The sequence below is a fragment of the Macrosteles quadrilineatus genome, unplaced genomic scaffold, assembly GCF_028750875.1.
Source record: "Macrosteles quadrilineatus isolate MER2022 unplaced genomic scaffold, UCM_ALF_1.0 Scaffold_8__2_contigs__length_117827958, whole genome shotgun sequence".
Lineage (NCBI taxonomy): Eukaryota > Metazoa > Arthropoda > Insecta > Hemiptera > Cicadellidae > Macrosteles > Macrosteles quadrilineatus.
Genome location: NW_026542601.1, coordinates 93,683,052 through 93,745,012, shown reverse-complemented (window position 1 = coordinate 93,745,012; position 61,961 = coordinate 93,683,052). Strand labels below are relative to the sequence as shown.

Below are 61,961 nucleotides of genomic sequence, written 5' to 3'. Positions count from 1 at the left end.
ACGGTAATAGCTTATTCCCTATAGGGGAAATTCGCTAAAAATGAAACTTTGATAAATACTTTACAAAACGTATACAACCTCACTGTAAAACCAAACATAACCCTCCTCAATATTTTTCGAGTAAATAAACAAACACCAGTTCATTGTACTGACCAGCTGTTTCATTAACTAAATCTATATATCTAATTCTGTAAGCCCAAAATTTTACAATGAAATTGTGAGCAAACGGGAGGCTGTAGAAAGCTGGGAGAGGTCTCATTTTAGAGGTCTGAGCATGAAATTTTGGGGAAAATTATTCATTTTTCTTAATTATTCACCAAAAGGTTGCTACGGAATAAAAAAATTCACATTTAAATAGCATGGGAATCTAGGTCATGTCTGCTTTGTTTACTTTAAAACATGTGGTTTAACTTTATTTAAAGCATATGGTAATATGTAATATCATTACTATAATATGTGTACTATTTATAAAGCTGAAATAAACTTTTTCCCAAATTTAAGGGTCTGGTTTTAATGAAGTACGATTGGTTGTGTAGGTATGTCTGAAATAAGTGTAAAGATAGAAGTACGGTAATTACTGGAGTAGGCAAAGGGAACATATTTTTTGTGCCAAAAATTAAACTAATATCTACAGATCCTGCCATAAGGTTCATTTTTGGCCTTAGTCGCTTTGAACACGTGTCCTCCTACAGAGATGCTGCTAAGCTCATCCCAATGGATGACATGTGCAGAAAGCTGACCTGCTGCCTGGTCCACAAAGTGCTCACGCTGGGAGAGCCTCATTACCTCAGCGAGAGGCTGAAGTACAGGAGGGAGATCTGTCTGCGTAGTACTCGCTCCGACCGCAAGCTTCACTTTCCTAAAGTGAGGCTTGAGGCTGGAAGAAGGTCTTTTTCTTATTTCGGCCCGCGGTTGTACAATGGCCTCCCTCAAGAGATCAAGTGTTCAAAATCGTACAACACATTCAGGGCCGCAATGAAAAAAACAAATGTAAAATGTATATTGTAATTATTCTGTTGTAATTTGTTTGTATATACTTATGTAAATATTTTAGGATAGTTTAGATTTAGTGACTTGAGTTAGTTTGAAAACCATGTATTATGAAACTCGCTCGCAAATAAAGGCCTTTTTATTTATTTATTTATTTATCCTAATATGCCGTTTAAGTTTACAAGGATTCAATGCCCATTGCAAATAGCTTTCACTGTTATTGTAAATAAAGTGCAAGACCAAACCTTCAAAAAAGTTGGCATTTATTTGAAAAAACCAGTGTTAACATACACAAATGTTAAACAATAATTCAAGGTAGGGTAACCCATGAGACTAATACATGTAATTTATACAAAATAGTTACTAGAATATACATATAGGGGCTATTGCCCCTACAAGCCACTAGTTAAATTAAATCATTTAAACATTGAAAGCATGCCAGGCGTAGCCCTTTGGAAATCATCCTGTGGGGCAGAGTCCTTAGGAAATTCGTCCATATCAATACTTTTCGGCAAATCTACACACTCCAAGCTTCATTTTGATGTACCATATGCCTATATTTTTATTTGGTAAATGACCTTAACCGTTTACATAAAATTTGATTGTATCACTTTAATATTATAATAGATTGTTAGTCCTTTAGTCAATATAAGGATCTGTAGTATGGCGTAAAATATCGTACGTCACTAGTATGGTAATTCCGTACTCGACTTCGTCTCGCACGGGAACGACCACACTCGTCCGGTAAACACCCATTTTCAGGACTAGTAACGTAATATACTATTACCGTGCACTTAGTCAGCTGATGAAATAAACAGCTAATTGCAACAGTCTATTTTTATTTTCTGAAATATAAAAATAAAATATTATAATTTATGTTATGTTCTAAATAGATTGTGTTATGAGTTTAAAATTAACTAATTTTTCTGTGTAGTATTATGTAAAGTTTCGTACGTTATGCGCTATTACTATTACAGTGTAGTACCACAGAAAGCATGCGGTACTACTATAGTTCGGCCGCTTAGAAAGCGACCTCCTCCAACATTGGTTTAGCATTAGCGCGCAGGTCGTTTTCTAAGCGGCCGAACTATAGTATGTTTTCTGTGGTAGTACGAATTGAAACCCCATTTAAGCTGGCGCCGACGGAAAACAGCTGTTTTCTGGGCTAAATCCTTGCTGGGAATTTCGTTAAATCAGTGTATTGTGAGTGTGTTGCCGTCAAGTAAATCTTTTCAAATGAAAGAATTCAATTGAAAAGGCTGGTTTAAAAAAGGTCGTAGGTGAAAAGATTTTTATAATCAATGACGATAAAAAGAATTATTGAATCAGACCTGAAACTTCTGAAACTGTAGTTATCTTGTGGTTATTGTAAAGCTGAAAAAAGAGTTTGATATTCTATACAACATTTTACAGTTCATCATCGGCCCAGTCCTGTTTGATCATGTCAGCAGCTTTCTCACCTATCATAATAGTTGGTGCGTTAGTATTTCCACTGATGATCTGAGGCATGACAGAAGCGTCTACTACACGCAAACCGACCAAACCTTTGACTCTAAGCCGAGGGTCCACAACGCTGTCAGGGTCCTCAGGGGGACCCATTTTGCAGGTAGATGTCGGATGAAACGTCGTAGAGACCATATGTCTAAGAGAGCACGTCCAATACTCATCTGACGGAAACTCAAAGTCCCTACAACCTGGGATGTCTATTTTATGAAGTTTAGCATCTAAGGTTTTCATAGCCTTGGTATTAACAAGTTTTTCTACAAATCTAATGGCCTCAAGATAAACTCTTATGTCATCTTCGTTATTAAGGTAACCAGAAATAATTTTTGGACTCGATTTTGGATCGGTGTTTCTTAGTAAAACCTGTCCTCGGCTTTTCGGTCTTAAAAGCGTTGGCATAGCAAGTACTAAATAACGGTTTTTATTAGCGTTAATGTAAGACTTTGAGATGTCCTCTTTGATATTGTAGGTATGTTGGACAAGCCCAATAACGTCTTCCTCCATGTTTGGATCAATATCCACCATGTGAAACTGTATTTCGGGGTAGTCGTCTTGTTTGTCATCCTTTTCAACATTGATAAAGATCGAAGAACTCAAAAGTCCAACATTGCTAAATTTACCGGACGACTTTGTTAGAAAATCAAACATGTGTTCCAGATGTGATTTAACTGGTTTGCTGTAATTAAACGACAGTAAAACTCCGGTCATAAGCATATGGTCTTGTAGATTTTCACCGACTTTCAAATCGCTCACAACTTTAATCCCTAATTCATCCAAGTGAAGTTTTGGCCCGATTCCAGACAGCAATAAAATCTGAGGAGTATTTATTGCTCCTGCAGATAAAATAATTTCCTTTGAAGCTTTAACTGTAACCACAGAACCTTCTTTGTTCGTAAACTTAACTGCATACACTTTATTTTTGTCTATTAAAACTTTTGAAACCAAAGAAAACTTAGATACTTTCAAATTTTTCCGACTTTTTACCGGAGTCAGAAACGCTTTTGCAGCACTGCACCGTTTTCCATCGACAATTGTACCTTGTAGAGGTACAAAACCTAGTTGAGACTTTCCGTTACAATCCGTATGACCTTTGTAGTTTAACTCTTTCACTCCGTTGGAGAAAGCGTTAATCAGTTCCTTCAGTTCTGAGTTGTTGTAAGTTGACACTGTGAGCTGGCCTGTTGTCCCGTGATAATGGTTGTAGTTCTCACTGTCCCTGACTTCTTGAGCCCGAAGTCCCTCGGATTTCTTGAAGTAAGGCAACACATCCTTGTAGCCCCAGCCATCGTTGCCAGACTCGAGCCATGAGTTGTAGTCCCGAGGATGGCCTCTGACGTACAAGTTGGCGTTTATTGTACTACTTCCACCAAGCACCTTCCCTCGAGGCCACCGGCAGCTTCCCCCCACCATCCCCAGGCAGTTGTCCTCTCCAGGGTCCGTCAGGTAGGCCCAGTCTACTGAGGACCCATGCAGGAAGTGGTGAAGTCCTGGAATCTCTGATGTCTTGGTCGGGTTTCCACCAGCCTCTATAAGCAGCACTTTCCACTTCTTCACCTGTTTTGACAAATAGTATTACACTTCACACCTGTAATAGTTATTCAGTGTCGATGTTACCTATGGTATTCACTAAGAACTGGTGAAATCAATAAAGTAAGTACAGAGTGTCCACAAAAGATTAGTACAATTTCATACCTAATCAAGGTTCTAAATTTGAGAATAGTATCGATGTAATACCATTTAGAGTTACCTTTTACTGTTCAGAAATATTTATGAAAAATTTACCATAACATTATATTTAATTTTAATAAACTGATTTATAAATCTGTTTTGAATATATATTTCATATTTAGATACTATTTATATTATATTATCTACATTTATAAAAGTATGTCAAGCAAAGAAGTAATATAATAAATAACCAATATAACCAATCCTGAATATCTTCCTCAGGCACAGAAACATATCACCATCGTCTCCTGCGTTCTCAAAAACGTTATCGAAAGTCTCCCGCTATTGTGGTAAAATCAGGAATATCTCCGGTCTCCCACGGTAATGTGGAAATTATCGTATTGGTCACTAGAAAGATATTAGTTTTACAAATAATTGTTGCTGATTTTGTTTGCCTAAATACAAAGGCTGTTCAGGAAAGAGTTTGTACAAGAAAAATTGTATTACATAGGTACCTTTGAATGATCGACTAAAATACTAATTTTCCACATAGCTGCCAAACAAAATGAAGCATTTTTTATCAAAGCAATGGACAAGCTTTGAAACTCCTATGATCTTGAGTTCCACTGTCTGCCAGCTCAGCTACCTAATGACACAAAATTGGAGGCCCTCGTCATAATCAAAGCGCTATGCTGCTACCCTAGTCTTCTATTTTGTGCTCAAAACCAGTGAAAGTCACTCGGAGCCTCTGGTATGGACTCTGGGGTGGGTGGTTGAGGGAAAATATCCCATTTGAATTTTTAAAGAAGATCAAGTTTACGATGTGACTTGTTAGGTCGGGCATTGTTATGAAAAACAAAATTTTGGATATCAACTATGGTTTGGAGATTTCTAAACTGAATGCACCATTTCCGAATGTAACTTAAATTGATTATGTTGTTACTGTACACTTCACACCATTGACGATAAATTTATACGGGTTTTAACCCAATAAAGCTTTTAAGTGTATGACCACTACCAAACCGTATTACAGAGCGCACCTCAACTGGCAGAATTTCAGTTGTAGGACACTTTTTAAACTTTAATACTGTGACAACAAGCAGCACAACAACATTTCTCCTGTGGTTGGACAGTCATTGAGTTACTGAGGGGACTGAGGTGAACGCGACCAGCACTTACCTATCAGCATCAGACGGAAACTTTGCCAATTGTACCTGCTGGTCAAGAATTTTGATTTCAGGTCACAATTATTTATTTAGATAAAAAACTCAGCAACAATTACAAATTAAATCAAACTTAGGCATGTGGCCAATACATAACCAATGTAAGTAGAACATCATACATACGCTGTAAATTATTAGATGGCTAATGTATAAAATTGCACCACACTAATCTTGTGTGGAACCCTGTACTTTGTGTTATTTTGACCTGATTATGACAAAATAATTAAAAGAAACCTAGTAGATGAAACTTGTGAAAATAATGTACAGCAATACCCTCCCTCCACCCATTGAATTCATATTGGAGCCACCCCAGATTAGATTACACCATACTTCGGCAACTCTTGCAGGAGCAAAGCAGGGCGCGTCAAAGCTCTCCCTCCTGCTTCTTCCTAGGATATTTCGTCCTGGAAACACACAAAGAGCACTGTTGTCACCGTTTTCTCTGCAACCACCCTGTGCACACCTTGCAGACTGGTAGTGGTGCTGTTCACCAAAACAAAAACTTTGATTTGAATTCTGGCCAGTGGATTCAAGAATAAATTTTCAACTGTGGTTCCATGAGAGTTGGCAGGTGTGGTTACTCCCATAAGATAACATTTGATTATCGCATCACTTCCCCGAGAGTTGCCATGTGAGTCACTGCCATTACAAGGAAACGCTTTTCTGTGCTTACATTTGCCAACTAAGCTATTTTTTAAACACATGGCAGCGATTAGATCTGCCCTCCAAAAATGAAATTTTCTCTGATCATTTTTCTATTGCCATTGAACTAGCCATTCTAAAACTAACTAAAAGTTAAATCACCACAATTTTTCTCGAACAGTAAACTAAACAGGGAATGAATAAGGAAAGGGATTCCATAATTAATTCTTTGAAGCAGCTCACCTCCGAAAGTCTACTGGCTACGACACTACCGGCTGACCCTGCACCCACCACGATGAAGTCAAAACTCTCTCCGTCAATCACCTGGTGGTGTTCTGGGTAGTCTGAGGGCGGAGCTAGCTGATAGTCAGCTGACTCTATAGCAGAGTAGAGCTCTTGTATCATCTCCGTCCCTGGGTCATGAGTCAGATGATGCTGTAAATGGGAATGACCCACACATAAGAAGCTGAAACACAAACAAGTAATATATTCATCTGATTATGATCAATATAGATGGGTAGTTTGACTGCTAATCAGAAGATTGGTTCAATTCCAAGAAAAGTTGGTAAATTTTGATAATTCGAATCGGAACCAGCTGTACGAGCAATGGGCTTTTGAGACCAATAGCTAAGAAACAGCTGGTCTTGATCAGTAACAAAGTGTCTACTCAGATCATCTCACACAATTCTACGACATTCCATCCCCATGTTAAATTTGTCGTCTGATTTTTAATAAAAGTGAGCCACCAACAGATTGCGCTCATCTAAATTACTAAATTCTGTCGAATAAACAAACTGTTTCACCGAGTCAAACCAATGGAATGACTTTTGGTGACCTATAGCAACTGTTATGACCCTCCTGCTTTTAGCGAATTTCCCATATATGGAATAAGCTATTACTGTAGGTCCCATGGTAAGACCTTACACCGGGGACCGATGTAATTTTTCGTTTTGATGTCCCCAGGGGGCAAAACACCCTCCATTCAGATTCATAAATATGTGTCCAATAGCACAATAACTCGAGCAAAAATTATCCGATTTCGATGAAATTTGGTACAAATGTTGAAGCGTTGTTTTATGCATAACGGTTACAGAGATAATTCAAAAAATTTTAAATTTAAAATTCCCATATTATTCTTACGGAAAATAAATACTAGGTGGCGTTCGCAGAGGCATCCACAAAATTGAGCGGAGTCATCAAGGATTCATATTAATTGTTTTTGTAATACTGCAGTAAAAACAATCGTATGTAGCAGTAAAAGTAGCATCTTTACTCTTTAGGGAGTAAAAATCATTTTTAGCCCCTATGGAGTAAAAATCAGCTGTTGTCAACTCATTTGTAAATTTCTATTGTAAACGATTGCATGTATCGAAATATGTATCGATTCGTGCTTCGTAGTAATTTTAACCTACAGTCTACAGTCTCTTCCCATAGCATTTTAGAATTGCGGATAAATTAATCCATTCCCACACTCAACACTGCTCACCTTTACTACTTCCTTAACCACCCCCTACGTCGTGGACCTGTTTTCCCCTCTTCCCATAGCCTGTATTGCAGATACATTAATGTAATTTTCAAAGACAGTTCCCACACTCTGCACTGCAAGCCTTACTACTTCATTCGCCATTTCCAACGTCATAGACCTGTTTCCTTCCCTTCTCATAACATTTAAGTATTAGATACATTTATCTAACTGCCCAAACGGTTCCCCCACTCTGCACTGCCAGCCTTTACTACTTCCTTCACCACTTCCTACGTCGAGGGGCCTCTTTCCTTGCCTTCTCATAGCATTTTAGGATTGAAGATACATTAATCTAACTGCCACAGACGGTTCCCACCATATGCTCATACTTAACTATTTCCTAAGCCACTTCCTACATCGTGTACCTGTTTTCATCACTTTCCATAGCATTTTAGTATTTTACATACGTTAATCTAATTGCAACAAACATTGACCACACTCCGCACTGCTAGCCTTTACTACTTCTTTCACCATTTTCTATGTCGTGGGCATGTTTCCATCCCTTCTCATAGCATTTTAGCATTGCAGGTACATTGATCTAACTGCTACAAACGGTTTCCAGTTCCCACATTCCACACTTCTCACCTTACTACTTCCTTCACCTCTTCTTACGTCGCGGACCTGTTTCCCTCTCTTTCCATAGAATTTTAAGATTGTAGATACCTTAATCAAATTGTCATAAACTGTTCCCACAACCCCGGACAGCTCGCCTTGACTACTTTCTTCACCACTTCCTATACGTCACGGACCTGTTTCCCTCCCTTTCCATAGCATTTTAGGATTGCAGATACCTTAATCTAATCGTCATAAACCGTTCCCACACTCCGACCAACTCGCCTTTACTACTTCCTTCATCACTTTATTCCTACGTCAGGGACCTGTTTACCTCCCTTACCTTAGCATTATTGGATTGCAGATACCTTAATCTAATGGTCATAAACAGATCCCATACCCCGGACAACTCGTCTTTACTACTTCCTTCGCCACTTCCTACGTCACGGACCAGTTTACGTCCCTTTCCTTAGCATTATTGGATTGAAAATACCTTAATCTATTGGTCATAAACAGTTCCCAATCTCCGGACAGCTCGCATTTACTACTTCCTTTACCACTTCCTACGTCACTGACCTGTTTACCTCCCTTCCCTTAGCATTATTGGATTGAAAATACCTTAATCTATTGTAGGATAGATTAAGGTACTAAATGCTGTAGTTGTCTATTGGTCATAAACAGTTTCCACATTCCGGACAGCTCGCCTTGACTACTTTCTTTACCACTTCCTATACGTCACGGACCTGTTTCCCTCCCTTCCCATAGAATTTAAGGATTGCAAATACCTTAATGGTCAAAAACAGATCCCATACCCCGAACAGCTCGCCTTTACTACTTCCTTCACAACTTCCTACGTCACGGACCTGTTTTCCTCCCTTCCCATAGCATTTTAGATTTGTAGATACCTTATTCAATCGTCATAAACAGTTTCCACATTCCGGGCAGCTCACCTTGACTACTTCCTTCACCACTTCCTACGTCGCGGACCTGTTTTCCTCCCTTCCCATAGTATTTTAGAATTGCAAATACCTTAATCTAATGGTCATAAACAGATCCCATATACCGAACAGCTCGACTTTACTACTTCCTTCACCACTTCCTACGTCGCGGACCTGTTTCCTTCCCTTCCAATAGCATTTTAGGATTGCAGATACCTAAATCTAATCGTCATAAACAGTTTCCACACTCCAGACTGCTCACCTTTACTACTTCCTTCATTACTTCCTACGACACGGACCTCAAGCTAGTGACGTCATTTGATTATATTTATGATCCATATACCGTTTCTGTTCTAATATCTGTGGATTAATGCTATCAGATATTTCCACGATTACTAGAACAATACCGGTATGGATCATAAACAAAAACAAATGACGTTTTTGGCCCGAAAATTTACATTATTTGACATTGCTTAAATGGAACTGCCAAAACATATGCTCAATGCTATTAGTATAGGATTCGGGCCAACAACGTAATTTGTTTATGTTTATGATCCATACAGGTATTTTTCTAGTAATCGTGGCTATTTCTTTATCTACTGCATTCAAAAGTCAACAGCTGATCATATGTTTTTGTTTATGTGTCAAATACTGCTTCCATAAGGATTACATTGAAACTTTGAGACCCAGTGGGGCGGATTCCTGAGATATTTTTTTAACGCCATATAGATGTTGGCACTCACCGATATGGTCTTTATCACCATGCAAAATTTGAAAACGATTGATTCAGCCGTCTAGGAGGAGTTTGCGTATTACGAAATGCATAAGAGTCGACGTATAAGAGCTTCGCTCGCTTCGCTCGCTCCGCTCAAAAATGTTGTAGTTTGCTTGTGTATCGGATATATTTTAATCAAATTTGGCAATTTTGTTTATTTCATACTAAGTTATCAACATTTCAATAAAAAACATACCTCAATACCTTCCCTGTAGCAGCAAACCTAAGTATTCATTAAAATTAATGTTATTTAAATAGGAAATCAATTTGACAATTTTAAGGGAATATTTGAGTAGAAATCGAGCCAGGTAAATGGAAATTCGCTTAGTCGGCAGGTTTGCTGCGGCGGGGGTATTTTTACTTACTTTAAGATCATCTAGTTCTTAGGCCATTTATTAAAAATACAACAATCGTGGACAGCTGACCAGCTGGGTACATTCAAATCAAATAGTATATTTCGTACCTAGGGGCGAAAATGAGGGTTTGCGGGCTTGAGAACTCCATTTTGGTCAGTGGTACGAATGCTATTTTTCACCACACTACTATACTCTCTATTACCACTGTTTACCACAATAACAATAATAATGCTCACTAATAGAAACAGAACTACAACTTTATGGTTATGTGAAGAAATGATTTTTGAGGAATCAGTTAAATTATAATAAATAGTTGCTGGGCAGCGGTGACAATAAAAAAATTCTATTGCAATGTGTATTTTATTATTCATTAATTAATGTTTTAAGAAATTAAGCGGGCAGCTGATTTTCGATCCTAGGGATGTAAAAACCTCGGCCTCCAATAACGTTTGTAAAAGGGCTAAAAACATTGTGGTGTGGTGAAAAAGATTTTATGCCCCAATAGAAAACCCATTCAACATCTAATAGACCAAATCAAGGATCTATTGAAGGAAATTAAAACTAGAGAAATTAAAAGTAAATATATTTAGAGCAAATAAAGTAGGTACTAAATTACTAAAGGTTTATATAGCCTCCCAGTAATATTAGTAGGCATGATCTAAAATATTAAAAATATTTCTTAATCTGTGTGTTCCTATCTATATAAATAAAACATAAAAATCTAATGGAAAAATCAAAATGTAACATTCCAAAACCCGGCATGTGATATTCTACCAATTAATTATAGCTGTGAAAATAGGCGGCACATTTAAAATAATAGCTCGATCCACGCTCTATTCTGAGGAATAAGGATTTGAGGTTTTTTTAAATAATTTATTACTAGTGGAACCCCGTCGAAATCGACGGTTAATCTTGAGGTTTTATGTAAATTCAGCTAACTGCGATGGATAGAGTGAAGTCATTAAATCTTTAGTTAAATGACGGGAAGATAAGCAATAATAAGTATGATTGTGATGAAGTATGGATTGTGTGGGGGGGATGATTGTGTTCCCTAAAAAACGTGATTGATGAATTCGTTTAACACAATATTTCCTACCTTTTTATCGGCTTTAGGTTGCCCAAAAGGTTTTTTAGGAGTCTTATAATTGTTTGTTCATGAGTTTGTTTCATACCAAAGCCACTTTCACTATATGGGAGAATGAGTTCATATAATTAGTCTATCATGTTACGGAAAGAGTCAATATTTATTACTAACCACTAATTCCATCTGCTTTAGGAAAATCATTCAGATTGTATCCGGATTTATAAGTAATATTCATCTTTGGTCATAAAAATACAGAATTCTATCAGCATATTAAATAAGTTTTTTTTTGTTTGATAAAAATATTAGATTCTCCAGAAAGCAGTAACATTCTTACTTCGATATCAGCAATTTTAATTCCTTCTCTTGCCACATCGACCCATGTGTTTAATCATCTTGTTCTTACTTGATAATTCATTAACTTATGGGGTAGTTTTGCCTTGGCCATATAGATCACATAAAGCTGTGCATGTATTTCGTGAATTGGAATGAACCATAATAATTGTAGGAAATTGTATCACAAATCTTGAACATTTGCGGAACCAAATCCATAACCTAGTCCAGCCTTGGTAACAAATTATGAAAATGCGATGAGATGTGATGACACTGTTGTGTTTCCGAATGTTTTGTATGTAGTGAGGTTTAGATGCATTGTTCGACCTAGCTAAATGTGTACATCAAAGTAAAAACTGTGTACAAATTTTTTTTTAAATACCTGAATTGACATTAGTTTACCTACTTTACCAAAACCATAGACTCCGTAGTTAGTCTATTCCAAAACTTGAACACAGCTCTCATCCTCAACATACTCATCTATGACACAATTTTCAACCCGATTATCAAAAACTTGTATACCAATAAATGAATCTCAGGTGTTCTTTCTTGAATTTAAAAATAAATGGTGATTGAAAGTAGGACAAAAAGCAAGTGCCAACCTTACAATATATAAGCTAACCCGATAAGAAATAGTTATATGTTCCTTTGAAATTGATATGTCACACTTATTTCATAATTTAAAATTTTCTAAGAGCAATAAAGCATAGATTTTTGAACAAAACATTTAAAACGTATCAAAAAAACTTGCCATGCGGTGGAGAATCCATTTAAAATCATAAATAATAATGTAAACATTTAATTTTGACAGTTTCAGTAGACCTTTGAATCCAATTTTAATATTAACAGCTGGTTCATTAAAATTAGTGTAAAATTATCCATATGGTCGAAATGTAAACAAAATTGCAGAGTGAACTTAAAAGGCCTCTGGGGCAGAGCCCCAAGGAAATTTACCTCGTTTCTATTTTGAGGGCTCACCTTCAGACCAATATCTTTCTTTAGACACCCCTACCAAGTTTCTACGCCCAGCCGTTCTCTGTAATTAGCTGTGACAAAACCCTGTTTTTCCTCCATAAGAATAACATGGGGTGGGAATTTGAAGGCCACTGGGGCAGAGCCCCGAGGGAATTTACCATGTTTCTCTTTTGATGGCTCATCTACAGACCAAGACCTTTCTTTAGAGACCCCTACCGAGTTTCTACACCCAGCCGTTCTCTCAAATTAGCTGTCACAAAGAAAAACAGTTTCAAATTAATATATAGATAACTATTTAGGTTTCAATAGTCTCTAAAGCATACAAGGTATCTCATCCTATAAACTTATATTTCATTAATTTAAAATTGCATGTCTCAGTAACATTATTAAAATAACTTCACCGCAGCAAACCTGCAGACTAATGCCGGGTTTTCCTAGACGCGGAAGAGGAGCAGGGAGAGCGGAGGGCAGAAAAGTGATTAACATGGCGTTCTGCTCTGCTTTTAGGAAAACATTAACATTTTAATTACCTAAGACAAGAGGAGTCCACTCTCTGCGCTCCGCTTCCGGGCCTAGGAAAACCCAACTTAAGCGAATGTCCATTTGCCTGATTGGATTTACTCTAAAATATCTCCTTAAAAATATTACATTTATTACCTATTTCAATAGCATTAGTTTAATGGGTACTTTAACGGGTTGAGGTCTTACAATGACTCCTATTGTAATAGCATTCTCAATATGAGAAATTTGCTAAAATATATTAAATATATTAATTCAGTTTAATTAAGAACATTCGACAAAATCACCAAATTAATAAAGTTAGCAAATTAGCATGAAGCTAAGTAATAGTAAGTAATCACATGTTCATAAGATTCATTTCACCTAACAAATCAGAGTGATTTTGGTTTGACACATTCTGAATTAGATTTAATCATACTTGAGAAGCATTTTGTAATACGTAACACTCTTAATGAACTTAAAATAATGCTAATTGTGATAGAATTTAATCTACAAACTTACAAGCAACACAGAACGTACAGAAAGGCAACGTCCATCCTGAAAGACTAACACCCACTGGAGTCTAGAAACTTTGGCTCTTTGACAAGAAAGACCTTGGGCAATAAACTATGTGGAACAAGAAACCATTTGAATTGGAAATGTTGTCTAACAATGATATAACAACTGTCCTTTGGAGCTTCAATACTGGTTTGTACAAAACGTTAAAAACTATTCAGACTCAGCATCAGTGGATATGATGCAGCAAACAACTTGAGTACTTTCAATAGCAATTATTGAGCATTTTTGTAATTATTTGGATGCAAGATTGCATGTATAAATTACAGTAATTTCCTGACCTTGTAATAATCAATCATGGAACAAAGTGCATACATTGAATATCTGACTTTAGTGGATGTATTTAGTTTTTTCTTGGTTTACTGATGTTTTATAAACATGAATACCGGTACTTATTAACTTTCGATTTCAATTTGATTACCTGTAAATTTAAAAAAGCATAAATAAATCCATATATAAATCTCAAAGTACCCATGATCTTTTGAGAAAATTACAAGTCACAACCCCATAAACCATATACTTAAAATGTTTGTCATATTAATAGTTTAGTATAAAATAAATATATTTGCCAAGTATGATCAAAATATATCCATAAACAAGCAGACAACATTTTACAATATTCTCCATAAGAATAACACATGGGAGTTTTAAATGAAGAGTGTTTTTTAAACTTCTCCGTAACCAATAACCATACAAAAACACTTTGATATACATCATTATTGGTTTCTTAAGCTCTTTAAAAAGGTCTGGAGAAAAATTGAAAAATTTTGTGTTTTAAGGGTAAAAAATGAGGGCCTATGTTTTTATCTAATGCTTAAATTTATCAGAAGGGAACTTAGTTTTTAACTATTAACTGGTGTGCCAATTATTTAGAAAACCCAGTCAGTTGCATTTAAGGGTTTATTTGGATCTAGAGTAAAGGGTATAGTAGCCTTCAAAATTTAGTTTGCCTACCACGAAAATCTTTTTGAATGATGGAAGAAAAAGAGGCTGTAATATCCATGTGAAAAAAATTAAGTTAAAAACTGAGCTTCATAAAGGTTTTATATTGGCCAATGCTTCCAAATAAATCTTAAAATCTTTGTGATTTAAGTAACATCATCAGTAGGGGAGGGTGGGCCACAGTGGAACAACTAAATGTAAATCTTTTTGTATTTGGCTTGTCTGCCAACTGTTGCACTCTGTGAGTGAACTCCAAAACTGTTTGTTCACCCATAGTTCATTGGTGCAAATGGCTGCCTCCATGTAAGGAAGAGATATTATTCATATTTTGTTTTTGAAATCTTGAAGTAAATTGTCCAGGTTGTTTCTTCACAACTTTAACTTTTATTTGAAGTTATTAGAGATAAGTGGCACATACCAAGTATAAATAACAACTCCTTCTAAATTTTAGACTATAACCTTAGTTAGCATTTGTACAAAGTTCTGAAGTGGAATTAGGGTTAGATTTTCTTATCAAACAGACATGGGCTGTTGGGCCACAATTAAACAGTTGATGTTGGGCCACAATGGAACTGTTCCAATGTGACCCAACAGCATGCGTTTCATTGTAACAAAAAATATTATTAATTTATTAATTTGAAACCCAACTATGGGGTTTTTCCATCAAAATATCCTTTTTTGGAAATTTTTCAATAGGCAAAGTCTTGAATGGCTGATTTTTAGAGATCAATATGTTAAGAGGAAGAAAGTGAATTTTGACTTGCACACATTAAACTAATTACAAGTAGAAGCATTTGAAAATGTTAATTTTTACATGTGTAATATTTGTGGTGAATAAACAACGTTTATTATTGTACTGTATTTTTGCATTTTAATTCATTTTGTTCCACTGTGGTCCATACCAACTAAGGTTTTTCTAAACAGTCCATAAAAATCAGTTTCCATTTCATAATCAATTTAAAAATATATGTAATATATGCAGGAAAGGTTGTTCTATAAGTGCATTTATCTTCTGGAGCTGTTAACCAAACATGTAAAAAACCAAAAATTGTTTCGTAATTTTTGTTCCATTGTAGCCCACCCCTCCCCTACACTGTGCAACAAAATACATAAACAAATTAAAAATAATTCAGATAATTCAACTCTGTTATAGAGATCCATTAAAGAGATGTCAAAAAATGTCCCCTTCTGGAAGACTGTGTCTATTGATATTATTATAAAACAATGCACAATCAAAGAGCTAAAAGAATAACTCACAAATCACATAGGCCTTAGGTCTAAATGAATTTGCAATGGATATGTGACAAGCATACAGTTTCTTCTAAAAAATTGCTTTTAAATGAGAACATATATTTATACCCTAGTTTAACTCTGTATGTTCTTATCAGTTCAAAATCTTCAAGAGATTGTAGATACAAAATAACTTTAATATTGATATTGGCAATGTAATTAAAAGAGTTAGAGAACAGGTTCTTTTTTTTTTGTTTTTCCCACTTTTCGACCACCAAAATATAAAATTATTTAAATTTTAGAAAACTTATCATTCATTAAGAAATCCTGTCATCGTATAGTTCTCCAGCATTTATCCTCTCAGCGACAACTTCAATCCTTTATAGTATCTATCCTTCTATCCTTTATAACACGGCAGGACACTCAACCAATTACTTTCAGTAAAACTCACATCTTCGACGCAACACTTTTATGACTTCCCTCTCCCAGATTGAAAGCCGAACAGGGAACAGGACATGGACACTGGAAAGTTTAGAAAGTATCTAAAGTCCATCTTGATAGATACCATACGGTCTGCTACAGCAAGGCCCCAATAGAACAACTTTTCTAGTGTTTTCTAGGGGGGTCTTGGCTACAGAATCCGGGAATTTACTAGTAGCCTTGGTTAAACATCAAAAGGGATTGTGGATCACAATATACAGTTAATTGTATTCTATTATTTAGTACTTTGATGCCATTTTTTTAAAAATAAATGCAAGTAAGTAAGTATCCAAGTAATGTAATTTTATTAGTCAAGACTGGGCCAATGCAAAATGTTTGTTCATCTGGCTGAATAAATTACTTTGACTTACGATTTTAAATATTAGTAGATTGTTTGTATTTCATTACACACAAATTAAGATAAGTGATACATGTATAAAAGTTAGTATATCTATTAAATTTATGCTAGAATCAAACACACTATACTGCTACATGGAAATAAAACAGTTGTAGCACGCTTAAGAAAAAAAAGGGAAAATTGTCTGCTTGCTTATTGTTTGTTTTTGTTTACCCTTCCACTCCCACCGCGAGCGTTTCAGGGCAGGAATTGGACTAGCCTACTGCGCATGCGCTAGAAAGAACCAATTCAGTTGTATTTGGTCTTCAACGAGTCGACTCAGGAGTCATAACTTACTAGTTCAGTTCAGTTTCAGTTCTGCTGTTAGCTACCTCCGTGACGACTGACGATTGACGACTTGAGTCAGTCATCTCTGTCACCCCCATCATCCGTTGCATTTTAAGTACCTATTCGGTACTTTAATACTAACTATGGGAATGGACTAAAAATTGAGTTTTCCCATTTTTTACCCTTAAAACATTGTTTTTTGTATTTTTCAAGTTATTTTGTGATACTTGACAAAATTAATAATTTAAACTTAATATGTACAGAATATACCATGAATATTCCAGAGTACTTTTCCAGAATATTCTGAGAATGTTCTCCAGATTTCTAGGATATATAAAAATTTTCTTAGAATATTTTTTATTAATGATCTGAGTATATTCAAGGAAATTGCCTGGGATGTTGAGAATGATCTCAAACATTTTAGAAAAATTCCAGGAAATCCTATTATTTTTCATGTTGTATTTAAATGTTATACAGTATATACAAGTGAGTTAACAAATTTTTAGATTTTCTCGAATTTGATGTTGGCAGATGTTGATTGCAGTCCATGCCCTGGAATTTGAGTGGAGCAGAATCATTTCAACTATAAAATAAATTGAAATACCATCCAGAGAAAATATAGTAAATAAGGTCAACGATATTTGGTATCAAATTAAACTTACCAAATTCAATATAAGAGTTTTTGGAATTTTGTACATACTTCAACCTCCTTTGTTTGAATAATCTTTATGTTAGTCTGGAATTTTCAGTATTATTTTAGTCCCTTTATACATTTAAACAGACCAATGTATCTGCAACTACGCATGCAACTTAACGATTGCAATACAAAAACACCAATAAATAATAACAATGGTATATAAAAAGCTGTTGTGTTTACTATTTTATATTTTTGAAAGTGCATATTATGCAAATATTGACTACATCAGAACTTATGTTTAGAAACAAAGTACAAAATAATTAAAAGAAGTATAAAAAAATTATTACAGCTGGAAATAGTGGCATTGTAAATGATCATTCAATTTTAATAGTTTATGTAGAACATTTATTTTAAAACATATAAAGTAAATCATAAACAGTGGTAATTTATCACAACAGTCCGTACTATCACACCTCACACTAATAACAAAACATTTTTAAGTCTTCAATTAGTTCACCAGCACCTCAATCAATGACTCTGTAACAAAAAAACTCTGTTTTAGGTTAATTTAATAAACATGGGCAACACATTCAATGTGAAGCCTACAGCGTAGTTCACACTATTAAACATATTGTATGTGGTACTATGGGGTTATTGCATGAAGTTTTGGCTGTTATTTTTTTATTCGTGTCACTATAACATAGTAAAATGTACAGTACAATAGACTCCCTCTTATCCAGACTCTTGGGACCGAGGTCAGTCCGGATAATGGGTTTTCTCGTTAAACTGACGTCCCACAAACTCATTAAAACTGACCGTTTAAATGCATACTGTATATTGACTAAAATGTAGTAGAGCATAATCACTGTTCTCATATCCTTAACACAAGAACAGTCGTTTCAGTAACGCTTACCTCCCACTTCCTGCCGACCTAGTCCGGTTAAACCGATGTGCTGATAAAAATTGCCCGGTTAAAGGCCTATTTTGCTTGGAGCGATTGCAGCGATAGTCGCGTGGCGATAATCGCTCCGCGATAGTAGCCGGGCACTGCTCTGACGGAGTTTGCGTTGTCCTGTTTTGCTTGGAGCGACTATCGCAAGAGTCGCTAGCTACAGTCGCGGACCACTGCCCCGGGGACCAGTCTGAGCGATAATCGCGCCGCGACTGATGCGCAGAACCTCAAAACAGTGCAGTTCACTCAGTAGGCACATAATAGGGGTTAAATTAACCATAATTTATTTTTTTGTTCACATTAATTTTTCTATTCATGTGCTGTTACGATTCTACTGTTTTGGTTATATTTCATTACACATTAATTTCATTTTCTAAATTAAATTTTAGTAGAAACAGGCGACTTGTTTAAATTTGTTAAGGTAATTTACGTCTATTCAAATTTATTAAATATAAAATGCTTGACTGTTCCAAGTTGTTATGTGTTATTTACGTAGTGTGGGCGTTAATACTGTGTCAGTTTTTGTATGGAATATTTTTTTTTAAATTTAGACTCCAGGTTTTATTTTCCAACATTCATGTACTCTTATTGATATCACTATTTTTTTATTTATATAAATATATTTTTTCATTGATATCACTACAGTTTTCTATTTATGTCCTATCTAGTGACCTCTAGTGATACGTATCCGTCCCTAATCCTACGTATCACTATGTATTTTCAATCGATCGTCCATTGATACTTCCACTAGGGTCGAGTAGAGCCTCGTCTCCTAAATCCTCACCGAGGAGACGCTTTAATGACTTACAATTCGCACTCATGACTTCACCATTGTGAGTGCTGATATTTAACTAACTATGAAAAATCGCTGTGCGACCGAAAATCAATCGCTCTAAGCAAAACGGCCGCCTTGCCAGCTATAGTAGCTGAGCGATAATCGCTGTGCGACTATCGCTACAGTCGCTCCAAGCAAAATAGGCCTTAAGAGATGTAATTTCCACCGAGTGTTGTCTGGTTTAACCGATGTCAGGTTAAAAGGTGTCCGAATAAGAGGGAGTCTACTGTACCTTATCATGGCTATTAAACATAGTAATAATGTTCCCTAATATGCAGCAAGGAAAATCAATTTTACTTAGCCTAAATACAAAGTGAAGAAGACTGATTCTGAAAATTACATTGCACTGCAACAGCAATGTTATGGGGTAAAGTTCTGCAGAGAAACTTCAATGTATTATACTATCCTATCAAATTTTCAGTTTCTATAAATTAATAAGCCTACTGACAATAGCTTCAAATTTATATAATATATATTGATTAAGAAATAGGCCTGCTTATTAATCTGTTAGCCTATGGGTCTTTTTAAAAAGAGGACCACCCGCCAATCTTTTACAGACCATTGCGGCGGCGTTTAGGTTATGTTAGCTTATAGGCCTACCACAAAGAAAAAAACCACGCACCTGTATGAGTCGTGCATGCAGGACAGGAGGAGAGTCAGAGTGGTGGGGAAAGACACCTCGCCCCAACGACTTATCCCCACCACTGCTCCAGGCCCTTCCCCACCATCACCCTTCACCCCTACATGCGCGAGACAGTCATGGTTCTGCGCAGGTTCTTTTGAAAGTGGTAGGCCTATAGTTTATAAACAAACAAGGTATCATTAACAAAACGTTTAGCTTTTTTCTATAAGCTAAGTTACTCATGAAAAGACACGACTAGGTATAATTTGGCGCTTTTGACAATCAGTTTTGATAGAAAACTGTACAACACTAACCCAACCCAATGATGATGCTATTGGAACAATTTGTATTTATTTAGGTGTTACCTGGTTTTTATTAACATAAACTAAACCAAACTGAACTAACCTTGTTTAACTACCACAGCACAGTGTGAAAGTCTATTTAAAAAGAATCTATGGCTTTAAATATTCATATCACGATACAGTACCTTTAATACTCAAAACAAAAATCAGAATTTATATCGCAGGGAATAATATAAAGTACTATTTGTATAACGAACTGATATTTCACCCAATATATATTGAAGGTATTGAAGGTACTGATATTGCAGGTTCTCTAAAGGACTTTACTGCAGTCCTTAATAGCCTACATTGTTCATAGTAAAACATTCTAGCATAAAATGAAGACTGTAAATGTATTGTTATTTGTTTCATCAAAATTACCCCAACTAAAGAATAAATTGTAGGCCTAGTTATTTTGATCTTTATAATAATATGACCATAACAACCTGTATAATGATTTTTACATCACTAAGTAGAGGACAAATTGTTTATTCCTAAAAGTAGGTAACGGGACAACAGTTTTTGGCCGCTACAAATAACTAGCCTACAATTTAATCGTTTATAAAACTTAACGTATATTTTCCTGTCGTTGGAGTTTCAAATAGCATGTTTCTCATGGCCATGTTACTCTAAATAATTTCAAACAAACCGCTATTTAAATTAAACAAACGATGTTTTAATATTCTGACTATTACAACAGCGCGAGGAAATGCCTCTTTCAAAAGGTTACAGCATTCTTATTAAGTTAGAGACTATATGTGTGTATGAGTAGCAAGTATAATCATAGACAAAAAGAATTATATATAGACTACCAGCTGTGCTGCGGTTGCCATGGTTACCATAGGTTCCGGCGCACACCGCTGTAGTTTACGCAGCGCGTACGCCGTAACTACCGTGGTGCTCCAAGCGGTGTGCGCCAGAGCCTATGGTAACCGCAGCACAGCTGACGGTCTATATTTAATTCTTTTTGTCTATGGTATAATGTAAAGAATGGGTAGGCCTACTTTCCTGTCCGTTAAACAGCCATTCCCCATTCCTTTTCTGTTATTAAACGGAATTTTGAAACGGTAACATAGCCTATACAGCAAAAGTTAGTTATGTTTTAACTTAGGTTAGATTAGCTTAGTTTGATTCTATAATCCAATAAACTAGGCTATTAAATGTTTGCCTAAACAAGGTTCGGCCTACTTCTAAATTAGTACCTAGATAATTTAAATGTGTTTGAAGATAACAGAAGGAATAAGTTATGAATCGTGAAGTAAAACAAAAATATTGATAAGCTTATATCGAAAAGAAATCATCGATAATAATGAATGTTCCCTTTAACAGGAAACTGCCAAAGAGTGAAAGATCCAATATAATATAGTAACCTAATAGGGTACTATAGTGTAGGCCTCTCTATGGATAGCGGAACCTAGCCTTGCCCTACGCCAGGGTAATGCAAAGCCTAGCCAAGGCCTAAGTTATTTAAATTTTAGTTAGTTAGCCTACACATTTAATTGGCTTAAGGACCATATTTAGTCTACGGCATAGACTTTTTTCCAAACAGTTAATGGTTTACAGGCTATAGGTCACGTTCGCTACCACAATTATATGGAATTTACGTTCGCATAGACCAGCGACGCAATTGCGCGTCGACTCGTTTCTCACAATAGACCACCGACGCATATTTGCGTCAGCTGGTCACATTGAAATAGACTAACGACGCACATTTGCGTCGGTGTTCTAATGTTACTAAGCAGCGTATTTCTTAGCAACGGTCTATTTTAAAGCCCTGATTTAATCGTATTGGTCTAGAGGGATATCTGCCGCAAATGTGCGTCGCTTGGTCTGTGGATATGACGTCACACAACAGTTGGCAACATTTTTGTTTACATTGTGTATTCCGCGACATCACAGAACAGATGTAAACGCTCTGACCTTTGAAGTTTTGGGTAGTAAGTGTTTAGTGGAGTTTCTTTATTTGTTTGTGTAAAAGCTTGATCATGAAACGCATTAGGTCTACTAGGCCTAAAAACCCATCTTTTTAACCGGATTTCATTAAATAGACTGACCGACGCATATATGCGGCGTTTTAAAATTTGCTCAAAACGATAAATAAATCAATATTTATTGCTTACTAATTCACTTAAGGTTAATATGAAGTCAATTAGTCCATTTAAACGATATTTCTCTTTTGGTCTGTCGGCAATGTTATTCCTATATCACTTGGTCTGTAAGCAACGTCATGATCATTCCTTTTGGTCTGTAGGAGTGACCGTGGACCGACGCAAATGTGCGTCGCTCGGTAGCGAACGTGTTAAATGTGTCAACCTAAAGATTAGGCCTTTAAAATACAACTCACCCAAGGGTTTCTAATATGAAAGTTACACCGCTTGGTAACTTATTTTGTAAGTGCCTTTTACCACACAGCCTAGGCCTAGACAGTTCTTATAATTATAAGATTCGTCCTTTTGCAATGTTTATGGGAAATGTCGGTAGTCCTAACCATGTCCTAACTGTGTGTCCCTACAGGGGTACAACAGTTTCTTAACTGGGCTACCCTAATATCGATTGGAACTATCGAATTGAAATATTGATTAATAATCGATATTTTAAAATATAGGCCTAATGTCTATTATAAAATTAATCTATCATAACCTAACCAAACTTGTTGATGGTGAAAAAATCGCAGTTTACTAATCGAATCGATAGTTTCAATCGATATTAGTGTAGCCAGTTAAGAAACTGTATCCTTGTTTTATTTGGACAACACTTGGAACAAAACACAACAAACACTTTTAAAGACTAGGCCTACAGTATAAAAACTAACTTTAACTTACAAGTAGGGTGCACGGGGATGGCACGGTAGAACGCATAACAATAAACACTCTTTTATACACCTAAATCCGACTTCAAAACATACGATACTTCGATAAAACCTCAAATTATTAAAAAAAAAAAACACACAGCTTAAAGACTTTGAAAACTACAATCGCTGGGCACAGCAGTGGCAGACAGATGACAGAACGACAGAACAGTAAACAACTCTTTTGCTTCAATTGTGTGAGAGTCGTTCATTTGAGATCAGCTCAATTTTACGGTTTGCGCATGCGCAGTAGGCTAGTCCAATTCCTGCCCTGAAATGCTCGCACTCCCACCCCACCTCCCGAAATAGGTTATGTTCATGTTGCTGATGTGAGAAATGACGAAAGTCTTACATGTACAGTTCTACTAGTAAATAATATTATCAATTTTAAGTCTAAAAGATCTTTATTTGAGCGGAACCATGCCGGTGTACACAAAAAAAACTGTCGATCTCATATTTGTAAGTTGATTTCTAGAGCGGTGTTTATTTGGTAGATACAAAGTAGTGTTACATTAAGTTACTAGGCCTAGGCTATTGTTTGGCCAAACGTTTTCTGTCGGCTTCGGTTGTGCATTTCAAACTTACAAAGATACAAAACAAGGCATATAATATTGGTTATTATTGCATTCTCTTAATAGGCATATTGCGTGTTTTATTGCTTTAGCTTGCTTTCGTATGTTTTTCTGAATTCCTTTACTAATTAGGTAGCCTATTTACAAGATTTATTGCATATTATGTTTGATGTTTAATGATAAACAATCTCGGCAATTTCCTGTTAAGGAGAACATTCATTATTATCGATGATTTATTTTCGATATATTGATATTTTTGTTTTCATTTACGATCCATATTCCATCTGTTTTAATATCTTAAAACTCATTTAAGTTACAGACAGACACACATAGCGAATATGTCTAAGTTATACTTGGTTCAATAACCGACGAGTTATTGAGTTATAGCTTGTATTAGAGAATAGGATTAAGATCTAATCTGGTTAAGGCAAAAATAATAGCCGGTACCTATATATTGGATTAAGAAATGAAAGTATTCTAAACTAACCTAACATAACAAACCAAACTTGCTGTAGGCTAACCTAACATAACTAACCAAACCTCAAAAGGCTAAGTACCATTTCAAAATTCTGTTTCGTTTGATAGCAGAACGGGAAATATCAAACGGAATTTTGAAATGTTATAGCAAGTTTGGTTGGTTAACTTAGGTTAGGTTAGTTTAGAACAGTTTTACTTATTTCAATATAATTTTTTATTGTTTGTTAATACTGCACAATATTTATTTATCGTAGTTGTCAGCTTATATGTTTCAATTCGTTAAGTAATAATATCAGATCAAAAAAATTAAATTTGATAGCTTATATAAAAAAAATCATTGATAATAATGTCTCCCTTTAATAATAACAACAGGAAAGTACCAAGAAAATGCAATTGATATTTAATCAATAAAAAAAATTATCACGTTTGCTACTGCAATAGGTAGTACTAAATTTTTTCATTCATATGTGGCATATGTACTAGCAACGCACATATGCCACGGCTGGTTTCTATCCATAGACTGCCATCACATAGGATGTGACAGCTTGTTACAATAAAACAGACTGACATCGTATATTTCGTCGGTGTCCGATGTTATTATAAATATCTTTGTAACAGTCTATTTGAAGGCCCTGAATTCTCTGCAGTGGTCTACAGGGATGTCTGTTGCACATGTGCATCACTTGGTCTGTGGATATGACATCATATGTTAGTTAGCAAAACTGATTTTTACTTTGCTGCATCACTGGCCCGCGATCTGCGTGTAACCTACTATTAACCAAGTGAAACCCGGTCTATGTGTAATATTAAAATGTATACCTCGGGCCATGGCAATGACTGCACATCACAAATATGTGGTGATCGGTAGCAAACGTGATATAGGGCCTACTACCAAAAACAAATAATATTTAATGAAAAAAAAAAATAAAACCACAAACTATGATATAAACGAACTAAAGCCTATGATTTTGCTTTTTTACGGGATCAAACATTGTTCTTTTCGAAAATCAACACAGTTTTCAATAGGCCTACTGTTAATATGATAACTGCAATGGAATGATAAAATTAATTGTTTCTCAAATTTTTTACTGTAATTACTTAGGAAATAATTAATTAAACACAAAATCATCTATAACTTTTTAAGCATCTTCTGTTTTTATTTGATGCAAAGCTAACATGTTCAACATGTGTTGTTTTTTAAATTTTGATTTCTAATAAATTGCTAGGCTATTTCCCGATTGATTTGAGAGTGGGAAATTAAACAACTACTAATGTTAAAAAAAACTAAGTTATTAAAGTACCTAAACAAGACGTAGACTCATTGGATAACTCTTTTAATTTTAATAACAATAAGTACTTAGCCGCGATTACTTTCGAGGCAAGTAGGTAAACGGGTTACCTGGCTTTACAAGTGTATTTTAAGTACGGTTTTAACCTACCTGCATCACTGGCCATGTGTAAACACGGCTTTAGGATTTTAGACTAAATTCCCTCCCAAGACACTTTATTAGGTGATACCTCCTTAGTAGTTTGTGTGTTAATTGGTCAAAGATGTTAATTTAGATGTTGTTTTAGAATGAAGAGGATTTGCCATATGAAGAAGAGATATTACGAAATCCTTTTTCAGTAAAACATTGGTTACGATACATAGAGCATAAAAAAGATGCTCCCAAAAATGCAGTTAACATTATTTACGAGAGAGCACTCAAGGAATTACCTGGCAGGTAAGGCATAGTCATGTTTACAGTAGGTCTACCATATTTTAAAGGCATGAACTCACATGTAGCATTCGTCATACACCGAACAGCTACTTGTCCAATCATGACAAGTGTCGATCGGTGTTCGTCTACTCGTCATTTGGCAAACCTTAGTGCTTTGATAGATAACTTTCATGGATTTAAACTTTGACAACTTCTCTTGGAACGTAATTTTATGTCCTTCAGAGCCTGAAGAAGCTCCCCTTGGTAATGAAACTGCAGTAGCCTATAGACTAGGCTCATTAGGGTTCACTTTGACAGTATAAGTCTGTAAAACCTAAGGTACTGAAGCCAAACATAACTTAACTTCATTTTTGTTTCTAGCTACAAACTTTGGTACAATTATTTGAAACTCAGAAGAAGACAAGTGAAAGGACGTTGCATTACAGACCCATCTTACGAAGATGTCAACAATGCTTTTGAAAGATCACTTGTTTTCATGCACAAGGTGAGTTGCTAACGCAAATATTTATTACAAAGACTTTAGGGGAGGGATTTAACTCTACATTCAGTAAAAAAAATATTCACTAAAGGTTTAGATTGTTTGTTAGCTGTAAAAAAGAAGCACAATATAGTTTAATATTCTATTGGTTTTACCACTGAATCCTGTAGTTTTACTAGGAAACGCTAAAATAATTTGTATTTTTACATATTCAATATTACTATCAAATAGAACAATAGGCCTAAACACCATCACATATTGTTTCCGTTGGCTTAGATGCCGAGGATCTGGCTGGACTACTGTCAGTTTCTGGTGGACCAGTGTCTCATCACTCGTACGAGGCAGGTGTTTGACCGAGCGTTACGAGCGCTGCCGATCACTCAGCACCATCGTATCTGGCCGCTCTACCTTGCGTTCCTCAAGAGACACGACATTCCAGAGACTGCCGTCCGAGTCTTCCGTCGGTACCTCAAGGTGAATAGTTAGAAGCTTGACTATTGGTAGAAGTACAGTAGAATTTCAATCGTACGGATCGCCAACCATCTAGATCAGAACAAAATAAATAGTAGGCCTAATCAGTTAACCCTTTGTGTGCTTGGCCAATATTTTGTAAGACTTTTTTGTATGCTTTTTTATGTATTATCTTTAATGTAATAGGTAGACTATTGTGTAAATATTAAAGTGCTGTTTGACATAATTCTTGTTTTTATTTAGGCATACCAAAAACATGTGCAAAATGATTAGGTATCAAGAAGTCAATAAACACAGATTTTCCTTCTTGTTAAATTACTGTAACTATTTGATTTGGTAAACAAATTCAGCCTAGAATTTTATGAAAGGTTTAGCAGATAGCAAAATCAACCAATTGCAATAATGAATAAAGTAGTGCACCGAACAACAATCGTCAACTTTTTTTACATAAGTGATTTTCTTTAAAACTAAAACATTGATCACTTTCCAGCTGTGTCCAGAAGATACCGAGGATTATATAGAATATTTGACCTCTATTGAGAGGTTAGATGAAGCAGCTGTAAAACTAGCATACATCGTCAACAAGGAAGATTTTGTGTCGAAACATGGAAAATCAAACCACCAGTTGTGGAATGAGTTGTGTGAGCTGATATCCAAGAACCCTGATAAAGTGAGGTAAGTAAGAAACTATATGTTCTAGTAAAAAAAATGTCAAAATAGGATTATCAGCTTTTTTCTCTAGTCTGAAAAAAATCATACCAGTTAAATTACAAACACATCATTATCTTAGCTTTCAACGTTTCAACTTATTATAACATGAAAGTAAATAATTTACATTAAAACAGTATGAAACGAGATGTGCCTAATGACTACAGGTGTGACTATTACACCACAGTTCCTGGTTAAGTAGACACCTGCCAAGAAGAGGCTTAGTAGCGCCTGAACTCTTGATTTTCTTAGGTAAGCTAGCTTAATTCTTCTTTTCTTAAAAATAATTTCCAACCAGCCTCTTAGCTTTCCTTTAAAATATAACCTTTTTATTTATATTATTATATATTGCAGATCACTGAACGTAGATGCTATAATCCGAGGAGGGTTAAGAAGGTACACAGACCAACTCGGCCACCTGTGGAACTCATTGGCTGACTATTATGTGAGGAGCGGACTTTTTGAGAGGGTAAGAAAAATTGTAATACACCGCCATCGGTGAATATCATAGAGTCATGAGGATTGTCTGTAAATTAAGGTATTCATCGAGCTCCAGTCTTGGTCATGCAAGCTAGTTTACATTTGACACTAGCACTCTGTTTTTTACTCCCATCACTACTATTCTAGATGGTCTGCACCTCTATACTTCAGCAGCGACACTTCCATATGAATTGTGTTAACTGTGATTAAGTTTCTGTGGAAAGGGGGTAATCCTCAATCAAAATCACTTACTAGTCGAAAAATGTGTAGGATAAACTTGTTTAAATGGGAAGTGGCATAAAGTGCTTGCAGACAGGACACATTAGCGCAGCAGAGCTGACAGTGATTGTTCCATCAATTTGCATCGAGATAGCTAGTGATTCAAGTTGAGTAAGCTTTGCTAATTTGCTTATATTACTGTTCTTAGTAATTAGCTGAAGTATTTGGATTGGCATATTTAAGGCCATCAGGGCCCTTAATAATCTTAAAGATGCAATTCAAAGAGGTCTCCAATCTGTTCGGCAATCTCTTTGTCGGTCACACCACGATCTATGCATGCATTATCACCTAACTTGGTTCCTCCCTCTGGAAACTTAAACAACCACAACTGGCTCTGGTGTCAGATTTATCAAGCTCCTATGGCCCCAACAGTAGCTCATTGGAAACCCTAATTTAGACATACTGCAACATTAATACAGATATTTTTTTCTATATGAATACTGTTAATTGCATCCAAAATACCAATAAGTTTGAAATCTCATCACGGACAATCCTTTACAGTAAATACATTGTACACCTTCAGTTGCATTTTACAAAATCATTATTATAATGATTTGTTTTTAGGCAAGAGACATTTATGAAGAAGCTATCCAGACAGTAACGACAGTGAGAGATTTCACACAAGTGTTTGATGCTTACGCTCAGTTTGAAGAGTTGAGTCTGAGTAAAGTCATGGAGGAAATGTCTTCCAAAACCAATCCAACTGAAGAAGGTAAGAACGTAACTAAGAAAGTAGTTAAAGTGCCGCTTTACGTTGCCAGTTTAAACCTTAGAAATAAAAGCCATTTGATAGCTGCACTCAGCTTTCTTTGATCGATGGGTCGATGGCTTAAGAAGTAGCTGAGCTTTCTTAGTAGCAAAGCCATCGTCTTATTCATTCAATAGTCACCCTTCAACTATCTTCACTTTAAAGCATGCTGACCTTGGTGTGTTGGCTTCCAACAATTGTCTAGTCATTACGACTACCTGGCACCTAGAGTCATACATGATTGAACTCATGTAATGGTGGAATTTACAGATGACGTGGAGGTAGAGATTCGGCTGGCAAGGTTCGAACACCTGATAGAGCGACGGCTGTTGCTGCTCAATTCTGTCCTCCTGAGACAAAATCCACACAACGTTCATGAATGGCTCAAGAGAGTCAAACTGTACGAAGGGAAGCCACATGACGTGAGTATAATCAATAAGAACAGACTTTTAATGTAAATTTCAAAACTTAAATGGTACATAATTGTGTAACATAATTTTATTTTGATAATTTGTAACAACACTTATTAAGTTTTAAAGCCTATAATATACTTGTAGATCATTTATGTACCTATTTTAAAAATTACCCTATTAGAATTCTACTGTTTAGAATAAGATTCTATTGTTTTTTCCACTCACCACTTTGAAGGGCAATGGGTGGAGTTTGTTTCCATCTAGTTTCAGACAGAATAGAAAAAGATGTGGCATACTTTGTGCCACATTTTGGTGATCTGGTCATGTGATTCAAGTTCCAGACCAAATCGTTCATGTTGGAAACGTTAACTGAACGCATTATTTAATACAGAGGAGACAATTTACCGCAATTCACAGGCCCCAAGAGCCAGCTTTGATGAAAGATTGATTAATTAAAGCATTATAACACTGAAATACATGGATTGTTCAACATATTGAATATTTAGTATACAAGACAACTGGACACAACGTGAACTGACATTTGAATCAATAATCAACAATAAATGACGAAAATGAAATAGTGAATGAAATGGGATGAATGAAATAGTGAATTTGATAGGATTATCTGAAATTACATATTAGCGAATTTCCCTATAGGGAAGTAGCTATTACCGTAGGTCTCATGGTAAGACCTAAGCCCGGGACCGATTTACTTTTTCATTTTGATGTCCCCAGAGGCCAAAAACACCATTCGTTCAAATTTGTATATATCTATATATAGATATATATATATATATATATATATATATATATATATATATATATATATGTGTCCATCCGCACGATAACTTGAGTAATTTTTAACCGATTTTCATAAAATTTGGTTTAAAGGTGTAAGGCGGGATAAACTTGAATGAGTTCGCGAACCAGCATGATCGGACTATGGGAACGGGTGTTTATGGGGGGTTTTATGGGGTAAAAATAGGTTTTTCCCATTTTTGACCATAAAAACACAAAATTTCACAATTTCTTTTTAAACCATTTTGTAGAGCTTAAAAAAACAAATAATTTAGTATATTGAAGCGTTATAATGCGCCTAACTGTTACGGAAAAAATTCAAAAAAATTGTAATTTTTAATTCCCATGTTATTCTTATGGAGAATAAGTCAACTGTTGTAGTTTGCTTGTTTATGAACATATTTTGATCAAATTTGGAAAATACATTTTGTACTAAACCACAGTACTTTTTAACATTTTACATAAAAAAAAATTTTTACCCTCCCTGTTGCAGCAAACCTAAGTACTCACTAAACTAATTCTGTTTAAATAGGGAATAAGTGTGATATTTTTAAGGAGACATTTTAGTTTAAATCCAATCAGGCAAATGGAAATTCGCTAAGTCTGCAGGTTTGCTGCGGCGGGGTATTATTAAAATACTATAACTACAACACAATACCTCAAGGGGGCGTCCCCCCGTATCCCAACGAATTTACCCTTCCATTCTCGAAGACAGCAGACACACGACAGAGTGTTGGTTCACTGCTTTTACCCGCCTGCTCCCTGCGTATGCGCGAGCAGCTCTGGGGTTGAGACTAGGCGGGACATTTAAATAGTTGCTGTGCTATGGAGATTGACTCCACAAAGAGTAGTACTAAGGATGGAACCCTGGAGTACTCCAAGTAAACAATTATTTTGTAATAAAAAGAAGCTTAGAGTAAGAATTTGCTTCCAGATAATAAATACGTACACAGAAGCCGTGCAAACTGTTGACCCCAAACTAGCCGTGGGTAAGCCGCACACTCTGTGGGTGTCATTTGCCAAGTTCTACGAGGCGGCTGGACAGATAGAAGACGCCAGGGTAGTGTTGGAGAAGGCGACGTTGGTGCCTTACGTCAAGGTAGACGACCTTGCGTCTGTGTGGTGCGAGTGGGCCGAGATGGAGATCAGGCACGAGTAAGTACATGAGTTAATAATTTTCCTTTAGTGTATATCTATGTCATTGGCATTTTAATTGTTTTTTGTAAGGAAAAACCATCCACTCCTTGGTATTCCTTGCTATCAAATGTTGACCTTTTGTCAGATAGCATCATTAATTGAAAGATTGGTGAGGTAAGAGACCGTTTTCTAAACTAGCCTTTTCAGTTCAGTTCTTAGATTTGAAAAGATTCACTTTACAGAATTTTTTTTTACTTTACAACACTAGTAACAGACCAATGAGGTTCAAGGATTGAGAGAAAGGAAGTAAAATTGTAATGCTTTGAACGTCAACTTATCAGCTGTTAAGACCAATTTAATTGTTAATGAGTGGTTGGTATATTGAGTCGTTGCATCACTATCAGTGGCAATGATAGGTTATAAACGAAAACATATCTTTTCTTAGAAGTTATGATTAGTATTAGAAGTAGAAGTAGTACTTAGAATTCAGTATGGGTAAATAGTCTCTACAAGATCTCTGTGTAAACTTGTCTGCTAGTCATTTTCAGGTGTTGAAGGACGTCATAATCACTTTATCAGAAGGTTGTTGATTCACATACAGTAGGCCAACATAAACGGACATACAAAAACACGACATTACAATCATGTACATTAAATTAAAAGACAACAACAATAATATCGAGAATGGGTGTAGAGTTAGAAATTTCTACACCTGAAGTCCTTTCTAGTCAACACTAGTTAACTAGTTATAGTGATAAGCAACAATTGGATCACACAAAGCAGGTGTTAAAATCAATTTTTTAAACATAATCCGGAGGCCACGACCAAATCTTATGTTATGTTGTTTGTCAGGAACTATGACGGAGCACTACGTTTGATGCAGAGAGCCACAGTGATGCCAGCACGCAAGGTGGCATATCACGACGAGACAGAAACTGTTCAGATGAGAGTGTACAAGTCACTCAAACTGTGGTCCATGTACGCCGACTTAGAGGAAAGCTTTGGTACTTTCAAGGTATGCAACTGTGATAAAACCTGAATCGAGCCGTGAATTTTGCAGATAAACTATTTTAATTTAGATGCACTGATTCTGAGTCTCAATGCTTTTTATTGGATTCAGATAGGCTAAGGACCTGTGTGTGGAATGTATCCACTATCCAGCAAAGCAAGGAGTGAGCTCTGATAAAAAGTTGTGGTAGGTTCCAGAATCTGAAACCATGACATTGCTGTCTTCAGCCCAAAGTCTGTGGCGCTACCAACTGAGTCATAGACTCACCAATGCACCATTTGCAGAAGGTGTCTGTATTTTCAAATGTATCAGTTATTTTTGTGTTATAAACTGTGCAACAATGATAGGGTAAGAAAAACTACAAGTGAAATACCAAAAGTATAACTAGATACAATTAGATTTCTCTACTGTTTCTGTAAGGTCATTAGATGACACTGTGCTATCAAGGTTTTTTTTATCGGTTTTTTAGTTTTACAAAACTCTTTTTTTCTGGGCCTACACTTAACAAAATCCCCCAGGGAACAATTTCTTCTATGTGCTCTATGACCTACCTGTACTTCTTCTGAGTTAAGCTAGCTGCTACCCCTTTATTCTACAATTCAAAACCCTGGCCTTTCCTTAAAAAACCATCCTGTTGTTAATTTTAACATGAGTTTTCTTAGGTTATAGTATAGACTGGTTTGTATGTTGATGTTGTTAATGATATAAATATTTATTTTTATTTTTCAGTCCTGCAAATCCGTGTATGATAGAATCATTGACTTAAAGATTGCAACACCACAGATTATTATAAACTACGGACTCTTCCTTGAAGAACACAACTACTTTGAAGAAGCTTTTAGAGTAAGTAAGAAAGATCGGTGTTTTGGTGGACCATGGATCCTTTCCTTAATCTGTCATGAGCTCATGTGATTTTATATAACCTCCATTCCACTCCCGTCTGTGGATGTTAACAGTAACTAATGGTGATCTAATTAATTAATCCCTGGTAATCTAATACCATTTAAGGATAAAGATGGAACCCTGGAGTACTCCCAAGTAAATAATTATTTTTAGTTGGTTTTGCACCTTTTCCAAGTTTATAATTTGTTTGACAAATCCAAAGTATGATTCTCAAATTCATGTTAAAACAAACAATTAACTTTCGTATAACATTCATAAGTTTTTTCCCTGATAGTAGCAAAAAATATAAAAAATACTCTTCATGCACAAGATTTCAACGTTTCAAGTTTATGTGTTGTAAGATTTTGTCACACAAAATTATCACTACCTGTCCAGTCCAGCATTTTGACCTTGATACACATTGTCATCTTCTGGGTGATTTGACTCCACACAGTGAAATTGTTACTGAAGAGTAAAAAAAAAAAAAAAATGCTGTTCAATAGTTTTTGCCAAAATCACATGAAGGTCATTGTGATGTTATGATTTTTATTTAAAACAATTCTGTACACAAGATCTGTTATTATTATTTTTAAGGCTGAAGACTTATTATTATATTAAGGATATAAATACTTAAATAAATGTCTTAGTTTACAACTTTTCTTGAAGATTATTGAAAACAAATCAATGGGATACTGATACAACCAAGTCACTGTAATTGTAAATATATTTTTTTTATTTCACAGGCTTATGAGAAAGGCATAGCTCTATTCAAATGGCCCAATGTGTACGACATTTGGAACACTTATCTGACAAAATTTCTCAAGAGGTACGAAGGCACGAAGCTGGAGAGGGCTCGAGATTTATTTGAGCAATGTCTAGAAAACTGCCCGGCTAAGTTTGCCAAAGGTAAGCGAGCAAAATTTAATATAAAATAGGTTTACGTACCTTACGTCGTCAATCCTAGTATAGTCTCAGGCGATTAGTTTCAGAACTGACGTTTCATTTTGAAGCCTTGTCGTCTAACACAAAATTATTTAAACATGATGTCGTCGTCAAAATACACAAATATTAAACACAAGAAACCAGCCTTCGCATATGTGCATTGCTGGTCTATATGAATGAAACATTTAGTACTATTGCGGTAGTTTTTTTTTCCCTTGGACGCTAGGCACGGGCCTGGGATTGTTTTTCACATTACTTCAGGCTAGACCTAGGGGTTGCGGCATTATCACTTAGATAAAATCCATTGGTGACTTGGCGGGGATCGAACCCGGGACCTCAGGGACTGAAGTCCCGCGCTCTTGCCACTACGCCAGCTCGCTCCCCAGGAAACGTGTTAAAAGAGATATATTCAGGGTGTCTACCAACCGGGAAATCCGGGAAAACCGGGAATTGTACTTAATATTTTACTGGCCATGAAATGTACGGGAATTGTCCTTAAATGCCAGACTATGTCCTTAAATTTTTAATGGGCCATAATTATTGATCGCTAGTTGGTTAGGAGCACATAAAAGGTTTATCAGATGTTTGTTTACATTTTCATAATTTATTACTAGAGTATGCAATAAAAATCCCATTAGCAATCTCAAACCCATTAATATTTTATCACGACAATCAAGTGTCAAGTCAAGTACTTCCAAGAACTGTTGACTCAGCAGCTAGCTCATAAAAGTTGTATCACTTTTATTCCTTTACAACTTCTTTTTTTATTACTAGGGTAATTATTATTAGATCCCAAACCTATTTTATCGTGAAAATAATAGCTTTATAATGGCTGTTAAATTTCACTTCTTACTTGTACTTTCGGCTTGAAGATTCAATTTGCCGCGGCCAGTGCCTAGTGCCATAAAACTGTTTATGGTTTCATATTAAATATGTAAATAATCTACAGTCTTATTTTGTGAGTTAACCTTTTTTATGGATATTTTATCTTTCAATTGTCAAAACCACAAGCATTGTTGTTTGCATTAATGTTTTATCACTACAGTATGTAGGCCTGCTTGGTTTCAAATTATGTCATTGCATTTTCTGTATCTTTGTCTTATATTGTTGGCTATTCAGGTTTCAATGTTTTTTGTTTCCCATATATTTATTTATTGAGTTGTATGCTTTAAGCAATCTAAATCTTATGAACTAGAATGATGATAGTGACTTTGCTGCTATTATAACCTCATTGTTTGTTACTCAGTTTATATAGGCCCTCCTAAATAATTAGGTCTAGGCCTGGGTATTTTGATTCTTGAAAGAGCTGTAAAATATATTAAGAAAATGTAATTGAGCCTAAGATAAACCACTAATGATTGCTATGTGTCAATATTAACTTTGCAAATGAAAATACAATAATCTTACTCTGTGCTTATTGCTTATCGGTAGCCGCTTACCATACCATGATTTTGTACTAAGAACTGAGTAACAATATGCATTAAAGATTTTTTTTTCAAAAGTAGTCGAGAACCTAACGTTGTGCCAGGGCAAATCATGCCAAATTAATCCGCCTGTATCGGATAAGCTATGTTATGAAGTTTACGTGACCGATGAAGATATTTGTCGCTATCGCAGGAGACAATGATTGTGTTTCTCTGTTACACTATAAAAGCTATACCTAAAGTATAGGTAGGCCTATGTTTGTTTACTTTCAATAAATTTCTATTTTGAAATTTTTAACTCTTATCTATTATTATTTACTTTTCTCTCTGGTACAACTACTGTACAGTGAGTAACAAGATTAATACAGTTTGACAAATCAGGAAAATTATTCGGTAGGCCTAATGACACCGATAAAGGTTACGGCAAAGTGTCCTTAAATGTACGGGAATTGTCCATGAATTTTTTATCCAGATTGTAGTAGACACCCTGTATATTGCTTTTAAAGTAAGAAAACAGACAACCTAATGCCTTGAATAGATTTGTCAACTTATAAATTATTTAACATGGCTACAAAGGTTTTTCATTAATTTTCTGCCTTTTTGGACATTTTCCAAGCTTGCTAGTTCTGGTTTAGGTCAGACAATTGAGACTCGTATGTATATGTATATTAAATTTATAAAGTTCTGTTTCTCACTCTTTACCGAACACAAAGACACACCAAAGTTGCAGTGTACACAACAGACCTCTAGGAAGAAATATTTTTACTGAATACTAAAAGGCTTAGACATTATTTTCGTTTGTCACATGAATGTGTTCGGATGTTTTAGCCCTGTACCTACTCTATGCCAAGCTGGAAGAGGACCATGGCTTGGCCCGGCATGCAATGGCAGTTTATGAGAGAGCCACTGCGGCTGTACTACCTGAAGAACAGTTTGAGGTAAAATCTCCTACGATTGTAATATTCTAGCACAATTAAAATTATGATAAAGTTAATTTTACACAGTTGCATGTAACAAAGATCATTTAAAAACTTAGTTGTACAGTTGAGTATTTTTATACACTGAATTACACACATGAAAAGGTGAATGTTTTGAGTTACCTTGCTTAGTTGAGTGACCCTTTGTAGTAATCCACTACTTTAGTTTCAGACTTCAGGAGCCCACCATCAAATGTGACAAAAACATCAGGTTATTTTTCGGGTTTGGTTAAATTTGATGTTACCATTGTAGAACACATACAACACAAATACGATTAACTAATATAATATTTTTTATCAGTCTTTTAACTCCTATGTGCGTAAGTTGTAGCCAGTATGTAAGTTTTTAGGTGAGTCTGTGGCTCAGTCGGTAGCGTCACATACTTCGGGCCCAAGGCAGCGATGTCGTGGGTTCGGATCCTGGTCCCTGCCGCAAAAATTTTATCAGTACATTTCACTTTCGTACTGTACCGGCTCACCCCTTGTTTTGCTGGATATGTTCCACGCACAGATCTGTAGACTATGTGGACGGGCAAATTCAAGGTTAAAAGAATCCGCCAACCTCTTAAAAAAAAGTTGTAACTAAGATTTTAAATTATCATTGTGTATCTAAGTGCACACATTTTATCATGTATAAATGTATGTAATTTATCGTCCAAAGGACATATTGTATTTTATTTAATATATAGGTTAAGGAATGGTTTACATTTCATTTAGTTTCGTAAAATATCTTTGGAATTAAAAATATTTTGACTTTGAATTTTAATACTGAAAATAGCCAGAGTTACCACAAGAGACATGTGTGGGGACGCCAGAAGAGTCATAATGTTAAATAATTTAAATTCATTTAGTGATCCAGTGGATACTATACCATGAAAATGAAAAGGATTTGTTATTATTTATGGCTGTTTGTATTATTAGTCAATGGCTGTTTATTTATTGTACAGTTGAATTGTCTCACTATGTGCCCTGTTGCAAAAAAGTAAAGCTACTTCTCTAGTAACTCTATCGATGTTTTAACAGCTATTCAACATCTACATCAAGAAGGCCGCGGACATCTACGGAGTGCCCAGGACGAGGCAGATCTATGAGAAGGCCATTGAGGTGTTGCAAGAAGAGAACTGCAGAGAGATGTGTCTCAGGTTTGCAGAGATGGAGACAAAGTTAGGAGAGATAGACAGAGCCAGAGCCATTTACGCACACTGCAGCCAAGTGTGTGACCCCAGGGTAAGGGAAGCACTGTGGACCATTCCTCTGTTTAATCTGTGGGTTATCTGTGCAAATAGTAAGCGGAAGCTTTTTTAGCAAGAGAAAATTTTTTCACAAATTCAGAGATGTTATCGAACTGAAATAAATGCATTACAGCTTTTGGAATGTGACAACAAAATTTCTTTGCATACTTACAACAATGTGTATTAAGGTTAGGATGTTTTGTGAAGCAGCATTGTTGAGGCGCCGGGATAAACAATGTCGTTGCGAACTTTAAATTCGTCAATCAAAAGTACTCTTCATTTACGTATACTGTTAATCATGGTTATTAATTTATAAATTATAATTGATTTGTTGCTAAACTGGAACATGATTTATTATGTTTGTTTTTAACATTTTTACATGTACAAATTTATTTAGGTATTTCATACGCTAAAACAAACTGAGCCTAATTTTTTGGTTCAGTTGTCTGGAGTGAGGAGAGTAGTAGAGTAGTGAGTAATAAATAGTAAAAATAGTGTGCAAAGGAAAACATTGAGGAATCAACTGTATTCCAAACTAATTTCTGTGAACAAAATATCACTTTGTATGACAAATGTAGACAAAGTTAATTTTTTATGATAGTGGATATAATGTTATTTTGAGTTTATTTGGAATATTTTCCATCACAATCCGTAAAAAAACAGATATTTACAAAGTTTTGGGATCTGGTATCTGATCTTAACAACAGGTATACACAAACCCACCCAAAGTGCAAAATATTAAAAACACAAATATGCTCTACACAAGATTTCTACAACCCGATTGACATGAATTTAATGCTGAGATGGCTGCTGAAGACGGTTCATTCACACACTATATACTCATACTTTGTCACTACAGGTGACAGCTGATTTCTGGCAGACGTGGAAAGAGTTTGAGGTTCGTCACGGGAATGAAGACACGATGAGAGAGATGCTCAGGATAAAACGCAGTGTACAGGCTACATACAATACTCAGGTAAGTCTATCATGCTAGTAATGGGATGGCTAAATATACTAAACATATATTAGCATAGTTGTGCATAGGTCATTGGATTTGTCACGTTGAAATGAGTAAAAAATTATAGTCCTTTGTTAGATCCTTGTGATGGTACTTTTTTTGTATTGGGCTAATTTGAATAGTAGCAGCCGTCCTCTTGGAAAGATCCACTTTTATCGCACTGGTGACCTTATTAAAAGACAGGCATTATGTTCAGTCAGATAAACGATTGATGTTAAATCTAAATTACTTTTAAATAATCTTTTTGCAGGTGAACATGATTTCCCTGTAGATAATGTCGGCTGCCAGCAATGTTTTTGGCATAGTGGCAGACCTGCCCCGTGGTGTCAAGACTATTTATTAGGCTACATATCTAATAAATTATCGGTTTGCAGGTGAACATGATGTCAGCTCAAATGTTGTCGGCTGCCAGCAATGTGTCTGGCACAGTGGCAGACCTGGCTCCTGGTGCCAAAGATGGAATGCGTATGCTGGAGGCTAAGGCTGCTGAGATGGCCGCTGAGGATAGGACAGGTAAATGTACTCACAGTCAGTTCATTCTCACACTAGTTGGATAATAACTACATAATATAATATAAATATTTTAACAGCAGAATTTCGATCTTCCAAAACAATTGGTACCGTACCACATTCGGTTGATATAGATAGACAATTGGATAGTTGATTTTTACATAACATAAAGACTATAAATTGGATTTTAGAAATTGTTGTGCCTAGCCTAGCCTAAAAGCTTTAATGTTTGATCACCAAGTAAAAAATCAAAGCTTTTACTATCCCAATAGCAGAGCGAATCTGCATAGATTTCGCAATCAAGAAATTCACACTTTTACTGGAGGAGGACGATGATGACATTTTCTTGAATGTAGGAGACAATGATGATGTCTACAGGAACAAGACCAAGGAGATGTTCAGGACTTTGTTGTGATCACAGAAGACAAGGACGATTTTATATTTTTTGCATCTTATTTCAGTGAAATTGAGTTTTTATAATTTGTTCTGTAAACGATTCAAACAATCATCTAGATTCAGATAGTTGGAGTTTGGAATTTAGAGTTCTACTGTGTTGTGTTTTTTTTTTTTTCAATAGTAGTCATGACATGTTTCTTAGCTAGTGGATTTTGTTCTCGTGTGTGATTTTGTTTGCAATGAATCACTAAAAAAGATAATAATTAATTTGATGGACATTATTTGCTAGTAAATTTGATTTACAGCATATTTTAGTATTTTAGGCGATATACATTACATTATATTTTACACTTATTCCCTGGATTTACACGTGTTATTATCGTTATCGTGTGTTACAGCACAAGTGAAGGGTGGAAACATTCTCTTTGTACGGGGAGAGACGCAGGGCCAGGATCGTGATGGGACGGACACCACTAGGGTCCTCAACCCTGACGAGATCAACATTGATGAGGATGACCACGACGTCAACGATTCGTCCGAGGAAGAAGGTAATTCTGGTTGAATTGATCACAGTATAACCCCCCATATCCGACCACAGGACCGGGCCAAGGTTGGAACTGCGAAAGTTTCGGATATCAGGAGGAGCATAGCCTGCAGTCTCCATGACTTTGGTTATTGTCTCACGACCACGGCAACACCCGTGAGCACATCTTATAGTCTCAGCGACATCGGTAAAATTGTCTATCGCGACCGTGGCAACAACCATCAACAGAACATGTCGTGCAGTCTCGGCGAAACCGGCCGTAATTGTCTACCGAGACCGCGGCAACATCCCCATTGGCCTTTTGGGTATCCGAACGTGATCAGCGTTATCACCCTAGTAGACGGTCCGACACTAGGTCGGATATTCCGAGGAGTCGGATATGCCAACGTCGGATATGAGGTGTGCTACTGTACAAAGAATGTGTATTCGTATTGACTTGTAGATATCCCACATATCTGGACTAGTTGTAGCCAATTATTTGAAATCTGAAAAAGAACACAGTATATGTGCCACTCAGAGAGTGCTACACTATAATATTCTACTTTTTTCTAATAATTTTGGTTGCTTCGATAGTGACATATAAGTTTCTGTAGTTTACAATATGAGTTCCTATTCTGTTTGGCAGAAATCAGTTATTTAGATAAGCACACTCTATCTATGGCTCAATTCTACTATGTTAGTTTTTATTATAAAACTGGCAACAACTCTTCATAGGTATGTAATACAGAGTTCTATCCCTAGTCAAAGATAATACAGTGTTTTTTAAGACACAATCAAAATAACAATTGATAAAATAAAATGATTACGTTATTCAACCACAGATGTTGGTCTGATGACTAGTTTTGTTCCTTAGAACCTCATCAGGTCCTTTTGTATGCAACCACATCATCAATGTAATAATAATTTGTGGAGAGACATCAATAGATTAGAGACTGTCACATTCACAATAATTAAAACTTGTCATGTTGATAAAATAATTAAAATGGAATAAAAATGTATACAACTGATTAAAACTGTAGAGGCTGACCAGCACTGCCTTATCACTGTCAATGACTAAATAAAACTGACTGAATCATAATGTTTCTTCTTCTCTCCAGTGCCACCTGTATTTCAGTCAAATATATTTGATACATATATTGACAAGTAATAAATCAAAGAAGTATAAGAACAAAACAAACTGATATAAAATGATAAGTTTTAAATTGTTTGGAAAAAATATTGACAACGACAACCCTTTTGACATTCATTTTTCAGATGATGTCCCTGTGGAAAAACAAACTATTCCTTCTGAGGTGTTTGGTAGTTTGAAGAAAGATGATGAAGATTCAAGTTAATAATATTGTCAACTTCCTTTATTTAACTAATATAACATTTAATATGTCAATGTTTGTCTTGATTACTCCTTCATCTTGCCACTAAATGTCAACTCTCATCTCTTCTCTTCTCTTCTCTTCTCTATTAACATGAGAAAGGGGCTACTCTCGTTCTTAGAGGTTGACAATTTTTCTCCTCTCAGTCTCCTGTCGACAGCTGGATTTCACAAGGTAAACCAATCTCCCTATGTTTGCCCAAAACTTTTACACATTTTAATAAAATATTTTGGAAAGTCATACACAGTTGGGGAGAAACGTAGGTTACCGTGCTTGTGTTTAACTGCCAATATAATGTGAGAAAATGTTGTCCTAGCAAGAACATTATTTACATTAAATTTAAAAAGACACTCATGAAGATCACACTGATTGTGTCAAAAAATGATTTGCGCCATTCTAAAAAAAAATCTCATTGAAAAAAAAAATGTGTACATGGTTTGCCTTCATAAATTAGCTTTTGTTGTTTACATCTACTTTGGCTACTGTATTAGTATTACATTTTAAAGTTTCAGCACTTTGGTTGTATAGCTTTCTTTAGTTTAATGTCAGTTGTAGGCTTACTCAGGCAGATACTTTAGAGAAACTATGATTATGATTTTTTTTAATTAAAAATTTTAAAATCCTATTTAACTAATAGAAAGTAGTATGTATCTGTTGGAGGCAGTCAGTCTAACTTAAGATTAGATGAAGTAGGTGTTCCACAGGGCTCGGTTTTGGGACCCTTCTTGTTTTTAATCTCCATAAATGACCTGCCGAGGAATGTTGATGTAGACACTGTTGTATATGCTGATGACACAACTTTGATTGCAACAAATAGAGATATCCATGAGCTTGATTTAATTACTAATAAATCAATAATGTCAGCTCTAAATTGGTTTTCTTCAAATAAATTGACGTGTAATCAAGAAAAAACACAGAAAATTCTTTTGAGTCTATCCCCACTTGACAATGAATTAAAATCTGTAAAATTATTAGGATTCCAAATTGATTCAAAATTAAATTGGCAAGAGCACATAGAAATCACTTTGTAAAAAAATTTCCAGAGTAAATTATCTAATTTGGAAACTCAGAGATTTTGTTAGTTTAATGAATACCTTCGGATTACTTATTTTGGGTTTTTTCAATCTCATATTTCTTACGGGATTATACTATGGGGACACTCCCCCCACACCCATGAAATTCTTTTACTACAAAAAAAAAGTCATACGAACAATCTGTGGGGCTGGCCCTGTGGATAGCTGTCGACTTCTTTTTATAGACCTTAAAATTATGACCGTTGTAAATTTGTATATTTTTCACATACTCCTCTACACTAAAGCCAATCTTCATCAATTCACTTGTAGAGAGAGTATACACTCTAACAATACAAGAGGCAAATCCAATCTAGATATCCCTGCTCATAGATTGGCCAAAACAGATAACTGCCATAAAATAAATTGCATACGGTTTTTTAATAAATTAGGTCTGGCAGCAAAACAGGTTTCTTTTAATAGGTTTAAGTCTAAAATGTTTGAGTGGCTCATCCAAAATCCATATTACTGTATAACAGAGTACTTAGTTTCTGATGTTAATATTAATTTTTGATTTAGAACCCACTATATTTTATAGCTTTAGTTTTTATTTCTATTGTTGACTATGTCTATTCCTTGTAAAGGTCAATGACAATAAAGATCTTGATTCTTGATTCTATGATACTCCTTATAACATAACAAATATATCAGCTACATTTTGGGTTCAAAAGGTTAAAGGAAATCTTCATCAAATGTATATTCGGACATTTTATTTATTACATTTCTATATGCTTACTTATAGGTTTATTATGAATACACTTTTGGTATGTGCTTATTAAAAGTGCACCATGAAAACAGTATCTCAATTTAATCTTACCTTATAAACAACCCATAAATATTAAAGTTTGAGTCCCGTTACATTAGATTTGATATTTTTCACAAAATTAGTTTTTCACACCTTTTAACAGGAAGCTGACATCTGCTCCAACAGGGTATTCTTGAGGTTTGTTATCCCTTGAAAATAATAACACAGAAATATAAATAAATCAATCCATGATGCTCATAAATGTTTTTAACACCTCTTTTACCATGTTTAAATACTTTAAATACAGTTGAGTTCCTTAGCTTGTAGATCATGTCAATTAGAATGGTAAGCGGGATTCTCACATGCACACAAGAACCCTCAATCCTTCTGCCAACACCATCATGTTTATTATTTTGTAATAGTCGTTTCAACAATGCAATAGTTATAGTAATATACCTATTCAATAGTTTCAAGATAAAACGTGTTTTTTATACGAAAGCGAATTATCTTGGTTTTCTTAATCTTATTTTTATTTTAACCCATAAACCTATTTCTAAAGTTTTTGTGCTAACTTAAGGAACACCCAGTAAATTAAATGTGTATTGTCGGTGCCATTAATCCACTGAACGGAATCAATATATGAAAAGACAGGTAGGTAATAAAGCAATAATAATAACAAAAATGGACGTTTGAACATTTCCATGACTTTTTCAAACAGATCAATAGTTCTTTTAGCAGCTAGTTAGCAAAGTAGTGCTGATTTATACGAGTGTCAAGTAAGTATTGAGTTAAAAAAAAGACACTTTACACATAAAAATTGGATATTATATTTTGTCTACATTTGTCATTTTGTGACGACTAAAATATTTTGGATGCGACTCCCACTGTAATAACACACAAACTTAATTATTGTAAGATATAGTTTTATGTGACGTTTACTACCTCAGTAACAAAAAATAAGGTGGAAAACCGAACTTTACACATTAACACACTCTGGGACAATCTAATTCAACTATATTCTTTTTTTATAAAAAAATTTGTGACATGAGCTAGTCCATAATGTAGAAGGGATGTCTACTTCATTATTCAATAGAAATTTTTTTCAAATTTTTAAATACTACATTTTTAATAAGCAAGTCATTGTATTGTTCGGTGTTCCGTTCCAATATAACATACTTGGTGAACAACTTGGCTGGCTGAGACAGTCCTCTGATGAAGGCTTTGTCTCCGTCCACTTCCAAGATGGAACCTTCCTTCAGGCCCAACACTGGATAATGTTCTTCTTCCTCAAAATACTGCTTTATTCTCTCCTCTCTCGTCTCCTGCGTGCAAAAATCTCTTGATTTTATTATTTTTGAGAACACGTGTGTGCGAATTTCATATTTTTTCCACTCAAAACTCAAATTTGCCCATATTGACAAAAGAAATACTTTCTAAAATATGAATAGGAGCTAGGTGAAAATATATTATATCATACATTAACCAAATTCAAGAAATTAATGAAATTCCTGAGAACATCAAGAACCCTTAGGAACTGGAGGCCTGGGCGTACAACAATTTGGGCGTACAACCACGAAAACCGATGGTCATGTAATTCTATTTACCCGGAAAAAAGCAACTACTTATCTATAGGAACTAGTACAAGGAAGCCATAGTGTTCAGTTTGAATCAACATTTTGTTCATTTGTGACGTAATTTTCCTGAGGGCGGATAAATATTCGAAAACTTAAGTTGTTTCTTACACAGCTCACTAATCGACGAAGAACGGGTCAGACAAAGACAATTCAAGACGAACTCACGAAAAGCCGGGCTGAGATGAGAGTGACAATTCTCCACTCTTCTCAGAAGGTTAAAACACTCTCCGATTGGTCAACGAGTTACAGAAACAGAAAAAAATGGCAGCGAAGGCAGGCACCAACCGTTGAATCAAGCGCCGAAATCACAAAAAGGTGGCCTGCCCACCTTTTTCTCCCTGAGCCTGTCCCAAGCTTTGTCCAACAACCAACTGACACTGACTTCGTCTGCGGTTTTGCATTTAGAGGTTAGGTATGATGTCAGTTTAGCGTCGCAACTAGGCTTGTCCAATAGCCAATATTTGGCTGTTAAATTCTCGTTGTAATTAATTGTACGAATATTTACCCCCCCTACATATTTAGCCCGTTACACATTTCTGTCTGATCACAAAGGGTTAAACAATGTCTTTTGAAAAGAGGCCAGTTAATGAGGTAATTTTTTTATATCAACAACCGGCACAGAGAAGTAAGATACAGATGAAACCATGAATGGTACACTTAAGTCGTGTCTAGCACCAGTCGCATGTGTCTAGTTCAAATTCTATTAGTCGTCCCCTTCCGTTCTCCGGATCTCCCCCCTCACCATCACGTACCATCACACGCTGACGCTTTAGGAAGAGCCTGTGCGGTACAACTGCTGTTGTAATCAATAGTCATTCAGGCTCTTCCTGGCTTGGTACTAGGATATTCCGCCATTCCCGAGTTAAAAGCGCTCCCTTGTTCCATAAGCATGTTACCTCTGTATCTTACTTCTCTGTGCAACCGGTTAGATCAATACCTGGTTGAAAGATAGCTGGATAGGTGGGAAACTTATGTACTGAAAACAAAATGACACAGGACCACAAATATACTGGACGACATTTACGATTATCTTTTCCTATACTCTTAAAGGCATTTGATAACAAGTGTTATTTGATAGCCAGCCTCTATAAGAGACCTGCTATCGAGGTTTAATTGCATCTTTATTATTAACATCTCTTGAAACCATTTATTTCAAGACATTTTTCCAACTGTAAAGCACAAATTGCAATTAAGCACACTGTGTGATAGGCTTTTTGTTTAGGACTCTAATAAGAGAAATGATTTAAATCAATATTTGGACTTACCCCCATATGTGTGGAATTGGCTTCAGGCTCAATGTAGTGAGGGTTGATGTTAAACGGGACCAGGTTGAGTGCGTTGAAAGACTGAGGATAGACAATAGGCATGTCATTGGTCGTACAGATATTGACTGTTGCCACATTGGTCCCTGCGCTCGCCCCCATGTAGGGAGTTCCTTGCTGTAAACAGGGAGTACCCTTGATTTGTGTTTTTAAAGTTCAACATATATTTTTCTAGGTCCTAGCCTCAAATTCTTGTCCACATTACTTTATAGACGGGGTTTACAACATTATAGTTTAGATAAAATGCATTGGTGAATGGCGGGATTTGAAACCGTGATCTCAGGGACTGAAGTTCTGCGCTCTTCTACTAGACCAGTTTGTTAACCAAATTGAACAATAACATACAAGTTGTCTGCAGGATTCTCCAAAGCTCAGTCAGGACTAGTAAATCCATGTTAGACAAAACATGAAAGCTGTAAAATTATAGAACAGTGCATTTGTTTTGAATGATTAATGATACATAAATAATGATTTAGATATTGTTGATAAAGGAAGTCAAATGTAGGCACAAGTTATTGCCCATTACAACTAGGCTATGTATAGGCCTATCTTTTGTACACATACCATTGATGATTGTCTCGGTGCATTGTGTTAAAACATATGGTAAGCAAAGGAAATGTTTCATTTTTTTTGTATTCCTTTGGCAGATTCTAGTTATCTTTTTAACACAAAGATTTTACTGAAATAGGTTTAAATTGTGGGATGGAATATGAGAGTAGTTAAGACCTGACAACAGATTAACTTAGGAGTAAAAACTAGTTCTGAAGATAACCACGAGGGTGCATTATTAATGCTATAAATCTTTTAAACCAAGGTAGAACCTTTGACTATTTGGTAGAACCAAAACTAAATTTGATGTCACAACACTGACTTACCTGCAATACCACATTTCTTATTGAATCAATGAGTTTGTTGTCATATAACGCTCTGAGAAGTCTGAAAGTATTTCCTCCACCAACAAATATTGCCTCTGCCTGATTAACAGCCTCTACAGGATCATTGGACCTGTGAATACTCTCTAGGGCAAAACCTGCAACAAACAACATAAACATTATAAGCAAACTGATACATATTTTCCCACTACTTTGACCATTACAATTTTGGCCACTGATCCCTTCAAAATGAAAAAAAATGTTTATTGCATGTATAAAATTAGAAAAAAAGAGTGTGGAGATCATACCTTGGATTAGTACTGACAGACATGTCATGGAAATCAGATCACTGTGTAGTCAAACAGATCATGTGTAGTCTGTAACAGTAGACATTTAACAACTAGGGTACTCGCCAACTACAGATCACTGTGTAGTCAAACAGATCATGTGTAGTCTGTAACAGTATACATTTAACAACTAGGGTACTCGCCAACTACTGTAATGGAGAACTAAGATAGTGGACTCCCCAACTAGGGTGCTTAACAACTAGAGTACTCGCCAACTGCTGTAATGTACAACTACGTTAGTGAACTCCCCAAGAGTGCTCGACAACTAGGGTACCCTACTAGTGTACTCAATAACTAGTGTACTCGCCATGGAGGAAGAAAAAAACATAGGTGTGATACTCTCGTCATAGGCTGACGTCAAACAGATTGCAAACAGAAAATCGCATGACTGTCACATAAGTATACATTAGTTTTTATTTGATTGTTATTGTTTTTATAATTTTTTTAAAATAGTGAAATGGTGTTTGCAATCTGGATGACGTCAGCATATGACAGGAATTTCACACCTATGTTTTATCCTTCGTCAACTGGTGTTCTTCCCAACTAGAGTGCTGGACAACTATGGTAGGCATACTTGACAACTAGGGTACTTGCCAACTAGTGTACTGGACAACTAGTGTAAGTGTACCCCCCAACTAGGGTGTTTGTCAACTAGGGTACTCGCCAAGTACGGTAGTCGCCAACTAGTGTACTTGATAATTAGTTTACTCCGCAAATAAGCTTCTCAACAACTAATGTAGGCTTACTCGATAATTGGTGTACTCCTCGACTCACCTGCAAGTAGCTTGTAAACTTGTCCTGTGTAATTGAGCCTTTAATAGGAAAGGTGAAGGTGACTTGACATTCTAGTATCAAACTTAAGTCTAACAAAAATTATCAAGGCAATTTATACGCTAACAAATATTCTGATTCACAAAAAAAAAACTGCTAAATAGAATCATATATACATACCTAATTTCGCAAACCCTTTCCTTGCTTTGTGTTCATAAGAGTCTTTGTCATGGAGTGCGTAGGGTATAAATAATACTTTACTAACATTATTTCTGTAAAGAAATAAATTTCAATTAATGTACGCCTACAATCATAACAACGTGTTCTTCCATGAGATTTAGTTGTTTTGACAGGATTAGGCTATATAGGAGACTAAAGGCTCGTCCAAACTGAAGCGTGACATCGCCGGGAGCGAGTAAGGGCGGTGGCAGCGGTACAAGGCGGGAATGGGGTAGACCACACCATAGCGGCAGCTAGTGAAATGCGGGACTTCTCAGATCATTTACAGCTAATAAATGTTTGTGTTTAGTGAATGCTTATATTATTGTGTTTTATGAGTTCAAGTTATGAATCTGAGACCAGAGAAAAAGAACTTTTAGGAAAATGGTTCTTCTAGGAACAGTTGAGGATGAAGATGAAGTTGCAAGAGAGCGGTCCGTTTGATTTCATGAAATTTATCAAACTAGAAACTTATTTGGCAAGGAGTAGTTATTGACAGTTACAGAGGTCATACTAAAACGGCATTTGAGCCATGTGGTCCCGCAGCGGAGCAAGCGGAAAAATCCAACAATTTCCATTTTCAAATTCCAAATCGAACAACGCAGTAGGACGACGTCAGTGGTACTGCTCTTGTGTGGGTGCTTACATTTATCATCATGCGCTTTAAAATCCCGCATGGGAATTTGTCTCGCTACCTTCCCATTCCCGCCGCTGTCCTGCTCCGGTTTGGACGAGCCTTAACTGGATGAGCTCAGGCGATTGATTACAGACTGGAGACAGGAAGCCTACAACTATTAACTGTTTTAGTACCGTTATAATCTATAAAAAAGCAAACTGCAACAGTTTTTTTTTTATTCTCCAATTAAGAATAAGACAAGAATTTGTGTAGGCCTATTTACTTTTTAAATTTTCTCTTTAACTATTAGATGTACAACAAAGCTTTAGGTTTAAATTAGTTGTTTAAGTTCTACAAAATGGGTTAGAATGAAAAGTACGGTTTATTATTCAAAATTACTTGTTTAATAGTACCAATTACACTTTTGCCGCTAAAAATGTAAGAAAATAAAACCAATAATATTGATTATATCAATCATCGTCAAGATCCAAGTCATCATCAATACATTTAACAACTAGGGTACTCGCCAACTACTGTAATGGAGAACTAAGATAGTGGACTCCCCAACTAGGGTGCTTAACAACTAGAGTACTCGCCAACTGCTGTAATGTACATTGTCTCTGATGGGAGGTCCTTTCAAACATGTACCAAGGCACACTCCACAGGTGCAGCCTAATGGATACAGGCTATACTTAAATTGATTTTGATTCCAACGGCGCTGGGAATTTTTTTTTGGAACAAAGCGCCCCAAAACTATTTAAATCCACACACAAAAGAAAAAAAATTACGATTTCCCAAACATTTGGTATTTCAAATAAGTATATAGTTTACAGCTTAAACTATGTGTGTCACCTTACGGCATTAAATTGTGATTAAATACTGTACTACTGAAAATATGTGAATATAGGCTACTGTATAATAAAATCACAGTACAATGTATAATGTCCTGTTCTTTGCTACCCGTTTGGTACCATTCTTTCTGGTGCTCCCTCAGCTGTTCAGGCTGTAAATATTACGAGTTTGGATTCAAAAATATTTTAAATGTTCTATCTCTTCCTGCGACCCTCTAAAATTGCTCCCACCGGGGGGTCATGATTCATATTTTAGAACCGCTGGGCTAAAGGATCAACTTATGCAACTTGGAAACAAAGATCAGATTATTTATTGACAGACAGATTGGGCATATTTCATTCCATTCTACATTTAATCTTGCATATAAAATAATTAGGCCTATTCATCTTGAAGGGCAAATATCCACCTAGGTGATGTTGCTGTCTCAAAACGCAAAGATACTAAAATTGACCTTCAAAACTAACATACAGACTCACCTTGACATCAAAGATTTGATTTCATCTGAAGCATACTCTAAGTATCCAGACCCATGCATTGTACTATTGGAAAGCAACAGCAACTGTCTTTTACTCATTATTGGATTCAATTAGCCTAATCAAACCACCTGTAACAGTTGAATATATAATTTTATTTTATTTATACATGGGTCCTGCCAACGGCTTAGCCAATACATTAATTAATAAATTAACTTATCTATATCCCTCCAAGTGTTATTTGTCGCTGCAGCGACACATAACACACTTTGTGTAGTGTTTTGTGTCGCTGCAGCGACTCACAAACACTGTTTACGGCGAAGGCTCTATGACTGACAAAATCGGATTGAACTGGATCGAGTTAGGTATCGTTTTATTTGACAGATTCAGAGCTTTCTCCGGAGGTCTGTCTCTAAGCGCTATTCATTTTAGTTCCGAAAATATTGTAGCAGACAGCTGACGTGCGTATTTGTAAACAGCTTGGTTAACCTCGGAACGATGACTGATGTGTTTTATTACGTTTATCATTGTTTTAATGTTAAAAATCAAAAGTAGTGATATACGTGGTGCATTATAAGAAGATTTAGGCCTAAGTGATTTTGAAGGGCTGGTTGATGATCCTGAAGAAGTAGGTAGTGATATTGATGTAAATTATCAGCCAGATTCCTAGCTATGGTTAGGCTATGCATTCTTAGCTAAACGCTATGTACTGAAATCTGTTTTTTACCCATAACTTATTTATTTGCAAATCTACTTCCTTATATTATTATATATTTGTAATCCTCGTAAAATGTAGAACAAAGTGGCTATTTTCAAATATTTATAGGCCTATAATTTATACAATTTCATTGAGCGCAAACTTATTTTTTTTTTGAAAATTTTCCAAAATATTTTTTTTTTACCTAAAAAATTTTTTTGAAACAAATGTTCCTTATGTTCTATGTACAATATTGAAGCTCATGATTTTCCAAACAAAATGGTATATAGAACAGTATAATTAACATTGTTTTCAAGCTTTTTAGATCCGTTTTAATAAAACCTTGCAAATGAGCAAAAAATAGGCAGACATTAAGGCCAAAACAAGGGACACTCGGAGGGTTAAAATAAGTAAACAATAACTTACTTATTCACCTGCATTTTTACATTACAAGCCTAAGTTTATTATTTTTCCTGGCTTATTTAAACAATCATATTCATGTTTACTGTTTATTTTGTGGACATTAGCTATTTTAAAATCATAAGATTGAGGCAAACTTCAATATCCGACTCTATCGTATTATCAAACATAACTATTAAATGAACCGATAACTTTAACTTAACCAAAACAAAATTCTATAGGGATTGTAAGGCACATCGCGGGTCTACATTTGAATACATGATTTTTGAAATTTGCGGAACGGACTGAGCTGAGCGTACTGAACTGAGCGGACTCAGTGTGCGACGTGCCTAACTTACTTATAGGCCTACTAATCTTATACCTACGGAACAATTAACTTACAATGGAGTCTGACATCAAAGTTTTGAAAATTTTAGTTAAGTCATTTAAGCTTAGGAGTCCTAAATAAGTAGGCCTACCTATTTGGTAACCGACAGGATAAAAAAAATTTATTTTTTTCATAAAGATTGGCAAGTATTCAATTCGTATAAAAATGAAAATGAAAATTTTAACTAACTAGGGTCTTAGGGGGCCTAGTTTGTTTGTTGCTAGTAGTTGCATAGTTCATTTGCTGTTTGTTAACGTAAAACGCCTACAGTACCTTAGGCTATCATACTATTAATATGATAAATGGAAGTTTGTGTGTGTACTTGTTTGTTTTTTTGAAGTTCAATCACACATTAACTTAATTACTGGTTGGATTTGGCTGAAATTTGGCATTATCATAGTTCATATTCCTAATTAACATATAAGACTATCCCTATCTCAAAAATCCTTTCGGGCTCCGCCACAGTAGCTCTGGAATTTCCCATGTTAACCTTAAGGCACGTTTTCTTAGCTGCGGTGTTGAACCTGCGGAGTTCGCAGAGCACAAAATACACTTTGCTTTGTCAGAGTGTTTCCCTAGAAATCGTATGCCGCACCCCACCAGCAGAGTTCAGACTGCGGGCCACGCTGACTCATTCTAGAGGAGTTTACGTAGTAGTCCGCAACGGAATAGCGAGGAGTTGAGTGCGAGAGGAAATTGAAGTCCGCACCCTGGAAGTCTAGGAGAACACTGGTCCGTTTTAGTCTGCGGACCAGACTAAAATAACGGTCTAAAAATGCATTAAACGCCACACCCCGCTGCGTTGAAAATCATGCAACGGAATACCACACAACAATAACTTAAACAATAGACAACACAAATTATAAAAAATGTATCAAAATATCAAATGGAGAGAGAGTGTATACACTGCAGAGCATTAAAATGGAAAGATGAGCCTGCTGGAATGTGTTGTTCTAGTGGTAATGTTTCTTTGGCTGCACTTTACTTTAGGTCCTACACTCATTCGAATGAAAATATTGTTTATTCAATTGTTTCATTCGATATATCCTTTGGTTAGTTAGGTTAGGTTAACCTTACCTTACTAACCAAACGATGTATCGAATGGAACAATCAATTAATCGATATATCTATCGATATTTTCATTCCAATGAATGTAGGACCTAAAAAGTGCAGCTTGTTTCTTTACCTGTATTAGAAAAGACCTTACTGAAGCTGAAGAGACGCGGCATTTTTGGTTTCAAGATTTTATGTTGCATGATTTTTTAGTCGGAGATTGAACAAATCGTAACATGATTTTTCACTGTGTGTGATGCAATAAATAATAATGACTTATTGTTGTGACAGATAATTATTGTACCTAATGATTGTACAGACTAGACCCTACTCTGTTTATTTCTTAAATGCTGTATGATTATATTTATGGTTATATGTTATACCATTGCAGGCGAAGCCGCGGGTACAAACTAGTATCAAATAAATACAGTACTTACAATGACAAACAGATTAAACTAGAATACGGCCTCGTTAGAAAAATATACCGGTATAGGCCTATATACTGTATATTTAATTTGATTAGAAAATATGACTGCCTTTTTCTAAACAAAATGTTAACCAGATAAAACTTCAGTTAATGTATGTACTTGATAACAAAATAATCTAATAATATCATCTAATATTATGACAAAATAATAAAACCATAATCTAAATCTAACCTATTAGGCCTTCCTTTGATAACAGTTTGACAACAACGTCAACAACAAAAACACGTCACGAACACAACTTAACTAACAAAACGAAAAAAAACATGACTAACCAGTAACCAACATGAAGGCTAGGTACGGTTTGGCTGCCCAGGCAGCTTCATTGCTTCCAGATCAGCCTGAATATTATTCCACGGCTATCTTTGAAGGTAGCCGTAATATTTCCCCAAGATGTTCTTGGGTGGCTTATAATCAATGATTCAATTAAGTTATTTCATTGACACAACCAACAGTTTCCGCATTAAATTTCACAATAGGAAATTTACTTGCACTGTTTAAAGTAAATAATAACCCAGCATCTTCTAAATAGCATTTTTAGATAAAAATATTGATCTGACAGTTTAAAATGGCCGATTCATGTAGTTGTTTTAATTCTCAATCACATAAGATAAAAATTTAAACGCTTTGAGTTACTTTTTAATTATATAGGCATTATACAAAATTTAAATAGTTTAGTCTTAAAACCTTCCAACCATTTTTGTCAATACAACCTTGGTAAGTTAGCCCTTTTTTTTACATTTTCTAATCGGTTGAAAACAGCTGTATATAAAATATGATATATATTAAAATAGATGGATATTTTAACTTATTCCCACCCCACCTGCCTGTCAAAGCTTCTACCTATCCAAGGCCGAAGGGAGTCCTAGAACGGCCCCCAGAGGACTCTTTACCATAAACACACAAAAAAAGAAGAAGACAAATAAATCTTGTAATTACTACTTCAGGATGTCCCATCTGCTTGAATTCACAAAAAGTAAGTTAAATGAGTAAATAAGTAACACTGTTTTATGGAAGGTAAATAATTGAAAAATATAGTAAGCTGAAAATATGTCAAATCTATCCTGTATAGGTACTAAAAAACTTTTGCAAAACTTATAACTCAAAGTTTTTTAAATACTTTTTTAAAAAATATTAGGGGGGTCTTTACTTTTTATTCACCCTGTATATATAGTAAAGAGAGCATCTGTAGCCCTATATGACAGTAAAACCTAGAGATAGTTTCCATTTCTTTACGTTTCTTAGACTAACCAAAACTATGCAATTCAATGCTGATAAAAAGTAATTTCGTTGGGCCTATTAGTTTTGATAACTGTGTAATGGAACCCTAACCAGTCGCAAAATATTTAGGAATCAGCCGATGATTAGACCTATTTTGATAGAATATGTGTCAATATGTCCAATCACACCTTAGGAGGAATACCACCTCATAAACTTACAATAATTGTAGTTTTTATGTTGATCAGAAACAAATGTAGGGTTAAAAGTTTGGTCAATGGGATGCCTTTAGTTTACACTAATTTTGTTAAACCTTTACAAAAGGAGTATAAACATAGAAATAATAACTGGGTTGGGTTGCTTTAGTGGTTTTGACTTAGCTCAACAAACCTTTATTTGCCTTTTTTATATTTGACGAAGACAATTTCCAAAATTTCAATCAGAGAAGCCTTTTTATTACCATTAACTACAAGACAAAACACCAAAGCTACCTTTAGTAAACCAGTATTTATTCACAAACAATTTTATGTTTGCTGCATATTTAGCAGAGTTAAACCTCTGGAGTGATTCAAATTATAACAAAAGCAGACAAAGACAAACAAAAATTTTTGTACACAAAAGAGATGATGTACAGGGATAGCTATTCTGACACATAGATAATAGGGCCTATAATTTTCTTACAATAATTGTTTTACATTTGAGCAATTTAGGGAATTAGGTCCCTACAAGCCACTAGTTCTTTTTTTAAATTGTTAGTCAAGACTTTTCACGATATGAGAATTTTTTAAATTAATATTTGCATCTTCTTTATGCAATAAAGAATTAGGAATTATACTACATAAATTAATAAATAATTCCATACGTATTCTAATCCGAATGGATTAAACTCTGAAAAACGAGGCAAAAGAAATAGCTTTATTCTATTGAGACAAATTACTGGGATTCAGCAAAGTAACAAAAAACCTATAAAGTGGGATTACTGGAAGAGATTTAGTGAGCTCTAGCAGTAAAGGGATAGGGTTTAACTCTGGATTCCCTTAAATTCCAATTCCAACCATAAATTTATTTTGAGTTTTTTACTTTTAGCTTACAATTACTGCACAGGTTTCTAATATACCTCTAGTTTGGTTAAAGCTTCAAAATTAAGACTATTATAAAAGCTATTCTATTACGAAAAATGTTTGAATAAAAAGTGGTTGTAAATGGCTTTTTAGTCTGCGATTACGCGTTCACATGTAATTTTCCTTCGCAACTATTCTATTTAATGTCGAATTTACTAATCTTTAAGTAAAAACGATACTTGAACAGTAGCATTGATAATTTTAATTGCAATGCACCTATCGACCGCAAAATTAATTATTATGTCTTCCTACACTACACTGTGATAAATTCACACATCTTTCCTCGTATCATAGGATGAAGTAATATAATACTTCATCTATGCTCGTTGTAATCGATTCCTAGACAGTAAACTTAGACAAAAATGTTACAATTGCTACATTGTGCATATTGTTATTAGTCTCTCTAAGTCGCCATTTTAAAATTCAATATGAGTTATAGTGACACTATTTTGACTATAAACAATTTCAAAACAATATATTGCGCTCACTCTGGTGTAAATTTAATTCCTGTTGATAATTAAATTACCATGTAAAACTTTTTTCGCTACTTTAAGTAGTTATTTTATTTTTAAACTCATTAGACTATAATTTATACAATAAAATACAGTTTTTTGAAAACGTATAACTCATTAGTGAAAAAACTCAGAAGTTAAGGAAACAACTGAATCTAAAGTAGTTTTCTCAAAATGCTTATAGGACTTGAAGTTTCAACCAAACCGAACCTATAATAACATAACATTACAATCTAACCGAAACTAACCTAACTTAGACCAATTCCATTTACATAACCATCATTCACTTTTTGAAAAGACCCCAGCATTTATGACTAGTTTTATGCGGAATCCATCCATAACTTTTATGGAAGAAACCCAGAATGAAAACCCCTGTTACATTGAGTCTTATATTTATACAACTGTACCACATAGCATGATGGTTTACACACAAAGTATTAACACATGAACTGCTAGTAATAGTATTGTGTCTTGCAGGTGCGATAATCATACAGAGATTTTTCTATGTTAACCCGTTAACCCAAACACTTGACATAACTCTATATGGGCTCTAACAAAACCATGGGGAACCAGTTGTAACTGACACTAGCGCTGTGGGTGGTAGGCTCAGGAAGTTTGTCGTCACCGGTCAAGACACACGACGGATAAGTTTACGGGTAAATGATACTGTAAACCGGTCTTTGCAGGGGCAGCTGAGGTGATATGGGATTGTAAGAGAAGTTCTGAGGTGTAAACAGTATGTCGTAGGTTACAACTGCCTCACGGTGTGCCCAAGCAATTGGTTATTAACTGTATCTTCAAAATCAGGACAAAAACATTAAAATTTTCAGGAATCACCAGTTAACTTATATATAGGGCCCATAGTGGCCAATGTATCCCAGGTATAGTGCCTTAAAATCTAAAGTTTGATGGGTCAACCGTTCAACCCCAAGCGTCAATTGACCACCCCCAAGCAGGGCCGGTTCTGGCCCAAATTCCATTTGACGTTGTTTCAATTAATGATGTTGCGTATCAAAAGGCCGACGTTAGATAAAAAAGATCAAGTTTAGGATCGTCGCCGTTCAGACATACGTTAAAGCTAATTTTTAAACGTAAAATCTTAAAGAAAACGTAAGCAACACGAAACACCCATCAAAACAGGCTTCAAATTTCACAATAGGGTGCTTAGAGGGTTACTTGCAATATATAAACAGCAAACAGTCAATAGTAAAGATAGATCTAGCAAAAACTACATATACTCTGTATGGTGGAACCTGTCTCCTGACCGGAGGTCTACCAGGAGCGGAGGTCTACCAGGAGCGGAGGTCGAGGTCCACCAGGGAGGTCTACAAGGAGCGGAGGTCTAATAGGAGCGGAGGTCTACCAGGAGCGAAGGTCTATTCGGAGCGGAGGTCTACCAGGAGCGGAGGTCTACCAGGACCGGAGGTCAACCAGGAGCGGAGGGCTACCAGGAGCGGAGGTCTACCAGGAGCGGAGTCCTACCAGGAGCGGAGGTCTACCAGGAGCGGAGGTCTACCAGGAGCGGAGGTCTACCAGGAGCGGAGGTCTACCAGGAGCGGAGGTCTACCAGGAGCGGAAGTCTACCAGGATCGGAGGTCTACCAGGAGCGGAGGGCTACCAGGAGCGAAGGTCTACCACGAGCGGAGGTCTACCAGGAGCGGAGGTCTACCAGGAGCGGAGGTCTACCAGGAGCGGAGGTCTACCAGGAGCGGAGGTCTACCAGGAGCGGAGGTATACCAGGAGCGAAGGTATACCAGGAGCGGAGGTTTACCAGGAGCGAAGGTATACCAGGAGCGGAGGTCTACCAGGAGCGAAGGTATACCAGGAGCGGAGGTCTATCAGGAGCGGAGGTCTACCAGGAGCGGAGGTCTACCAGGAGCGAAGGTATACCAGGAGCGAAGGTATACCAGGAGCAGACCTACCAGGAGCGGAGGTCTACCAGGAGCGAAGGTATACCAGGAGCGGAGGTCTACCAGGAGCGGAGGTCTACCTGGAGCGGAGGTCTACCAGGAGCGGAGGTCTACCAGGAGCGAAGGTATACCAGGAGCGGAGGTCTACCAGGAGCGGAGGTCTACCAGGAGCGGAGGTAGACAAAGGATCAGGAGACAGGTTCCATCATACAAACTTAAATGGAAATAAAATAATATAGTAGTGGTGAAAACCAATCTACAAAGTTTGTTATATACTTCGACTCGTGGTCGGTTCTTCAAACAATCGGTTATTGAGAAATGGATTTTGTCCAACCTAAACTATACTCCTTTTACATGTAAAGCCATTTACAAAATATCCTTATTCAACCTGACATATTTTATATCATAGTCTATCCTCATATTTTATTTTTCAGCTTGATAGCGTGTCTAGTGACTATAGTTTGTTCAAATAATGAAGGCGGCCGGGGATGGGACTCACCTGCTGCCAATGAACGTTTGTATTCAGTGGCTGCAGGTGGCCTCATCCCCGACCACCTTCGTTATTTGAACATACTATAGAACGGAGTACTTGTCCTAAGGACACGGCTTGAAACCCCACCAAACATAGCTTTAGCTTAGGTTACGGTACATGATACAATAACCCCACGACCTGTTTATTCAATCAAAAGAACTCACTGTAAACTGAAGATCAACTTGTCAAGTAATAAGCTAACTCTCTCTGCATTGGAGAACTACATTTTTGATGCCAATCTCAACGCTCCAGCAGATTAGGTTTACAACAATATGTTAGTCGTACTGAGCAAGCTATTCGTCGCGTTGGTAAGCACAATTCACCGATTCACCCATCTAAAATGCAATGATTGGTAATTGAATCCAACAGATTGAAGAACTGGTAATCGTCAATCGTTCCACAGCATCTCGTCTGATTTACTGTCTCCCTCACTCCTCCATTACCTTGTCGGTGAGTAGACACAAATTAGAGGTTGTTTGTTTACTCAAAACATAACCAAAATTAGCGGATAGCTGGACCTCGCACGAGACTGGGAGGGCGCATTAACAACTCAGGTGACCAACTACAATATACTTACTTATTCTATGAATAAATACGGTGTGTTTAGTCAATAGGCCTACGGTTTATTAAAACTCTTATTGTAAGGTTTATTTTATAAAGTACTAGCTGTAACCCGCGGGCTTTGCCCCGTTTAACTTCTTAATTTTCAAGATGATCTCGTTCGCATGGCTCAATCCTGGTTGAAGTTCGTTCGCTACGCTCACTCACCTTTAGCTGTTGTCATAAATGTAAAAGAAATAATAGTGCTGCACCCTGTTGGTAATCCTTGTAACTTTAATGCTATTGAACATCATAGAACAGAACCATAAGACATCCCATCTATATGGATCAGCTGTCGCCAATTTTTTACTAAAAAAGAATATAGTTGTGTGAGCCAGTCACAGATTGCGCTAGTGTCTAAAACTCTATTTTGTACCTTATTTGTCGTTACTGACATAGTTTCTGTGTCACAACAGTTGCTATAGCTCATAATAAGTCATTCCATCAGTTTGACTTGGTAAAAACCATAGTGTAATCGGCAGAAATCAGTAATTTAGATTAGCGCAATCTGTAGGTGGCTCACATCAACTAAGACAAATTTTATAAAAAACCTGGCTACAACTTTAACATGGGGATGGAATGTCTACTTATAGATTGATTAGTATTTTCAAAAGTAGGAGTGTAGTATAAGAGCTTCGTTTCGCTCCGCTCAATTATTTAAACGGACACATTTGATTGTAATAACACAAGACAACTTTTGGTTTAGAAGCACGTTAAGAAACTAAATTTGTTCCACAGCGGGAAAATGTTTAGAGTTTAGATAAGAGATTTAAGACGAGGAAGATAAGAGAGGATTCTCGGAAATGAATCCCAAAAGACAAGTTTAGTTCCGCCAGATTCTTAGACAGCTCATTTTCCAGAAGAGTATTTGCAATATACAGCCCTTAGAGAGGTCTTTTGCTCCTCTTTTTTGTGTTATTGCGAAAACGTCTCACCTGCTTTGACAGTAGTTATTTCTAACTTGTCTGCGCAGTAGTTTAGTTTTAATAGAATAGTTTTTTTTTTCATCGTCGGACATACCAACTGATAGGTACTCTATACTAACTTAAACAATATTAATATACTTTGTAATATTAATATTTAACATTTTTAAAGCTTTTACGTTATTTTAAGCCACAACATAAGGAATTTATTAAGACGATAAAGTAATAGAATGACCTCGTTTTATTTATTTCAATAGCATACGGAAAACCTGTTATACATTTAGTATCAAAACAGAAGGACTGTAAAAGAAAATATTTTTAAATATATTTCTTGAACTTTAATTTGTTCCGTTTAAACAATACAAACATAAATTATTATGCACAGTTGAATAGTAAATGCAGTAGCCTAATAAATTTAAATAAAACAAAAAAGTGTTCCGAATACATACACTGGTTTAGCAAGCAATAACACAAAAGGTATACTTCTTACATAATGTGTTTAACGTTTTTTATTCTTGATACATTAAATCAATGATATTTTTCAATGTTCATACGGACACACATGCAAATGTCTATTTACGATACACGAAAAGAATACGACGTTAAGGTGACACGAATATGCAGGACCAGGCAATGATCTGAAATGCACTGCTTCGAAAATGGGTTTCGGAGATGTGCCTTTCGGAGAAATGCCTATATCTCCATAACAGGACACTAAGATTAGATTACCGTGGGAAAAAAATTATTATCAACGTAGAAAAATGGTTATGCGTATTTGAGTACGAAGTATCGAGTTTTAGAATGCTCAGAATAGTTTGCAGCTCCTATTACCGACGCAGAGAGCGAGCACAATAATTGTACCACAATACTCTTCAACTCTTGAAGGTGTCCACTTGACTATAAACGTCATCAAAGATCAAACGAACCGCCCTTTGAACTTCCGACAATTGTGGTGCCACTCCACGCAATACGCTTTACGTTCAACTCTTTACTTTGTGTACGTTAACGTAGTCGGAGCTGAATATGAACCTAGGATGAGCGTACATAACAGCGTAGTTTTGTTACTGACTAAGATCAGCTCAATGATTATGCATTCAGTCTCTAACCATCAAAAGCCTACAGGGCTTTCCTCAGGATTGAACTTGCGCCCTTCTAATTGTATGGCGAGACAACCATTCAATTACACTACTAAACGTGGTATTACATAGTTATATATTATTAGATTCATTACCGCAGTTGTGTTATTCAATGGATGCATAAATAGGTTAGTGTATAACAGTGTAAAATTTAACACAAGGAAATGTGTTGCATGAGTTACAAATAAATAAAGTTATGTATTTATCACGTAGTTCGTCGAAGTTTCTTCGTGGGCACCTAAGTAAGTCCAATGACTTTTAAATGTCTTTTTCAAT

The 61,961-nt window shown here is 35.8% G+C and overlaps 3 protein-coding genes and 1 long non-coding RNA gene across 5 annotated transcripts; 1 reads left to right on the top strand and 3 right to left on the bottom strand.

Annotated features, from left to right (window-relative positions):
- Nucleotides 1-1,236: 1,236 nt before the first annotated feature.
- Nucleotides 1,237-13,632, bottom strand: LOC129000077 (glucose dehydrogenase [FAD, quinone]-like). Its single transcript, XM_054426952.1, has 3 exons — nucleotides 13,579-13,632; nucleotides 6,270-6,492; nucleotides 1,237-4,047 (listed from the first exon to the last, which is right to left on the bottom strand). Exons 1-3 carry the CDS (start codon nucleotides 13,611-13,613, stop codon nucleotides 2,398-2,400), a joined length of 1,908 nt encoding a protein of 635 aa, XP_054282927.1. The 5' UTR covers nucleotides 13,614-13,632; the 3' UTR covers nucleotides 1,237-2,397.
- Nucleotides 13,633-17,988: 4,356 nt separating this feature from the next.
- On the bottom strand, nucleotides 17,989-23,327 carry LOC129001662 (uncharacterized). Its single transcript, XR_008491479.1, has 3 exons — nucleotides 23,179-23,327; nucleotides 20,016-20,187; nucleotides 17,989-18,143 (listed from the first exon to the last, which is right to left on the bottom strand). It is a non-coding gene; the product is annotated as an uncharacterized LOC129001662 (long non-coding RNA).
- A 196-nt stretch (nucleotides 23,328-23,523) lies between these two features.
- LOC128999709 (pre-mRNA-splicing factor syf1 homolog) lies at nucleotides 23,524-41,804 on the top strand. Its single transcript, XM_054426349.1, has 18 exons — nucleotides 23,524-23,663; nucleotides 25,829-25,977; nucleotides 26,335-26,458; nucleotides 26,729-26,926; nucleotides 27,414-27,598; nucleotides 27,986-28,100; nucleotides 28,955-29,102; nucleotides 29,409-29,560; nucleotides 31,284-31,504; nucleotides 32,339-32,501; nucleotides 33,225-33,338; nucleotides 34,121-34,283; nucleotides 36,572-36,681; nucleotides 37,744-37,947; nucleotides 38,812-38,928; nucleotides 39,345-39,483; nucleotides 40,275-40,424; nucleotides 41,675-41,804. Exons 1-18 carry the CDS (start codon nucleotides 23,625-23,627, stop codon nucleotides 41,752-41,754), a joined length of 2,571 nt encoding a protein of 856 aa, XP_054282324.1. The 5' UTR covers nucleotides 23,524-23,624; the 3' UTR covers nucleotides 41,755-41,804.
- A 1,761-nt stretch (nucleotides 41,805-43,565) lies between these two features.
- LOC129000925 (alpha-aspartyl dipeptidase-like) lies at nucleotides 43,566-53,925 on the bottom strand. Of its 2 annotated transcripts, none has more exons than XM_054428011.1 (7): nucleotides 53,908-53,925; nucleotides 50,715-50,842; nucleotides 48,732-48,823; nucleotides 47,437-47,591; nucleotides 46,505-46,678; nucleotides 44,782-44,927; nucleotides 43,566-43,814 (listed from the first exon to the last, which is right to left on the bottom strand). In XM_054428011.1, exons 2-7 carry the CDS (start codon nucleotides 50,810-50,812, stop codon nucleotides 43,745-43,747), a joined length of 735 nt encoding a protein of 244 aa, XP_054283986.1. In that variant the 5' UTR covers nucleotides 50,813-50,842; nucleotides 53,908-53,925; the 3' UTR covers nucleotides 43,566-43,744. The 2 variants fall into 2 exon arrangements, with proteins under 2 accessions (XP_054283986.1, XP_054283985.1); XM_054428010.1 differs by lacking the exon at nucleotides 53,908-53,925 and adding an exon at nucleotides 53,686-53,768.
- Nucleotides 53,926-61,961: the final 8,036 nt, after the last annotated feature.

Excerpts from the sequence above, each read along its gene's own strand:
- LOC129000925 (XM_054428011.1), bottom strand. The coding sequence starts at position 50,812 with ATGAGTAAAAGACAGTTGCTGTTGCTTTCCAATAGTACAATGCATGGG. Across the intron at positions 48,824-50,714 it reads ATCAAATCTTTGATGTCAAG|AAATAATGTTAGTAAAGTAT; the intron begins GTGAGTCTGTAT and ends ATTTCTTTACAG. Across the intron at positions 43,815-44,781 it reads CCAGCCAAGTTGTTCACCAA|GGATAACAAACCTCAAGAAT; the intron begins GTATGTTATATT and ends ATTATTTTCAAG.
- LOC129000077 (XM_054426952.1), bottom strand. The coding sequence starts at position 13,613 with ATGGACGTTGCCTTTCTGTACGTTCTGTGTTGCTT. Across the intron at positions 6,493-13,578 it reads CTGTACGTTCTGTGTTGCTT|CTTCTTATGTGTGGGTCATT; the intron begins GTAAGTTTGTAG and ends TTTGTGTTTCAG. Across the intron at positions 4,048-6,269 it reads TAGCCAGTAGACTTTCGGAG|GTGAAGAAGTGGAAAGTGCT; the intron begins GTGAGCTGCTTC and ends TTGTCAAAACAG.
- LOC128999709 (XM_054426349.1), top strand. The coding sequence starts at position 23,625 with ATGCCGGTGTACACAAAAAAAACTGTCGATCTCATATTT. Across the intron at positions 26,927-27,413 it reads TCTTCCGTCGGTACCTCAAG|CTGTGTCCAGAAGATACCGA; the intron begins GTGAATAGTTAG and ends ATCACTTTCCAG. Across the intron at positions 28,101-28,954 it reads GGAGCGGACTTTTTGAGAGG|GCAAGAGACATTTATGAAGA; the intron begins GTAAGAAAAATT and ends ATTTGTTTTTAG.